This window comes from Rattus norvegicus, chromosome 2 (genome assembly GCF_036323735.1).
Source record: "Rattus norvegicus strain BN/NHsdMcwi chromosome 2, GRCr8, whole genome shotgun sequence".
NCBI lineage: Eukaryota > Metazoa > Chordata > Mammalia > Rodentia > Muridae > Rattus > Rattus norvegicus.
Genome location: NC_086020.1, coordinates 224,773,869 through 224,845,957, shown reverse-complemented (window position 1 = coordinate 224,845,957; position 72,089 = coordinate 224,773,869). Strand labels below are relative to the sequence as shown.

The 72,089-nt window shown below is 42.5% G+C and overlaps 1 protein-coding gene, 1 non-coding gene and 2 pseudogenes across 2 annotated transcripts; 1 reads left to right on the top strand and 3 right to left on the bottom strand.

The window, feature by feature from the left end:
- Window positions 1–30,438: 30,438 nt before the first annotated feature.
- LOC108350114 (glyceraldehyde-3-phosphate dehydrogenase pseudogene) lies at window positions 30,439–44,494 on the bottom strand (annotated as a pseudogene).
- A 12,907-nt stretch (window positions 44,495–57,401) lies between these two features.
- On the top strand, window positions 57,402–57,533 carry LOC120101282 (small nucleolar RNA SNORA17). Its single transcript, XR_005501656.1, has one exon. It is a non-coding gene; the product is annotated as a small nucleolar RNA SNORA17 (small nucleolar RNA).
- Window positions 57,534–60,405: 2,872 nt separating this feature from the next.
- Rpl10l4 (ribosomal protein L10 like 4) lies at window positions 60,406–60,854 on the bottom strand. The gene has a single exon (XM_006233349.5). The coding sequence runs from the start codon at window positions 60,785–60,787 to the stop codon at window positions 60,485–60,487; it is 303 nt and encodes a 100-aa protein (XP_006233411.1). The 5' UTR covers window positions 60,788–60,854; the 3' UTR covers window positions 60,406–60,484.
- On the bottom strand, window positions 60,854–60,975 carry LOC120101230 (small nucleolar RNA SNORA70; annotated as a pseudogene).
- Window positions 60,976–72,089: the final 11,114 nt, after the last annotated feature.

The window sequence follows — 72,089 nt, the reverse complement described above, 5'->3', positions numbered from 1 at the left end:
GGTCTGGAATTCTACACTGGGTGGAAGTTGAGCATAGAGACCTCAAAGCTCACCCCCATAATGACTTGCTTCCTCCAACAAGGCCATACCTACTCCAGCAAGGCCACACCTCCTGTAAGTGCCACTCCCCACGGGCCAAGCATTCAAACACAAAACAATCTACGGGGACCAAATCTATTCAAATCACCACAACGTCCCATTTGTGGTTGATTCCACTGAAACCGATTTTTTTACACTTTGATCACCTATCAGTTTCTGCATTAATCCCCATTTACCCTACAAACAAACTTCTCTGGTGAGATCTGAGAACTACACTCATCACCAATTAGATTATATTGTACCCACGTTTGAGTCAACCCATGTTTAATATACACACGAAATCTACCGAGCCTTTGTGTTCCTACAAAGCTGTTAACATCCCTTTTCCTTTTGTGTGCTATTCTTCTTAAGAGTCATAATGAAAATAACATAGAACCTTTTGGAGCACGGTTTCACACACTGTGGGAGGATTTCGCTTAAGGAACTGAAACTTACCATCAGTCATTAGTGCTATGGGGAAGTCTTCTACCTTTAGTTCTTACAGGTTGCTCCTGCATTATATCTGTAAGGCTGGAAATGAGGGAAAATGTGGCCCCTTGGGGGCTGAGAAAAGTCAATCTCTCTCCCCATAGGCTTTCTATTCTCACCCATGGCAGATAGAAGATGGAGAGTACCCTGTCTGGCAGTGGGAGTGAAATGGAAAGCCCAACACATCTGCCAGTTATCACTGGCACAGCCATCCAGGGAGGGAAATGACCTACACTTCCTCCTAAAGTGCTGTGGGGTATATACCTAACTAGCCACCATTAACTAGTAAGCACCTCAAGAGATGACATCGTTCCTGTGAACTCACAGAGGCTGTGGCAGCAGGCCCAAGACCTGCACAAGGTTAAACCAGACAAAATCACAGCAGAGGAGAAGGCAAGAAGTTACTAAGTCCTGTCCCCAATAAAGAAGCGATTAGCAACTCCTGGGAAGAGGAAAAGTAGTTTTTCAATGGGATGTCGCTGGGTACACCAACCGTACTCTAAAACAACAACACTGTCCGAGAGAGGAATTGGCCAACAGAAAAGAGACTAAACATTTTGTTTTGTTTTTAAAAATGTTTTAATAAAAAATAAATACTAATAAAGGGTAAAAATATAATATAGCTTAGTTATAATATTTACACTTATAAATTATATTGTGTATATTTATATACTAATATACTATCATACAATATATTATATATTATTATATAATACACATTATATACATTTATATAACTATGAGTTATAATGTCAGTTACTAATATTTATTTTATAAGAACTAAAGGTTTTGATAAAATATTAGCTCACAGCACAGGAAGGATTAGCATCACCCTGAAGGCTCACTGTTAGGATTGATTGCGTTTGGCTCAGGACCCAATTATTCTGGTTCAGGTGACAGGTGACAAATAATAGTTTTTTGGTTTTTTTCATTTAATCGCAACAGACAACTTTTCTCTTCTGCTTTATATTTTAGTGTCTCTCCTGTGGCAACTGCTCTCTGGTGGGTCTTAATAAATAACTTGAAGGCTTTTGAACTCAGTGTTTGTTACCATCCATTGACTCCTGAGTCTTGATTTCTATCCCTCTCCGTTTCTGGTCAGAAACCTCTGTCCCTCACAAGCCACTGATGATCCAGATGAACCGTTCACCACTATGCATGGGTGTAAGGATTCTTCTAACAGAAGTAGAAAATCAGATGTGTTACTCAAAGCCATCTAATGGGAGCTGTTGTCTCTCTCCACCGTCCTTCAAGGCCACAAAATAGACATACTGAATTTGCTGTCGATTGGGACAGGCATCAGCCTAACTATGCCATCCACTCATGAAGCCTCAGTTTTAGATCCCTCGGTTATCTTATTGGAAAGAAAATCTCACAACTAGAAGTGTGAGCTTAGGGCAGTTGTCTGTGATAATGGACAGTTCAGTGGGCTGCTTGCTTATAGAGTTAGCTGGCTTTGGCCTTGTCCTCGTGCGCAGCTCCAGATGTGTGACTTTGAGTTTATAGAACTGTAAGAGTGAATTTAACGTATACAGGTCTGATCAGAGGGACCTCCCTATGAGGGGCAGGAAGTTACAAACAGTTTTCTGCCTTGGTGTGTCAACTGGACAAAAGCATGCTTTTCAACAAGAACACAATTCCCTGGCTGCCTCTAAGGGCTTTTGTGTTTTATTATGATGCATCTGGCTGCAAAACTTTAAAATTGCCCTTTTTGCCACTGATTGAAATTGTCGGTTTATAATGGTATCTTTAGTAATTTCTAGAAAGGTCTCAGTCATAGTATCTTTAAACATTCCCTTTATCTGACTTTCCTCATATTAAAATTCCAACTACATATGAGGGAGAACACACCCAATTGATCTGCCCTATTTCTTCTCTAAAGTTCCATGAATTTTTGCTATTCTCCACTTCTGCTTTTCCTCTCTGGACTGGTGTCTCGCTAAGCTCTGCAGTGGTTTTGTTGTTATTTTGTTTTTCAGATTTTTTTAATGTCTTAGTTGTGCACATTTGGCCATTGGATTAGTCCCTTGAGATTTATTCTTTCAATAATTGAAGACTTTGTTTCTACAAATGCTGTTTGTGTTTTGATAAGTGTCTCAGATTCTATCTCGTGTGTCAGAATACACCAGCACGCTTTGTACTCTGTCCTAGAACTGAAGATGGAAAGTGTGGGATCTTCTTCCTTTCTTGCACAGGACAACTTAAGTCCTGTGGTTGGTGACTATTTTAACTGTACATGTCGAATAGCCTGGGACAAACAAACAAACAAAATGCACTAATGCTGGCTGTAAAACTGGGCTGTGCCAAAAATAATTTCTTTTTCTATCCAAACACCAAACACGCTTAAAGTTAAGTTTTCAAGTTCTGCTTTGGGCCATGATGGTGGCATGTTTTTCCTTTCCCTGAATATTAAGGGATGAGATGGGTCATTTTTATGTATTTCCTCAATAAGGAAGAAGAGGCAGCCTTCTTCGTAGTGAGCACAGAAAGGGCACGGGCCTCTGTGGGCCCAGCTTTACTAATGGTGTAGTTCATTGCAGTGTCTGTGTAGTTGGCTTCCTGGACACTCTTTGCTTTTCCTAGAGTTTCATAACCACACACACACACACACACACACACACACACACACACACACACACACTCACACACACTCACACACACTCACACACACATACACACTCACACACACTCACACACACATACACACATACACACACTCACACACTTATACACACACTCACACACACACTCACACACACACATACACACATACACACACTCACACACTCACACACACTCACATACATACACACTCACACACACTTATACACACACTCACACACACACTCAGACACATAAATACACACACATTCATAAGCACACACCGAGACACACACACCACTCCCACACTCAGATACACATAGGCACACATGGGACATACACACACACACACACACACTCACACACACACATACACACTCACACACACTCACACACACACACTCAGACACATAAATACACACACATAAGCACACACCGAGACACACACACCACTCCCACACTCAAATACACATAGGCACACATGAGACACACATGCACACATACACACTCCACACATACACACACACTAACCACACACTCACATGTGTACACACTCACACACAAGCATAGACATACTCACACATACAAGACACACATGCACACACATACACACTTTTGCACACACACACCACACATACATAAACACACAGATGTGCGTGCACACACACAGACACACACACACACACACACACACACACACAATCAGCCCTCATGTTCTCTCATTATGTGCTTAATTCCCTTGAGGAAAGCTATTACTTTGGAGTGTTCTCTGCTAATGTCTAAGGTCTGCATATCATCATGTCTTGCTAAAGAACAAATACGACTGAAGAGTATTTGTAGTCTCACTGGAGACAGTTGGCCTAGACATCTATCCCTCCCTTCCTCTAGGAACTTCTATTTATCTCCTGCTCAACTTGTCTGTGTCTCATAATGACCATGGCTCAGAATTATTGTCCATTGGGAATTATCCTGTGAATGATAACAGCAACAAAGATGAAAAAGAGTTTACTACCGACAGTTGTAGTTTCCTTACAAAACAAGATGTGGGGTTACACAGCCTAGGCTGCGAGAGAAAAGGAAGGCTCTCCCCACTGATATTAACTCAGTGCTTAGTTTCATTTGGCAAAATGATTATAAGTTAGCAATTGCTCTGGAGTCCTTAGCACAGTTGACAAGCAAAGCCGAGGGAAACTTTTACAAGCAGACCTGAAGGGAAAAGCAAGGCTGAGTGATCCAACTTCATCCTTTCATGAAGAAGTTTCAGAAATGTTTATTTTATGTATATGGATGTTTTGACTGCATGCATGTATGTGTGTGTGTGTGTGTGCCAGGTCTGTGCTGGTGCCTGTAGAGGTCAGAAGTCGGCTTCAGATCCCCTGGAACTAGAATTACATACGGTTTGCTGCCATGTGGTTGCTGGGTACCAAACCCAGGTCCTCTGCAAGAGCAACGCTTTGCTCGTAAAATAACCTTATCATAATGAACTCTCACATAAAACTATCACACAGAGAGATTAGGGAAAACACCGAAAGCCTTGCCGGGTTCCAAATTCTATGCACCTCGGTGAACTCCTGCAGAGCTAGAATGACTTTCTGAAACCACGGAACTTCATGTAGGATTTAATATCTTTGTCATGAATTACATTGTTATAAACTTAACCACAGCAAAAAGAGAAAAGATGACAGAGTCCAAACTACGAAACAAAACAAACGAAAAACCAACAACTTTGTATCTTTTTCACAGTTCCTGTGTCCTTTTTCCCTCATCCCCTAGTGCTGACTCTGTTAATACATTTGACTCTGTTTTTTGACTCTACTGACAGCTCTAACCTAAAGGCTCCACTCTTCATCCCTTGATGCTAGAATGACCAGCTACAGTTGCCCATCCCCTGGCTTAAGCATCCTGCAGTTCTCAAGAATTTGTCCTGTACTCCCTGTTCTTTCTCTGCCTCTTTTAATGAATTATTTCTACCTCCTTCTTCTTTAAAGATGTGTGTGTGTGTGTGTGTGTGTGATATGTGTGTGTGTGTGTGATATGTGTGTGTGTGTGTGTGTGTGTGTGTGTGTGTGTTGTTTAGAAAATTAGAGGATGAAAGAAATTTGCTAGAAATCACATCACTGGCTGGGGCTTAGCTCATCTTTTCATGAGTCTAGTTTTATTTTTAAAGCCCTGGGTCCTGCTAAGACTGAACCCCCAGTGAACTAGTCTATGGGGGGAGGGCGGCAATGGGGGGAGGGTTGGGAGGGGAACACCCATAAGGAAGGGGAGGGGGGAGGGGGATGTTTGCCCGGAAACCGGGAAAGGGAATAACACTCGAAATGTATATAAGAAATACTCAAGTTAATAAAAAAAAAAATAAACAATAAAAAAAAAAGAAAAAAAAAGAAAATAGTAATTCCATTTGGATATTGGCCTTTGAGGATTTTATGGAAGCGGCAGACCATTAAATATGGAGAAGTGTCTTTTTAAATTATACCCAGGCCAAGTAGGTGTGATCTGCCCTGATTTCTTTTTCTTACGTTAAATAAATATATGTGTTCATTTTTTCTTTTGAAGATTATTTATTAGAAAAATTGGTTTGATTCTTAAAGTCCAGATCCATTTCATCTTAATTCATTCTCTTTCCTTGGAGAGCAGACATAGCTTGAACAGTGTCTGACGTCAGTGCTTTCCTTTCAGACTAATCCCCTGTAAAAGTGCAAAGAGTCTGCGTACTAAAACAAATGAGCATTTGAGTGCACAATTGATTAACCAATTTTCGAATAATTAACATTTTAGATTTTGCATGTGCATTTGTTGCTCATTTGACCATATAATAATTAATTAGCCTTAATTATAATGGATTACATCTTCAAGTCTTGCACACAGATTCTATTAGAATGACAGAATTTTACATAACTTTCTATATTTTAGCTAAACAGACAAGCCCTCACACGCAAAGAAAGTTGAATTTTTAAGGTGGTGAACATTTCACTTCTGTGGAAGTTGACATTTTGATTAATGAAGTGTTACAATTGTTTTTAATGTATTTATTTGGTGGTGCATACGGCAAAATTAATCCTGATAGATGAAATGCGCTTAAAGCCTGCTTACAAAATGAATGGTGTCGCCGAGCTAATAGAGTTATAAATGAACAGAAGGGGGGAAAAATGAAGAAGACTTTAAAAATGAGTCAAGTGAGAATAAATGCCAGATTAAAAAACAATTTACCGTGTGTGCCTAGAGAGCCAAAGAGAACTCAACTGCAAAGAACGTGACTTATGGACTTAGTGAGCAGCTGGAATAAAAATGCACTGCAGTCAGAATGGTGGGAGGTTGGATGGAATCGGGCTTCCTGCCTGTGCTTCTGTGTGCAGAGCTGCAAGGCAAAGACTGAAGCCACGTCCTGGGGGATACTCTAGAGGCAAGTCATCCTTGCCTTTCATCAGTAATTACATGAACATCATGGGAAATAGGATCCAGGAACAACGAGGGGGCTCGGGCACAAAAAATAAATAAATAAAAAATAAAAAATAAAAAAAACCCTGGTGCTGCTTCTCACAGGAGTTTTCCCTCAGCTCACTTCTGAGTTCTGGGGACAGTGTAGATCTATTCGATGTCTCAAGCACACAACAGACACTTGTCCACAACAATAGTTACAAAAAAGAACTCCAATTTTGCAAATAGCACCCCGAATTTATATAGACATTTTTCCCAATGTTTTCAAGATGCATAAACAGCTATGTTCTTGGTTTTGGGAAAATTCAACCAACTGTCCAGTACTTTTCATACATCATCCTGCAGGCTTCAGGGTTACAACAGCTCTTACTACTCGTTGGACCCTAAGAAATCTGTCGCTAAAGAAGCTAAGGAATCTCTGTGTGTTCAGCTATTTCATCTCTAAATATAGATTAATACAATGTTATTGCTTTGGCAGTGTTGAAGCCTGGGACTCTCTCTCAAATGTGCTATGTAGCCGGTCTACCAGTCTGCTGCTCCTTTGCTGTGATAAAACATGACCAAGAGAACATGGAGAAGAAAGGATTTTTTTTTCACCCTTTGCTTTCAAGTGGCAGCCTAATATCCAAGGAAGCCAATGCAGAACCTGGGAGCAAGAACAGAAGCAGAGTCTATGGCTGAATATCGTCCCCCGGTTCCCTCTCAAGCTCACCTGAAAATCCCTTTCTTCTACAGTCCAGGTCTGGGGGCCCAAGAGATGGAACTGCCCATGATACGCTGGGCTCTACTGTATCAATTAGTGGTCAAGAAAATGCACAAGTCCACAGAACTATCAACTGGAAGCAGTTTTTCATTGAGGTTCCTCCTCCCAGAAGTGTCATGTTACAAACATAACTAACCAGAATAGCCAATGGTGATCCTACGTCCTTCATTCCCAAGGCTCTACAGTTGCGGTTATGTATCACCATATCCAGCCCTCTTTGTTTTTAAGCTCCTTAGACTCTTAAAATGCATGGAAGGTATAGAGAGAGGGCTATGTGGTTAAGAGCAGGGGCTGCTCTTTCAGGGAGCCTGGGCTCAATTCCCAGCACCTACATGACAGCTTGCAACTGTCTGTAACTCCAGTTCCAGAGGCTCTGACACCCTCATACATGCAGGCAAACAGACAAGCAAAAAAAAAAAAAAAAAAAAACAATGCACAGGAAATAAACATAAACAAAAATTTGTTAAAGATACATGGGAGCAGATATATGAGAGCTGTTTATGGACAATAATTTCTATGCTCAAAAAGTTCCTGAGAGTAGGGGATCAACCAATATTTTCTTAATAAATGAGTGGCTACATTAAAGTGCATTTCATACTTTCACATACATAATACTCAATAAATCAATTATAAGAATAAAAATCATATATTTAGAGATATAATAAAGAAGTTACATTAGATCCATCCCCAGGAAACTAAGAACCCCATACAATATCAAATGACTTAAAGGGGATGCAGAAGCAACCAGGACATGAGAAAGCTGGTAGAAAAAAAAAAGAGAGAGAGCCACAGAAATACAATTTGTTCTACACATCCTTGAACCCTGTCAGAGCTTACACCAGTGCAACTGGGAGGAAATAGTAAAGCACCTAGCATCATCAATGAAAGCTAAGAAACAATCAAACAAACGGCTGAACATTCGAGGTGCTGAAAGTAACTAGAATCTGAGAGGTCAAAATTTCAGTAAAAGGTGCACCCAAAGAAGTGGGCTCAGTGTTCAGTGGACCCCCAGGCACCTGTAAGGAAAACACTGGAGCACTCTATGGACCAGAGAAAACAAGAAAGAAGCACTGAAGCTCAGGATGAACCAAGCGGGAGGACTCTGAGCGAGCAGCCAGGATATTAAGAAGGCATACACACTACAGGGCACAAGATGGTGGCAGCAAACCAGGGACAAAGAAAATCTTACACCAAACGATCCTGCTTCAAGGTCCTGCACATTGTATGTTATTTCCATTTATTTACTTTTTATTTGTGGGGGGGAGGGAGAAGAGAGAGAGAGAGAGAGAGAGAGAGAGAGAGAGAGAGAGAGAGAGAGAGAGAGGTTCATCTGGAACTCAGCCCACAGGACTACATCCTCTTCTTCCATTGTGTGGATCCCAGGATCAAATTCATGACATCAACCTCAAGAGCAAATGCCTTTCCCTGCTGAGCAGCTCACTGTCCTTACATCCTTTTTTCTGATTATTTTAGATTTATTATTATTTCATGTGAATGGGGATTTTGCCCACATCTCTGTTTGCGCCTTAGATGAGCCTGGTCCCCACGGAAGTCGAAGAGCTGGGAATCACACCTGGCTCTTTAGCAAGGCTAATGTGTTCTCTCCACCACCAGGCCATAGCTCCAGCCTCCTTATAGCCTACTTTAATTAGGTGACCAATTTTTGCAATTAAAACTGCTTGCAGATGAAAGTGGTCCTTTCCATGAAGATATGATCTAGATACTTACAATTGCTCATATGCAGTGCCCATTATTTACTGTAGAACTTTCCATACATCCCAGATATGATAACAGCAGTAGCAATAGAAAAAGATAACAGAACCATAAACACATTTGATACCTGAGCATGCACACATGTCATATACACCCACACATGCACGCATGCACATGCACACGCATGTGCACACATACGTGCATGCACGCACACATACACAAACACACACAGAGAGAGTTAAAAAATGAATATATATCAAGAAAAAGGAAATATTCATGTAAATGGAGGTTAACCAAAACTGATAGCGAAATACACTGAAATTTTCCTAATCATGTTAGAATCCCATGAACATAGAGGAAATATAGTAATCATGGGAAAAGCAAGGTTTTAATTGTAAAGGATTTTCCAAAATTAGCAAAAGGCATGAATCTACAGATCCTGACACTTTTCTGAACTAAGCAAAGTTAATGGAATTATCCCTCAGCATTTCAGCATTTTTTTTCATTTTTAATTAAAATATAATTACATTCATTTCTCCTTACCATCCCTGCACCTCATTCCTTAAACTGATAGCCTCTTTTTCTTTGATTATTATTGCTACATTCACAGATATGAACAAATATACGAATACAACCTGCTGAGTCCATTTTTGTCGCATGTGTGGATAGGCTTTGAAAGTCATTAGTCACCCTGTAGGTAGTTCTCTGTCTAGGGGTGGGACCCCATGAGATTTTTCTCCCTTCCAAGTTAAGGTGTCTGTTGATATTGCCCAGGTCTTGGTCATGCAGCCCTTTCTTTTTTTCCCATCTTTATAAAATTGGGTATGTCTTATTTACATTTCAAATATTATTCTCTTTCCCGGTTTCCAGGCCAACATCCCCCTCCCCTTCCCCTTCTATATGGTTGTTCCCCTCCCCATCCTCCCCCCATTACTGCCCTCTCCCCAAGAATCCCATTCACTGGGGCTTCAGTCTTGGCAGGACCAAGGGCTTCCCTTTCCACTGGTGCTCTTACTAGGCTATTCATTGCTACCTATGCGGTTGGAGTCCAGGGTCAGTCCATGCATAGTCTTTGGGTAGTGGCTTAGTCCCTGGAGGCTCTGGTTGGTTGGCGTTGTTGTTCATATGGGGTCTCAAGCCCCTTCAAACTCTTTCAGTTCTTTCTCTGATTCCTTCAACGGGGGTCCCGTTCTCAGTTCAATGGTTTGCTGCTGGCATTCGCCTCTGTATTTGCTGTATTCTGGCTGTGTCTCTCAGGAGCGATCTACATCCGGCTCCTGTCGGCCTGCACTTCTTTGCTTCATCCATCTTGTCTAATTGGGAGGCTGTGTATGTATGGGCCACACGTGGGGCAGGCTCTGAATGGGTGTTCCTTCAGCCTCTGTTCTAAACTTTGCCTCCCTATTCCCGGCCAAGGGTATTCTTGTTCCCCTTTGAAAGAAGGAGTGAAGCATTCGCATTTTGGACATCCTTCCTGAGTTTCATGTGTTCTATGCATTTAGGGTAATTTGGGCTAATATCCGCTTATTAATGAGTGCATACCATGTGTGTTTTTCTGTGATTGGGTTACCTCACTCAGGATGATATTTTCCAGTTGCATCCATTTGCCTTTGAATTTCATAAAGTCATTGTTTTTGATAGCTGAGTAATATTCCATTGTGTAGATGTACCACATTTTCTGTATCCATTCCTCTGTTGAAGGGCATCTGGGTTCTTTCCAGCTTCTGGCTATTATAAATAAGACTGCTATGAACATAGTGGAGCATGTGTCTTTGTTATATGTTGGAGCATCTTTTGGTCATATGCCCAAGAGAGGTATGGCTGAGTCCTCAGGTAATGCAATGTCCAATTTTCTGAGGAACCTCCAGACTGATTTCCAGAATGGTTGTACCAGTATGCAATCCCACCAACAATGGAGGAGTGTTCCTCTTTCTCCACATCCTTACCAGCATCTGCTGTCACCAGAGTTTTTGATCTTAGCTATTCTGACTGGTGTGAGGTGGAATCTCAGGGTTGTTTCGATTTGCATTTCCCTTATGACTAAAGATGTTGAACATTTCTTTAGGTGCTTCTCACCCATTTGATATTCCTCAGCTGTGAATTCTTTGTTTAGCTCTGAACCCCATTTTTAATAGGGTTATTTGTCTCCCTGCAGTCCAACTTCGTGAGTTCTTTGTATATTTTGGATATAAGTCCTCTATCAGTTGTAGGATTGGTAAAGATCTTTTCCCAATCTGTTGGTTGCCATTTTGTCCTAGCAACAGTGTCCTTTGTCTTACAGAAGCTTTGTAGCTTTTTGAGATCCCATTTGTCAATTCTTGATCTTACAGCATAGCCATTGGTGTTTTGTTCAGGAAATTTTCTCCAGTGCCTATGTGTTCAAGATTCTTCCCCACTTTTTCTTCTATTAGTTTGAGTGTATCTGGTTTGATGTGGAGGTCCTTAATCCACTTGGACTTAAGCTTTTTACAGGGTGCTAAGAATGGATCGATGCATGCAGCCCTTTCTAAGAGAGGCCATTACACCATACAATTATGGACATTCCAGCTTTATTTTGTTTTTTAATGCTGGGTCTAGAAGTTCAACTTGGGAGTAAGGCATTTGCCTCGTGTGCACAAATATTCAGGCTTAATATCCTGAACTTCAAAATATGAGGGGGAGAGAAAGTAAAGTAAATGCTAAAAGCTGAACCACGGAATCTTTAAACAGATAGGGGAGTAGAGATGCCTGGCTTTCTTTACAGAAGACACAATAAGCATGAGAGTTCCAACCTCAGCAGTGGCAGTAGAAGCCAGGAAACAATGCCATGATGTCTTCACAGTATCAGAAGGATATGGCTTCCAAGATAAAATCACTTTCACAGTGTAAATATACTATGAAGTTATAAAATAAATACATTTATTATAAAATAAATACATTTATTATAAAATAAATGTAAGGGAGAAGAGAGATGGGAATGTGGGTGGCAATAAATATTGGCATAAAATGCCATAATACATTGCACACCTTTGATCCCATGAAAATTAAAATAAATGATAGAAATTACACAAAAGGCAGGAGACAAATAAATATAATTAAGGTCTTATATTGTCTTGATTGTTTAGAAAATGTCAAATCTTTATATATACATATATGTATATATATTCTATAATATCTATGGTAACTATTATAAAATATGGTGGCTAAATGATATAGGAAATAAACGTCATAACACATAAGAATCCTACAAATAAAATATTTGTAATATGTAACAATTGTAACAATCAAGGGGGCAGCAATTGCCTGGTGTGGTAAGGTATGCCTTTAATCGCAGCACTTGAAAGGCAGAGTTCTGTGAGTTCAAGGGCAGCATGGTCTACATAGAAAATTCAAGACTTGCCAGGACTCCTTGGTGAGACTGTCTCAGAAATCAAACAAATAAAAACATAAAAAAGCAGCCTTGCAGAAAGGAGGAATCACATAAAACACACATGGGGAAAGAAACAGAAGACATTAGGTGTGAATAAGTCTGTGGTTAGATAAAGAAATAGGAGAGTAGGTAACTCCAATTAAAAGTCAAAAACTGACATTGATGAAAATTACTACCAGAAATGGTCTTCTTAGAACAAAAACATTGTAACTATAATGATATGGAGAAAACATTGTAGCTATAAGGATATGGACGAAACATTGTGACTATAAGGATATGGACGAAACATTGTGACTATAAGGATATGGAGGAAACATTGTAACTATATGGATATGGAGGAAACATTGTAACTATATAGATATGGAGGAAGCATTGTGGCTATAAAGATATGCAGGAAACATTGTAACAATAAGGATATGGAGGAAGCATTGTGGCTATGAGGATAGGGAAGAAACATTGTGGCTAAAAGGATATGGAGGAAACATTGTAACTTTATGGATAAGGAGGATTGAATATTAGAATGTGAATGTTGAAATGTAGACAATGCTAACATCAACAAGAGAAAGTTGACATAGCTGCACTGGTTGCATAGCGAAAATGGAGAATATATTATTTGTTCTTTGAAAGCATATTTTAAAATGGTATCAACATAAAGCAAATGCAGATCCTAAATTTTGGCATTGGGGTGTGATGCAGTGATAGAGCACTAGCCCAAAAGTCCCTGAGTTTGATACCCAGCTTCATAAAACTTTGGGAGTAGGAATCTAAACTCTTATAGATCTAATAACATTAAAATACATAAAGCAAATCTAATTGCCATCGTGCTTAACTATAACTGTAGTATTTTAGAGACTTAGGCAGAAAGAGCACAAGCCTGAGGCTAGCCTAGTCTACACTGTAACATCCTGTCTAAATAGATAAATTAGGTGGACTGAAGAATAAGAATTACTTAGAAAGGAAACCATGCTCAATTGCATGTGATTATAATTCCAGGACTGAGGAACTGAAGCAAGAGGATACCCAAGAGCCAGAGCACAGCCTAAGCCACATAGCAAGCGCCTGTCCCAAAAACTAATAATTGAAACTTACAGATGTACAGTTCTGAGTGCACCTGTTACAAGACAGAAAGCAGTGCTTGTTTTTATCCCCAAATACTCAAATAGTAAATTAAGTACATATGGAATAAATTTTAAATTTTAGAAGTCTGAAATGAAAACGAAAAAAAAAACCAAATTAAAAAAAATGCAATACTGTGGGTACAACTAAAATCAGTCATCATCGGAGTCCATGGTAATGCTGCAGACTGGTGTTTTGTTTTGTTTTGCTTTGATTGCTGGCTATGTGAGCATCCTTAGTTTGTACAAAACCATCCTGTCCCCCAAATGGCTACACACCTCTCAGTATACATGCATTTAATTAAGGGGAAAATATGCTTTTAGTACATGTCCCAAAGTTCTATATTCTGTTATATTTGTCCCATTCTGTGACACCTCTCTCCCTCTCTCTCTCTCTCTCTCTCTCTCTCTCTCTCTCTCTCTCTCTCTCAAATGCTAGGCAAAGTTATCTTTGTGATCCCTCCCCTCTCACCATTCCTCTTCTACTCCTGCCCTGTACCCAGATCTCCAGATCTCAGCTCAAAGCCAGTTCTCCTGAGCCTGTCTTTTCGGGTCTCTAATAAGGATCCCCTAGAGCATGCAGTGTGCCTTCCTGCTGAAGAAGAATGACTTGCTATCTTTCCTCTAGTTTGACTATCCACTGAAATATGCTCATTACGTTAGGCAAGCACCACCAGAGAAGATGAACAGTCAAATATCAAAACACAAAATACTATCCTTCCATACTGACACTCGTATTTTATACATTAAAATATTCCTTGACTCCATGAGTGCTGCAGCAAATAAAACTGTTAATGACTGGTTAGTTCCACATCCTCCAAATGAAGTTGTCCACAGAACTCTTTTTTCACATCATGAAATCTCATGTATTAAGGTATTTGCAGAGGACATGGTATAAGCCGTGCACTGCTTTTCTGTATTCCTGAGAACGCCATGAACTCCGAGAAATTATACTCGTGATGGTAGATGCTGATATCAATGACTAAAATAGAGTGTGATTTCAGGCAGTCATAAACACTATTAAGAAAAAGCAAACTAAGTGTTGGTGTAAACAGTGACCTCTGGGGTATGTGTGTAGGTAAGATAAGAATCCACACACTAGGGGTTGGGGATTTAGCTCAGTGGTAGAGCGCTTGCCTAGCAACCGCAAGGCCCTGGGTTCGGTCCCCAGCTCTGAAAAAAAAAAAAAAAGAAGAATCCACACACTATAACTTGGGGAATGACACCTGCATGACACTACCCACGGTGTCACAATCTGTCCACTGACACACAGGCAGCAACCGAGTGGACTCAATAAGTTCACAAAGAAAGAACACATGCTGAAATCTCATGTGTGCACTCTCATCATATGTAGAAGACACCATCTTGCAGCAGATGTCCTGGTCCTCTGCTCTCAAAATCTTTCTGCCCCTCTTCCTCAATGTTGATTGGGCTTTAGATATGGGGGTTTATGCTGTAGATATATCAACCATGAAAGGGCACCACATGGTCAGCTGTACACTGCATGTTGGACCAGTTGTGGCTATTTGTAATGGTTGGCGGGGGGAAATCTCACACAAGCTCACTGTTAAATGAAAAGGTATAGGCAATCAATGGCTGAGAGAAGAGCCATTTTTTAAAGAATATATATATATATATATATATATATATATATATATATATATATTAGAGGGCATCCGATCTCATTACAGATGGTCATGAGCCACCATGTGGTTACTGGGATTTAAACTCAGGACCTTTGGAAGAGCAGTCAGTGCTCTTAACCACTGAGCCATTTCTCCAACCCAAGAAGAGCCATTCTTATCCCGAGGTAAGACCCCCTGATAGATCCCAGTGGTCATCCCTAAACACATACACACATGAGCAACACTAAATGGATTCATCAGGTTGTATTTATAATCTATATGAACAACAGTAATTAAAATAGAGACCATGACATTGCGAAGGCATGAGAGCCACACAGGAAGAGAAAATCATGTCAATGCAGTATTAATTTATGAGATTCTAAAAACACTAAAAAATATATCTTGAAAGTTAAGAAGGAAATATGCATGGGAATATGAAAGAAATTAGAGAGGAGAGAAGGGAAGTAGATTGTATTCAAATGTTTGCTATGCACGTATGGTGTTCTCAAACCATAAAAAGGATAATTTTAAAAGGAGAAAGTTTGAGCAAATGCTCACTATTTACTCCTTATCTCACTGCTTTTTTTTAAAAAAAAAAGTATAAAAGTATAAAATTCTTAAAACTCATTACCTATCTTTAAAGAACAAAGTTACTGATGCTCCTTATTCTCAATATAAGAGGAGTAGAATCGTGGGAGGATGAGAGACATTTAGAGCACTCAACTTATCCTCTGTGAATGGTGTTTATTCAGTGAACTTTTCACAAATCTTCCCTTCTTCTAAACTCAAGAAGTGCGATGTCTACCCATTGCCTTGAGCTAAAGATCGCAATTGCTTAATTTGCCCTTCAATGATTTTCATTAGTGGGTAGTTCATGAACAGAATGTTTTCTCCCCATAGACATAAAAACTGGATTGCTAATGTGCTGGTTAATTTTTGTCAACCTGACACAAGCAGGAGTCATCTGGGAAGAGGGATCTCCAATCAAGAAAGTGCCTCCATCAGATCAGCCTTCAGACAAGTTTGCAGAGAACTTACTTGATTAATGGTTGACATGGGAGGACCCAGCCCCCTATGGGAGGTATCACCCATAGACAAGTGGTCTTAATATATAATAAAGGTAGCTGAACCTGAGCCTGGAGAGCATGCCAGTAAGCAGCATACCTCCATGATTTCTGTTTCTGTGGGTCATGATGTCTGTTTCCCTGCCTTGTAGTCCTGCCCTGATGTCTCTTCATGATAAACTAAGCTGTAAAATTGAAGAAACCCTTTCCTCCCCCGCCAGTTGCTAATGGTTGTGGTGTTTATTACAGCAGTACAAAGCAAACAGGACAGTCGGCATGAAACAAGTCAACCCCTACGTTCCTTATCTAGCCCACAACTTACTGACTCATGTAATTCGGTACGCAAAGCCCCATGTTCCAAGATGTAGAAAGGACAAATGTAACCTAAATGTCTTCCCAACTTAGAGTAGTTGGGAAGTTAAATATTTTTCTTCTGTGCGTCCTGCCTCTGTCTTAAATTATTTATGGTTTTATAGGAGATATAACTAATTTGTTTCTGTCTTTCTCACCACGGAGAATACTTGAGACCTGCTCAAAGCCTTCATCCACTGAAGCTTCGGGGGCTTTTGAAGGTTTAAAGTACTCATCAATTGAGGAATCTTTTGACAAACATTAAAAATAGGATGTCATCAAACAACTTCCCCCTGGGAAGGAACTACCCCCAGTATAACTTCTTTTTCTTTGTAGTCTCTTCCTATTTTGCCTGGCTGCATCCTGCCCATCAATTCTTTAAGCAGAAACACTCATCAGACCTTGAAGAACATTCAGAACCATCGAGAAAACAGAGCCTCTGATCCACTACCTAAAAATATATGACTCATCTGAAGCAGAAGTACAAACCGTTGAGACCAGGAATCTGTAATTCTTGTGAGCATCAAAGAAAAGTCATAATGACTGTACCGGTGACTCATCTGCCAACTGCTTTTCATCCAAAAAAAAAAAAAAAAAGATAAGTTAAGGTACAGGAAGCTGGGAGTGAGGCAATACCAGGAAAGTACAAAGTAGGCAGTTAGAGAAAGCATGAAGAAAGATGAGACCTGGGAGACGCTATCGGGAGGAAAACAGGCTGATTCAGAACGTCACTGAGCAATATAGGCTCATGAAACCCAAGCCTACAGCAACTGGTGTGGAATAGGGAAGGAGAATTAAAATTTAAGAGCCTCAGTAGATGAGCCCCAGGTTACCGATTTACTCTTTCCACTCTACATGATGGCTCGATATGGAACCCAGGAGACAGGAAATAGTCCTAAAGGGAAAACTAATCAGGTGGGAAAGGGGAAACAGCTCATGTAGTTGAGGTATCTTCATGCCTCTTCCCCATCACCACTCCCCTGCAGTCCACTTTTCCCGTGGAACAGAACCATCCTATTTGATGAACCATCCATCATGCTGTTCTGGACTTCTATGACTAGTTTAGTGTTCATCAAACTACAATAGAGGGCACTTTTTAATATGTGTCTCCTAGTAGACGAAACTCCTCACAGAAGTAACAGCATACTCATCCGTCTTCTGGCATCCTAGTCCTATACCTAAGTAGGTATTTCAAATCTCTTAATGGATTGAGTCTATTTGAACGCTGTCTTCATATTTCATTTGTGATCAATCTCACTGGATGAGAACAAAATTCGGTTATATTTGGCAATAATTCTCCATTAGACCCTATGGAATTGCACTTAGCTGTGTTGCTCTACTCAGAGCTTCAGATAAGGGAAGACAATAGATGGATATATGTTAATTTATTTCTACAAATCTTGAGCATCATGCATGCAACATGCTCTCCTTGGAGCATAAGATGCATTAGTCAGCCAGCTAAGATTCTTTCTCCTTATATTCAAGCACAAAACATGAAGAGAAAGTCTACACAAGAAAATATGCCAGCTTGTTAGAAGATGTATACTATAGGAAAGAGAGAAATGATAGGATGAGGTCAGGGGTTCCAGACTGTAGTGTGGGCACTTCACAGCCCAAAGAGAATGGTCAGGGCATTATTGACAAGGTAAGATTTGACCATTTTTGCTGCCAGCAATGGGGTTAGCCAAGTGGATATTCGAGAAGGTGTGTACAACTTTCTTCCTCCAGCTCTGTAGAAGATAATACAATTATTGCTACTGTGGGGCTCAGAAGAGGTAGTAAACTTTCCAACTTGCCAGAGCATTTGCTTCTGACTCACACAATCGCTTCGGTGAGTGAGGCTATAGTCATTTTGTTACTACTTAGGTGACATGAACGAGTGGGAACAGGGACAGAAAAAGGAAAGGCTCTACCACGCTGAAGACTGGGCAGCCGGTGGGGTTGCAGGGACCTTCTCTCTAAGCTGAGATGAAGCAAGGCTCGAGAAACCAGCGGGTAGAATTAAGTCAAGAGTCAATCATCGTGAGGCATGGTGGAACGCCTCTTTAATCCCAACACTGGAGAGGTAGAAGCAGAGGCAGGCAGACTTTTAGGAGTTGGAGGCCACCCTTGTAGAGAGTACCAGACCAGCCAAGCCAGACCTTGTCAAAAACAAAACAAAGCAAAAATTCCTAACTCACACTACTTCCTAACTGCTCTGCTCTTCGAGTAAGTTTGAGTAATCTAAGCCTGATACAAACAAACATAATGACACATTTCAGGCACTGTGTACCACAAAGGTGAAGGTAGTAATGATGCAGAGGGGGAAGGGGCCATTGTCACAAGCTACTGTGACATTGCTACACAAGAACCCATACCAGAATAACGACAAGTTACAAGGTCATAGTAAAATAGATTTGTCACACTCTATAGTCTAGACAATTCAGCCAAGAATTAACACTTTTTTCAAAAGACTGAATTTTAAAAGCTGTGTTCCCATGCATGATTATTCCACTGTTGTAAATGTCTTTCCTACCAAATTCTAAAGGCCTGAAAATCATTGGTCACCTTCTCATTGCTGTTAATAACTCAGTGTCTCACTGGGGGGCCTCATGAGTACCCTCACCACAGTCTCCTCTATAGATGCAGAAGAGAACGCAGATGCACATAAATGAGACACTGGGAAAGGTGATGTGACAAGACGCCTTGGAGCAGCAATTAAGAGCAGGCCATTCACACAGAGAAAAGTGGCATCAAGTGACTGCACACCCAGGACCACACACATAAAGTGGCTCACCTCATAAACATGGTTTTGGATATGAACGCCACAGGCGTGGTCTGCCCGGTGGGCGGTGGTGTTTTAGGTAAGCCTGAAGTACTCAGATACTAGAAAGAACCACATTCTCTTCAGCTTTATAAGTCGCAAATTAAAGCCCCCCCCCTCCAAACTCTGATGACAAGATAACATGTGAACCATATGTAGATAGTGCTTAGTGTCATATAGGGTCTGCTCCACATCAATAAGCAGGGTGATATTTCTGCAAAGGTTATTGCAAATACATAAATGTCGGAGGGAAAAAAATAAGTGACTCTTTCACAGAATATATTCTCTCTTGTTCTCCAGACTCCATCGTTCAAAGGCAGCGGGGTTTTTCGGCGTTTTGATTTTTGGTTTCTGGATTCTTTTATGCTTTTGTTTCAGTGCTTGGCCCTTTCCTGTTTTCATTCCTAGATAAAGTACAAGTGACTTGAAGGTATCATTTTACCATCCTGATCATACATTTCCTACCGTTTCCTTTGCTCTGCTCCACCTTAGATGCTAAATGCTCTGTCCCAAAGGAGAAGGCTGAGTCCTCGGCCCTGCATGTCTTCACAAAGAGGACAGCCCAGCAGCACAGTAAAATGACAGAGCCATTGTCTGCACTCGGCACAGGACTTCCCCTTTGTAAGAGCTGAGTCACATTTTTCCTGTTGTCAACTTGAAGGCTGTCCGTTGATGTATGATAGGGCTATCTCACTGATGTATAAAGGCGGGCAGAGAGGTTCCCTTCCATGTGTCCGCCTTACCTTGGACCCTTACCAATTAGAAGCTGCCCACTGGCCAAAAGAGATAAGGAATGGTTTATTAAGGCTCAGACATTGCAATGAATGAACTAATTTCTGACAATTCGCTCCTCTTAGAATGGTTCCTGAGGTTCCTGCCTTGTGCAATCTTACTGACTTTAACAGAGGTCTTTTGGGATGTGTGTATTCATTTTTATGTCTAATATCTGTTCCATTGGCACATGCTTTAAAACCACAGATACATTTGGTTGGCTGGTGCATTGTGAAAACAGGAAGTCAAAGGCTGGAATCAACTGTGAAATAAGCCAAGCAAGCGAAGTTTCTACTTAGGAGTCAGGACAGGAATACTGTTCTGAGAAACAACCAAACAAAGGGCAAATGTCTATGGCTCTCTCAAGAAGGAGGAGCACCCAGGCCATGCTAATTATAATAGTTTCAGTGCCTTATAACCAACGAAATGGTTTCCTCAGTACTGTTGTTAGACATGATAAAATCTCCCAAACTAAGAGAGAGGCATGATGACACTTGCAGGCAAGGAAACGTCTGAGATGATATAGTTGTCTGATGATCACCATCAGCAATGAGCTTTAAAAATACACTTTCTGTTTTAATTTAGTCTCTCCTTGTATTCAGTAAGCATCCAGTAAGTGTTTCCTCCAGGAAAGGCACTCTCAGAGGTATTATGAGCCTGGTTTTATCCATGGTATATTTTCAAAAGAAGGTGATTTAACAACCATGGGGGAGATCTTTTTAAATACCCTCAAGTCAGTGGCTATTCTGAGGATGGAAAAATATTAGGATGAAATGGCCAAGGCTGGTTGTACGGACGAGCTTCATGTCAAGTTGCCACAAGCTAGAGCCTCCTTGGGGGAAGAAAACTCATTTGAGGAGAATGAACCGCTGCTAAGGATTTATCTTCATGAGGTCAGGCTGTAGGCAAGTCTATAGGCCATTTTCTTAATTAGCAATTGATGAATGGGGACACAGCCCATTGTGAGTTGAGTCACCCCTGGGATGGTGGTACTGGGTGCTATAAGGAAGCAAACTTATCATGCTATGAGGAGCTAACCAGTAAGCAACCCTCCTCCATAGCCTTTGCATCAGCTCCCTGCCCTATCTGAGTCCTTGTCCAAACTGCTTTCATGATGAACTGTCATGAGGAATTGAGAGTGAAATAAAACTTTTCCTCCCCACGTTGCTTTTGGTCATGGTGTTTCCTCTCAGCAATAGATACTCCAATTAAGACACAGGTCCTCGGGGGGTTGGGGATTTGGCTCAGTGGTAGAGCGCTTGCCTAGGAAGCGCAAGGTCCTGGGTTCGGTCCCCAGCCCCGAAAAAAAGAAAAAAAAAAGAAAAAAAAAAAAAAAAAGACACAGGTCCTCGGCAAATACCAGGAAGAAGTACATTGCAAATATGCAATGAGTTCACTAAATGTATTACCTGAAAATGACCAAAAATGTAAAGAATTAAAAAAAAAACACATGGGCAAACGGTGAGACAACACAACTGTTAGTAGAAGCTGGGTAAAGTATAGAAAATAGAAGGTGCCATATATTGAAATCCTGTTCAATCATCTCTCAAGAGTTCCTACGTGAGCTGTATCACACACAGGATGGCATATATCATCTATCTAGTTAATTGGGTCGATTACTATTTCTCAAAATCTGCCAGAAAAAAACACAAGATGAAACAAAAGCAAAAGCAACGTTAAACCTTACAATGGGACCTTTAAATGTCATCTTGTAGGAGGGAGAATAACGCATGATTAATGAACACAATTAACTAGACTTAGTGCCTATATAGATCTACATAACTTAAGAAAATGCTTGAAAATAAGTTCTTTTGACTGATACTTGTTTCAGTGAGCCTCAGCCAAGTTTAAAACTCTCTGGAAATTAAAAATCAGAACTGGAGGGGCTGGAGAGATGACTCAGTGGTTAAGAGCACTGACTGCTCTTCCAGAGGTCCTGAGGTCAAATCCTAGCAACCACATGGTGGCTCACAACCATCTGTAATGGGATCTGTGCCCTCTTCTTATGTGTCTGAAGACAGATATAGTGTACTTATATATAATAAATAAATAAATCTTTTTTAAAAATCAGAACTGGGAGAAAACATACAGAACCTACTGAACCCACTTGTATTGCAGACAGAGAAACTACGTCACAAGTCATTAAATGCCTTTCAAAGGCTTCATCATTTAGATAGGGAGGAGTAATCAAGCACAACTCAGTCCCTGAGCTTCCGGACTTTGGCCTCATATGTTGATAAGGACAGTGAGTAATGAAACTACATCCAATGTGACACAGTTATCCTGTACCCCATGTTGTGAGATGATCTTCCCTAACCAGGGACGAAGTCACTTGTATGAAAGATGCTGTGATGACTTCCAGCTTGTGGGTCCCCCTTGGGAGGCATTCTCGTCATTACATCCTTAGACCAGACTGTCCTTTTATTGTCTAGTATGGATGAGAAGTGAAAAAAATTATAAGGAAGAAGGCCTTTCCCAAAGAGAAATCCAAAGAAAATAGCAATAATAATGCAAAATACTCAACTATATAGTTTCCAAGACTTTCACCTAAGTGTATAGTCAAATAACACTATTATTCATTGCACAGCAATAGATCAATTTGCTCATGTGTGAAACCTATGAAAGACAGCCATTTTCTCTTCAAATCAATGGGTCCTGGTTTGAGTTACCCATAGAATTTGATAAAAATACATTATTCCAGATGGACTCCAGTTGCTGGGCAGATGGAAATGTTTAAATAAAGCTCTAAGAACTTTATTATACTAAATTAGGTGGTCGGGGAGGGAAAGCATGTTAATATAACTATAACCCACTTAAATTATAAGTTTATTGGATTTTTAAATTTTTACTTTCCTCGCTAAAAATCTTCACAAAGAAAACTTGGAATTCATTAAAATGTTGAGTTTATTAAAATATTATCAATGAGCTGTACCTGACATGAGTAGACTAGTCTTACAGTAAATTTCCATTTTTATAGAGACAATTCATCCACCAACTATGCTTATATTGGTTCTCCTACTGTGACCAGAGGGGACACACTCTAAGGTATATACCAGTGCAAACTTTGGGAACATCATTAATGCAATGTGATGTGTGACATGGGTATTTGAGAAAGCTGATCATGCAGCTTTCACGTGTACTCTGCTGCTGTCATGTTGGGATTTCATTTCTATCCAATGACAGATTGCAACCAGTCCTTTCCATATGTGCAACTTGACTGGTGAAGCAGGAATTAATTCAAAATGATGTCTCAGCTGGCACCTCGTGGCCAAGAGCTCTATCTCTAGTAGGATTCAATCCTGCCTCAGGGTTTGCTTTTCAGAAAACATGTACCCCTCCACTGCAGGTGATATGATCTTGCTCTAGAATTCCAAAGGTCTTCCTTGAGTGTCACCCACTAGAAGCTTCCTTAAACTACAAAACACCCCTTTGCCTACCATGAACATCATCAACACCCTCAGTCAGTATCTCAGGAACTTTGACCACACTGTATCGCTCACCTGCTTTAGAGCCCTTCTCAGCTTGCAAATGCTAGCCCCTTCCTTTGGAACAAGGTCAGTGGGCTGGAATAGCAGTCTAAGTTGTAAAGGGTATTGCCACTCAAACACAAAGAGAGCTTCCGGTGTCTGCACTTCCAGTCCTGTAGTAGGAATGCAAGATGCAGCATTTTAACTACGACACCACAGGATATATTCTCCTATGATCCTAACCCCTGGACATTTAAAAACCTCAAAAATGCCAGGTCACTGAAACTCTTAAGTATGATCTCCCACACATACAGGTCTGGCAACTTGTACCATGGAAAAACAGATCAGGAATATAAAGCTTTAATAGTCATGGTGACGACAGAATCAAACTGGTAAGAAGGGTCTTTCCAAACATCTCCCTCAGTTTCCTGACAAGGGTGTTTGGAACTGTATTTCTCAGATCCTGACTATTCTTTAGAAGTGCTATTGACACTCCACTACAAGGGAGAAGAGCCTCATTATAAATGACCAAACAGGTGCTCTGCCTCTCAAACTTAGCCTATGCTGGTTAATGGCCCTTGCTCAGTTTCCCTTCATCATCAGGCCGCAGTACTTCTGAAGCTCAATGTCCAATGTCTTCCAAACACTGGTTCTGCACACCTGCAAGTGTGCTCCCCATCAGCATGTTTCCACAAATCCTCTCTGAGAGGGTAAGCAGCCCCAGACTGAGGTCTTGAGTCAGGGAGGATCTAACCCTTGTCGAGTATGAATAAGCCAGGCTTTCAAGACCTAGCTCACACTATCTGATCTAGCAAAACATGTTTTAGTGTGGATTGCATCAATTCTTTCTGAGAAACAGGTTCCAGAAAGGAAATAAGCATTGAAAACATTTATTGGTCGGAACTCCTAGAAAGACAGCAGGGACGTGAATAGGGGATCCTTGTTAACATAATGATGAGCCCAACACCTGTGAAGAGAGGAAATGTGGGTGATCTGGCCTCATGTTCTAATTTCTCCAATTTGCACTCACACATTGCTGGAGGAACTGCAAGTTCATGTACAAAGAAAAGCCTACTTCAGGCTCAATGAGAAATGGGTCCCTAGCAACTGCCAAGCTCTATGTTCATTGTGACAAACAGGGAAATAATAAGCAGAGGCCCTGAGTACCCCATATTTCCTACGAAAATAGGCCAGCACGGAGGCTAACCCTTTGCTTTGCAACAACCCTATTTTCTCATTGAGATTAGGCCTAAGCACTACTTATCCTAAATAGCACAGGGAAGAAAATAAAGAATAATTATCTCCTGTAGAGGTAGCCTCAAGTGTGTTCTGTTTTAATGATGATTACTAAGATATATCTCCTTTCTTCAGAAAGAGGAAGAATGGATCCTGTACAGAAAGTTAGGATGAAACCAGTGCCTGCAGCTCCATTCGAGGTACATCTGGAGGAACTCCACTCTCCCTCCATCTAGCTCTCCGAGACAGGAATCACTGTCAAGTCTTCCTTATGAGGAAGCTGAAGCCCAAAGAGATTAAGTAACTTCTTCATGCTGATGCCATTAATTAGCAGAAAGGCTTCATTGTTGGTGCAGAAACTTATATACTTTATCTAAGAATTTCATCTTGGGGTTGGGGATTTAGCTCAGCGGTAGAGCGCTTGCCTAGCGAGCGCAAGGCCCTGGGTTCGGTCCCCAGCTCCGAAAAAAAGAAAAAAGAAAAAAAAAAAAGACTTTCATCTAAAAAGTGGACTTTGACTCAAGAATGAAGTAAATTTTTTTTTCCCGGAACTGGGGACCAAACCTTGCCTTGTGCTTGCTAGGCAAGCGCTCTACCACTGAGCTAAATCCCCAACCCCAATATGTCTGTTTTTGTTGTTGTTGTTGTTGTTGTTATTGTTTTGTTTATTTTTATTTTTAATTTATTTCCAGCCATTGCCCCCCCTTCTCGATTCCCCCTCCCATGGTTCCTCATCCCATTCTTCCTCCTCCTTGTCTTGGAGAGCCCCTCCCACAAGACCTCCCCCTTCCCTGGGGCCTCAAGCCTCTGAAGGATAAAGCACATCTTCTCCCTGGTAGTTAGTCCAGGCAGTCCTCTACTATACATGTGTCAGGGACCCTGGACTGGCCCATGTATGCTCCTGGTTGGTGACTCAGTCTCTGACAGCTCCCTGGGGTCTGGGTTAGTTGAGAATGCTGATCTTCCTATGGGATCGCTCTCCCCTTCAGCTTCTTCAATCCTTCCCCTAATTCAACCATAAAGGTCCCTGACTTCAGTTCAATGATTGAGCATAGGCATTTGTGTCTGTCTCAGTCAGCTGCTGGTAGGGCCTCTCAGAGGACAGCCACGCCAGGCTCCTGTCTGTAAGCACATCATAACAACAGTAATTGTGTCAGGTCTTGGTAACCCCACCCCACCCCCCATGAGATGGATTCCAAGTTGGCCAGTCATTGGACCACTTTTCCTTCAGTCTCTTCTCCATTTTTGTCCCTGCTGTTCTTTTAGACAGGAACAGTTCTGGGTCAGTTTGACTGTGAATTAGTAGCCCTGTCCCTCCACTTGAGGCCCTGTTTCCTACTGAAGGTGCGTTCTTTGAGCTTTCTCTCCCCAGTGTTGGGCATTTCATCTAAGGTCTCTCCCTTTGAGTCCTGAGAGTGTATCGGCTCCAGGGTCTCTGGTACTTTCTAGAGGATTCCCTCCACCTCCCTCCCCCTGAGGCTGTTTATTTCCATTCATTTTCCTGGCCCTCTGGGGCTCTCTCCTGTTAGCCTTCCCCATTCTGATCCTGTTCCCCCTTCCCTGTGCTATTTAGGATAAGTAGTGCTTAGGCCTAATCTCAATGAGAAAATAGGGTTGTTGCAAAGCAAAGGGCCCTCTCCTTCCCTTCTCCCACCCAGGTCCCTCCCTCCGTCTGCCTCCCATGATTATTTTCTTCCCCCTTCTAAGTGGGATTGAGGCACCCTCACTTGTGCCTTCTTGTTAAACTTCTTATAGTCTATGGCTTGTACCATGTGTATTCTGTACTTTTTGGCTCATAGCCACTTATCAGTGATTATATACCATACAAGTCCTTTTGGATTACCTCAGAATATTTTTTAGTTCCACCCATTTGCCTATAAAACTCATGATGTCCTCATTTTTAATAGCTGAATAATATTCCACTGTGTAAATGTACCACAGTTTCTATATCCAGTCTTTGTTTGAGGGACATCTGGGTTGTTTCCAGCTTCTGGCTATTACAAATAAGGCTGCTATGAACATAGTAGAGCACATGTTCTTGTGATATGATGGGACATCTTTTGGTTATATGCCCAACAGTGGTATAGCTGGGTCTTCAGATAGAACTATTTCCAATTTTCTGAGGAATTACCAGATTGATTTTCAGACATCTATTAAGAACCCAAAAATTAAGGTCTTTTGTTTTGAACCGAAGCATAGAAGTGATCGAGATCAGTAAGGAGTCCGTACCTAGGGTTTTCTTGATGGGCAAGAAATGACCAATCAAAAGCATCAATGTGGAACACGTGATTTATAGATGGCTGCAGGAAATGTGACCTTGAGAGTAGCCTTCAAAGGACACCATAGTGTAGAGCACAGGCTTTCGAGACAAGTGGACACTGGTTTAAATATGTGACCCTAAGCTGTGTGGTCTTACACAAGTCACCTAACCTCTCCAAACACTTCTGTGCATGTAAAACAGAGATAATCACAGTGTTGTGGGAATGAAAAGCAAAAGCTAATATAAAGTAGCTCACACATGGCCAGCGTGTGATAAATACTCATTAAACAGGAATTCATTCTCATCATTACTTTTTACTGTGCACGCAGCTAGCGGCTTCATGTGTCTGAACTGAATGATAACAGCGTTTGCCATGCATATAATTTTAATGGCCTTTGAATCCCCACAGCACCTTTCATCTCAGAGGACCAAAGCCCTGCCAAATATTAACCCTTTTCTTATTCCTGTGGGTATAGGTGGGAGCTCATAGAATGCCTGGCTATTTAAAAGGAGTGTGATAGAGAGAGCTAAGTCCACATGTTTAAAGCAAAAGGAATCCAGGTCCCGTTTCCAGGACTCCTAAAATTAAGTGGATGGTATTATTTGCTCCCGGTGGCTGAACGTTGTTTATTGGTAGTGTGAGTCGATGTAAATCGACATGGCTGATGCACTACTCTTTCCAGTACCGGGGTTGGGTCTGTTTTGTTTTGTTTTGTTTCCAAACTGCTTTCCCATTTTTCTAAATGTGAATTTAAAAGTCTGTCAGTCTGTGTGCCGATAACGCCGAACAGATTGTGAAGGTAACGGGACGCAATCTAGTCAAAGAAATCCGAGGAGAGAGCCAGCAGGCTGAAGATTGAGACCACTCCCGCTCGAAGGCTTTCACTAATGATGGAACAATTGTGGGTGCTGATTTGTGGCTGGCATTGATATGCAGGAAGCAACGCTTTCATCCGCAATCCAGCTCCAGATTGTTTAATCCTGCCAGTGGATGTGCTGCCTGCATCTGCAAAGAAGGACTCCAGAGAATCTCTCCAGATAATAAGAAATGGGGATAGGCAAGCAAGCAGAGCCTCCGGTCTACCTCCAGAATCCTGCCTGAAACCGTTGCTTGGCCAAGTACTGGGGCATCTGCATCCTGACAACTTATATGGATTAATTACGGAACACAGCTTTAAAATAGTAGAATCAATCACTATAGAAAAAGGGTGGGTGCAGCTGAGCTGTAGACTCCACAATTCCAAACTTATCTAGCATTACCTTTGCAAAAATATAAAAAAAAAGAAGAAGAAAAAGAAGGAAGAAACAACATGTAAATATGCTCAGGCTGCCATCCGCATTTACTGTGGGGACCTGATCTCTCTCTCTCTCTCTCTCTCTCTCTCTCTCTCTCTCTCTCTCTCTCTCTCTCTCTCTCTCTCTCTCTCTTCTTTTTCCCAAATAGCACCTGCCTCTATTCAGAGATGTCTGTGTACGAGGATAAGAGAGAACAACAAAGGCTTCCGCTGTGGCAGCGGCTGCATCATTTTCTTAGAACTTACCATTATATGCTTCGGGTCAGAGAGTGAGGGTGGGTGCAGGGAATGAAGCTTTTAATATCAGGTGAATGGATTTTTTTTTATAAGAGGTTAGGAAGCTTCTGGGTCTTAGAGAGAAAAAGGGAGCTTTAAATGTAATCACATCGCTTTTGTGCTGTAATTATCAGTGCATGACGAATCATCTTTTCATTCAATCTGTTTAGGCAGAGGAAATGTCTGCCCCCACCTCTGCGCCCGGCCGTCCCGAGAAGCCACAGTGGCCCCATTTCACCGGCTGAGGAAATACAGCTTATCTAGAAAAATGATCCTGAGAGATCACCTTAGAGGAAGGGTGGGAATAAAAAGGTACAAATTGATTTAAAAACAAAAAAACAAAAAAGAAAAACTAGGACCTTGTCACATGTTCACCGTTTGAAGAGATTATGATATTGAGTAATTTTTTTCATAATTCCTACTGCAAAAAAAAAAAGGTTAACAGTGTATAAAAGAGAAAAATATCAACTTCGGACTACTTGGCCCTGTTTGAAAAAATGGTTAAAATATTGAGGCAAGTAGCAGTTTGAATTGGTGTCAAGAGTCCAGGCAAATGATTCAATTCCTGTGCAAAATAAAAGTTTTTTTTAAAGTCCCCCCTAGAACTGTAATAAGCAAGAAATGTTAAGTATTTGTGAAGTGCTTTAAAAATGATAAATATCACTTAAAAATCAGCAGAAAGAAAGAAAAATCCAGGCATGGTGCTACATATCTCTAACTCTGGTACTTGACAGGGAGAGACCAGAGGATCAGGAGTTCAAGGCTAACCCTTGGACTTAGTGAGCTTTAGTACATCCGGGGCTGCGTGAGAAACTGTTTCAAAAGGAAAATGGATCAAAGAAAGGTAAAAAAGAGTAGAGGAGAGCAAATGTGATGGAAACTACAGCATATAAGCAGTATAGTGTTAAATATGCATATTTTTAGTGTTTTTTTAAAATGGTGACTCTTCACTGTGAAATTCTACCAGGCCTTCAAAAGGAATCAACACCAATCCTTCCCAAATTATTCCACAAAATATAATAGGAATGTAAACATCCCAACTTCTGTTATGAAATTGGTATTTTTACCCTGATGGCAAAACCAAACAAAGATGCAACAAAAAGAAAAGAACACTGAAAACTGTGGGAGTTTGAGAGACGGCTCCAAGGTCAGAGAACTGACAGCTCCTGCAGAGGACCCTTTGTTTCCCAGCACCCAGATGTTGGCTCAATATTTTGTAGCTCTAGTCTCACGGGATCCAATGTCCTCCTCTGACCTTCTCAACACTGCACACATGTGGCTCACAGACATACATGTAATCAAAACACTCAGACACATGCAATAGAAACAAAGAGAGGAAGGAAAGGAGGAATCACAGTGAAATGAAACCAGGCACAGCTGGTGAAACAGCATGACAGATACGGGTGCTTGCCACCAACCTGACCACCTACGCTGATGCTCCACAACCCAACTGGTGGAACGGAAAAACTGACTCACTAGTTGGAGTCCATCCTCTACATCCTACCATGGTACATGCCCCCAACACGTTAAACCACATTTTTATAAAAGATTCTTCAACATGAGCAAGTTGACTTCATTCCAGTGCTGGGCCAATATACACAAGTCAGTAAATGTACTGTATCTCAAAGAAAAGCCACACAAACATTTTAATAGATGCAGAAAAAGCTTTTGACAAAATCCAACATTTTTGGGGGGAGGTGCAGCAAACTTTATTGATTGTATTCAAGAGAGAAAGGAGGGCTCCCTGGGCCCCTCCTGTTGTTATGGGGATCTGGGGTGGAATTGTGAGGGAGATGCTCAGTGTTGGAGGCTGAGTTGGGATGGGGACTCCTCAGCAACTGAGGGCCTCTCTCTTGTTCTCAGTAGCCTTGCTGGGCTGGGCTGGGTGGTCCAGGGTTTCTTACTCCTTGGAGGCCATGGAGGCCATGAGGTCCACCACCCTGTTAGCCTGGTAGCCATATTCATTGTCATACCAGGAAATGAGCTTTACAAAGTTGTCATTGAGAGCAATGCCAGCCCCAGCATCAAAGGTGGAAGAGTGGGAGTTGCTGTTGAAGTTGCAGGAGACAACCTGGTCCTCAGTGTAGCCCAGGATGCCCTTTAGTGGGCCCTCGGACACTTGCTTCATCACCTTCTTGATGTCATGATACTTGGCAGGTTTCTCCAGGTGGCATGTCAGATCCACAATGGACACATTGGGGGTGGGAACACGGAAGGCCATGCCAGTGAGTTTCCCGTTCAGCTCTGGGATAACCTTGCCCACAACCTTGGCAGCACCAGTAGATGCAGGGATGATGTTCTGGGCTACCCCACGGCCATCACACCACAGCTTTCCAGAGGGGCCAGTGATGGCATGGACTGTGGTCATGAGCCCTTCCACGATGCCAAAGTTGTCATGGATGACCTTGGCCAGGGGGGCTAAGCAGTGGGTGGTGCAGGATGCATTGCTGGCAATCATGAGGGAGTGGTCATATTTCTCGTGGTTCACACCCATCACAAACATGGAGGCATCAGCGGAAGGGGCAGAGATGATGACCCTTTTGGCCCCAGCCTTCTCCATGGTGGTGAAGATGCCAGTAGACTCCATGACATACTCAGCACCAGCGTCAGTCACCCCATTTGATGTTAGCTGGATCTCGATCCTGGAAGATGGTGCTGGGCTTCCCATTGATGATAAGCTTCCCATTCTCAGCCTTGACTGTGCTGTTGAACTTGCCATGGGTAGAGTCATACTGGAACATGTAGACCATGTACTTGAGGTCAATGAAGGGGTCATTGATGGCAACAATGTCCACTTTGCCAGATGCAGAGCAGAAAGCAGGTCTGGTAACCAGGTGCCCAATACGGCCAAATCCGTTCACACCAACCTTTACCATCTTGTCTATGAGACGAGGCTGGCACTGCACGAGAAGACGCGGCTGTCTCTGGAACAGGGAGCAGCAGAGAGCCAACAATTTTTTTTATTTCAAGAGAAGCAAGCAAAAGAGTCAGAGGCAGCCTGAGCTCCCACTGTTAGGAGTCCCACAAGAAGACCAGTCTATGCAACCATAATACATCTATACTGAGAGCCTAGGTCAGACTCATGCAGATTCTAACTGTTAGCTCAGTCTCTGTGAGCCCCTATGGACCCATGTCTGTTGATTTTGTGGGTTTTCTTGTGGTGTCCTTATCCTCTTTGGCTCCTAGCAATACAGGATGGCTCAACATATGAAAATTTATCAGTGTAATCTACCATGTAAACAAACTAAAAGAAAAAGACACAAGATCATCTCACTTGATACTGAAAAACCCTTTGACAAAATCCAACACCCCTTCATGATAACAGTCTTAGAGACTTTTATCTAACTAGACATAACCAAACGTAAAAAAGGCAAATTACAGCAAGCCAATAGCCAACATCAAAATAAATCAAAAGAAACTCAAAGCAACTCCACTAAAATCTGAAACAAGACTTGGCTGTCTACTCTTTCCATAGCTAGTCCATAGAGTACTTAAAGTTCTAGCTAGAGCAATAAGACAACTAAAAGAGAACAAGGGATACAAACTGGGTATGGAGAAGTCAAAGTACCTCTGTTTACAGATGATATGATAACATGCATAAGTGATCCCAAAAATTCTACCAGTGAACTCCCACAGATGATAAATACCTTCAGCAGAGTGGCTGGATACGAAATTAACTCAAAAAAAAAAAAAATCAGTAGACCTCCTATGTACGAATGACCAACTGGCCAAGAAAAACTATCGAAGAAGCAATGCCCTTCACAATAGCCACAAATTATGTAAAATAGCTTGATATAACTCTAGCCAAGCAAGTAAAAGACCTGTGTGGTGAAACTTTAAGCCTTTGAAGAAAGAAATTGAAGATATCAGATGGAAAGATCTCCTATAACTGGTCTTTGCTACTTTGTGGGTTCTTCTTTATCCGTCTTGGTTTCACCCTCTATCACTAGATAGAAGAAGAATAGAGTGGGATTGCAGATTGGTACAACAATTCTGGAAATCAGTCTGGAGGTTCCTCAGAAAATTGGACATTGAACTGCCTGAGGACCCAGCTATACCTCTCTTGGGCATATACCCAAAAGATGCCCCAACATATAACAAAGACACGTGCTCCACTATGTTCATCGCAGCCTTATTTATAATAGCCAGAAGCTGGAAAGAACCCAGATGGCCTTCAACAGAGGAATGGATACAGAAAATGTGGTACATCTACACAATGGAATATTACTCAGCTATCAAAAACAATGCCTTTATGAAATTCAAAGGCAAATGGATTCAACTGGAAAATATCCTGAGTGAGGTAACCCAATCACAGAAAAACACACATGGTATGCACTCATTGATAAGTGGATATTAGCCCAAATGCTCAAATTACCCCAGATGCACAGAACACATGAAACTCAAGAAGGATGACCAAAATGTGAATGCTTCACTCCTTCTTTAAAAGGAGAACAAGAATACCCTTGGCAGGGAATAGGGAGGCAAAGTTTAGAACAGAGGCAGAAGGAACACCCATTCAGAGCCTGCCCCACATGTGGCCCATACATATACAGCCACCAAACTAGATAAGATGGATGAAGCAAAGAAGTGCAGGCTGACAGGAACCGGTTGTAGATCTCTCCTGAGAGACACAGCCAGAATTTGGCAAATACATAGGCGAATGCCAGCACCAAACCACTGAACTGAGAACGGAACCCCCTTTGAAGGAATCAGAGAAAGGACTGAAAGAGTTTGAAGGGGCTTGAGACCCCATATGAACAACAATGCCAACAAACCAGAGCTTCCAGGGACTAAGCCACTACCCAAAGACTATATACATGGACTGACCCTGGGCTCTGACCTCATAGGTAGCAATGAATAGCCTAGTAAGAGCACCAGTGGAAGGGGAAGCGCTTGGTCCTGCCAAGACTGAACTCCCAGTGAACTAGATTGTTGGGGGGAGGGCGGCAATGGGGGGAGGATGGGGAGGGGAACACCCATAAAGAAGGGGAGGGGGAGGGGCTAGGGGGATGTTGGCCTGGAAACTGGGAAAGGGAATAACAGTCGAAATGTAAATAAGAAATACCCAAGTTAATAAAGATGGAGAAACAAAAAAGAAGAAGAGAGGGGAGAGAGATCTCTGAATCAAATTTCTTTGTTTTTGTTTTTTGAGCACTATAACTAACAAACCATACCAACCGGCCTGAACAACCAACAACCTTACCTACTGGAGCTCTAGTGTTTATATACTAGAAAAATTCCCAGAATTCCAAATGTCACACAATCACAGAAATGAACTGTAGCTGGCAAAACCATCCTTTTGCTAGAACACAAGACAAATCATGGTCAGCTACTTCAGCCCAAAGTCGCCCCACATCCCTACATCTGGGATTAAAATGATTCAAAAATGTCACTACAATCTCCCATGCTCATGATTTAAAAAAATCATAATACGAATAAGAATAGAAAGAATGTATTGAGGCTGGAGAGATGGCTCAGTGGTTAAGATCACTGACTGCTCTTCCAGAGGTCCTGAGTTCAAATCCCAGCAACCACATGGTGACTCACAACCACCTGTAATGATATCTGATGCCCTCTTCTGGTGTGTCTGAAGACAGCTACAGTGTACTCATATACATAAAAAATAAATAAATCTTTTAAAGAAAGAAAGAATGTATTTAATATAAAACTCTGTATAGCAAAGGAAGCTGTTGAGGAAGAGATGACCTACAGAATCCACACAGATCTTTGGCAGCTATACATCTGAAAGAGAATTAATATCTAGAATATATGAAGAACTCAAAATAATAGACACTGGGTCAGTAATATGGCTCATGACTAAAGGTACTTGCCACCAAGACGACCTGAGTTAGAGACCCATGAGTGGCATGGTAGAAGGGATCTGACTCCTGACCTATATGCACACACTGTGGAACATGGCTATCCATGCACATCTACACATCTGCATGCACATGCACACAAATAAAGAATTACAATTTAAAACAGGATCCCTGCAGGAGAAACTACAATGATTTCTTTGTTAAATGGACATGTTGTCAAACTGCCTTATAGGTATTTATGTTTCTATTTAAAAATTAGTGCCATATTCAGCCCTGGTCAGAGAAGCTTTTGTTTGGAGTTGGCAGTTGGTTAAGGAAAAGACTCACAACTGGTCAAAGTGCCAAGAATAATTGGCCATTGAGCTATCAGCCCTAAATGGGACATCTGTATAACCCCATCTAAATTTCAGGGAATATCACAGAAGAAATAATGAAAAGGGTTTAAGAACAAGGAGAAAGGAAGGAATCCCATGAAATACTGTCTTCTGGACATGGTGTGACTGGGGCAGCCATGATCTCACAGCAGCAATAGCTGCTACATGAAACCTGCACAAGGTTGAACCCATCAATGTCCCATTATGCATAGGGGAATAGTGCAGAAGGCCTCACACCTTTCTGAGGAGCTAAGCAGTTAATCAGTTAATATTTGCTGAGGGATGGAGAGTCACATTCCTCAGGGGTACAGCCACTGGTAAATTGTTCGCACTCAAGTAAACTCTCCCCTGGTCTTATTCATGCAAGCAACCCTGACTAAATGCAGTGGAACACAAACGCGCACACACACACACACACACACACACACACACACACACACACACACATGCTCTCTCTCTCACACACACACACAGACACACACGCACACAGACACACACACACACACACACACACACACACACACACACACACACACGGCCACTGGTGAAGAGTCAGTAGCTTGGCAGTTCTCCTTGGTACAAAGATGCAACTCAGGAGGGTTGACAGGATAGCTCTCAGCCTTAGCTATTTGGTAAGCTGGAACTACATTTCCCAGAATCCCTTCCTTGTCTTGTCTTGGATAGTGCTGGTCTCAAGAAAAATCTGTATGAGCAATGACAGGGAAGGAAACTAGTGGCTCATGTGGTCAGAAGATCATAGCTGCTCAAGGCAAGGGAGGGCGGGGCAGAGATATGAGCAAGATCCAGGTTGTTCTACTCATTCTGAAACTCATTCCAAGCCATCTGTCTGCCATGATAACCTGTAACAACACCACTCCACCATTAAACCCATCTATTTATTTAGCCTCAAAGAACAGGCAGCATCCTGCAGTCTTCTGTTGTCAATCCATTTCTAACTCTGTGGTACCTGCTGAACAGGACAGACTTCATGCAAACTCCAACTGGTTTATCTACTCTAGAACTGGTTCAGACAGGTTCAGTTTATAGCGTAAGTCATGCAAAAAAAAACAAAAAACAAAAAACTTAGAGGAAGACTGCTGATCTCCTTAAATCTCCTTAAGCTGTCTCTTTGCTCCTCCTGCTTCATGAACATGCCTTCAATTTGTGTGCTTTTTAATATCTCAAGATATCCCTAAAGGCATCTCCTGGATGGAATTCGTCCCTATTTACTAAGTAGTGCAATGATTAAAACCAAAATAACAGGCCTAGAAGTGTAGCTCATGATACATTACATGGTTAGCATGCACAAAAGCCTGGGTTTGATTCTGAGCAGTTCCCCAAAATAGCCAAAATAACAATCAAACTGTAGATTTATAAATTCTAGGACAAGACTTTGTGTGCACGGCTTTCTAAAAACTTTCAGTTGAGTTGTGTAGTATCATTATTGTAAAATATTTCATGGGATTGAAATATTAAGTTACTCAACAAGGGGAAGAAGGAGAAGTTAGGAGAAAAGCACAGGAAACATTCCTGAGTTATTGCCCAGAAGAGAAAAGGGTTCCTTTACAGACTCTAAAGTCAAACTCTTCCTTTCCGATGTTGATAAATAAAATGTTGTAAGAAATGCAGAAAACCCAGGATAGCTAAAACTATCCTCAACAATAAAAGGACTTCAGGGGGAATCACTATCCCTGAACTCAAGCAGTATTACAGAGCAATAGTGATAAAAACTGCATGGTATTGGTACAGAGACAGATAGACCAATGGAATAGAATTGAAGACCCAGAAATGAACCCACACACCTATGGTCACTTGATTTTTGACAAAGGAGCCAAAACCATCCAATGGATAAAAGATAGCATTTTCAGCAAATGGTGCTGGTTCAACTGGAGGGCAACATGTAGAAGAATGCAGATCGATCCATGCTTATCACCCTGTACAAAGCTTAAGTCCAAGTGGATCAAGGACCTCCACATCAAACCAGACACACTCAAACTAATAGAAGAAAAACTAGGGAAGCATCTGGAACACGTGGGCACTGGAAAATATTTCCTGAACAAAACACCAATGGCTTATGCTCTAAGATCAAGAATCGACAAATGGGATCTCATAAAACTGCAAAGCTTCTGTAAGGCAAAGGACACTGTGGTTAGGACAAAACGGCAACCAACAGATTGGGGAAAGATCTTTACCAATCCTACAACAGATAGAGGCCTTATATCCAAAATATACAAAGAACTCAAGAAGTTAGACCGCAGGGAGACAAATAACCCTATTAAAAAATGGGGTTCAGAGCTAAACAAAGAATTCACAGCTGAGGAATGCCAAATGGCTGAGAAACACCTAAAGAAATGTTCAACATCTTTAGTCATAAGGGAAATGCAAATCAAAACAACCCTGAGATTTCACCTCACACCAGTGAGAATGGCTAAGATCAAAATTCAGGTGACAGCAGATGCTGGCGAGGATGTGGAGAAAGAGGAACACTCCTCCATTGCTGGTGGGGTTGCAGACTGGTACAACCATTCTGGAAATCAGTCTGGAGGTTCCTCAGAAAATTGGACATTGAACTGCCTGAGGATCCAGCTATACCTCTCTTGGGCATATACCCAAAAGATGCCCCAACATATAAAAAAGACACGTGCTCCACTGTGTTCATCGCAGCCTTATTTATAATAGCCAGAAACTGGAAAGAACCCAGATGGCCTTCAACAGAGGAATGGATACAGAAAATGTGGTACATCTACACAATGGAATATTACTCAGCTATCAAAAACAATGACTTTATGAAATTTGTAGGCAAATGGTTGGAACTGGAAAATATCATCCTGAGTGAGCTAACCCAATCACCAAAAGACATACATGGTATGCACTCATTGATAAGTGGCTATTAGCCAAAATGCTGGAATTATCCTAGATGCCTAGAACAAATGAAACACAAGACGGATGATCAAAATGTGAATGCTTCACTCCTTCTTTAAAAGGGGAACAAGAATACCCTTGGCAGGGAATAGAGAGGAATAGATTAAAACAGACACAGAAGGAACACCCATTCAGAGCCTGCCCCACATGTGGCCCATACATATACAGCCATCCAATTAGACAAGATGGATGAAGCAAAGAAGTGCAGGCAGACAGGAGCCGGATGTAGATCGCTCCCGAGAGACACAGCCAGAATACAGCAAATACAGAGGCGAATGCCAGCAGCAAACCACTGAACTGAGAATAGGACCCCCGTTGAAGGAATCAGAGAAAGAACTGGAAGAGCTTGAAGGGGCTCGAGACCCCATATGTACAACAATGTCAAGCAACCAGAGCTTCCAGGGACTAAGCCACTACCTAAAGACTATACATGGACTGACCCTGGACCCTGACCTCATAGGTAGCAATGAATATCCTAGTAAGAGCACCAGTGGAAGGGGAAGCCCTGGGTCCTGCTAAGACTGAACTCCCAGTGAACTAGTCTGTTGGGGGGAGGGTGGCAAGGGGGGAGGGTGGGGAGGGGAACACCCATAAGGAAGGGGAGGGGGGAGGAGGATGTTTGCCCGGAAACCGGGAAAGGGAATAACACTCAAAATGTATATAAGAAATACTCAAGTTAATAAAAAAAGAAAGAAAGAAAAGAAATGCAGATGCGTTTCTAATTCTTAGAACTTGTGTGATCTAGAGAAGCTTCTGGCAGTTTAAGGAAGCATGTTTCAGATTCAGGAATCTTGCGAACCAAACGTTAAACCATTAGTAGTTTGAAATCACCCAACACACATATATTTTCATGGAATTGGCAAATGCTAGGCCTGTTTGAGTTCTCAGTGGATGACCGAGTATACATACACATGCAAACACACAGAAGAGGAAAAGAACAGCGACAGAGTAATGATCTCAGTAGCAGCAAGGGAAAGAAGTCCTTTGATGTACCGGGACCAGGCTGTGTTCTAATAACTTAATGAACATTAAGTGACAAGCTAAGATGGGCTCATGCCTGTATCTGTCTCCTCCTAACACCAGTCAGTGAGCCTTACACTAGTAACTTTTACCAGTCACCATGAGTATTTGCACCATGGAGAATCAACAAATCGGGAGTCAGGACCGGTTATGCTGTTAGTCACTAATAACCCCTGAAGCGTCACAAGTCTTCAGTCAGAATCTAAAGGCAAGTTCACACATTGTTAATACCCTAGTACATCATTCTGCGTAACTTAATGAGAAAGGGGAGTTTAAGCAGAGGATGGAGAAAAGTGCACATAAAGTAAGGGACCAAGCATCTTAAGGGAGGCAGGGCAAGACAGCACAGGAGGTTAAGGCACTTGCCACCAAACCTGAACTTGAGTTCATCTCCAGAAACTATAGATCTATAGGGTGAAGAATAGGAACCAATTTCCTCACTTTGTCCTCTCACCTCCACCCATGTGCTGTGGTATGTGCATCTCACACACACACACACACACAGACACACACACACACACACACGTATATGCACATACATACACATACATACACATGCACACACATACACATACACACAGAAATGTAATAAACATGCTTTAAAATAGAATAAAAAATTTTAGAGTAAAGAGAGATCTGGCTGGGGTGCAATTTGACTATAATAACAGGTGATCTAAGAGAACCCGGCACGGTCCCCTCTCTTCCAGGGCTTCTGGGAAAGCTGACAAGCCTATTCCTTTTCTCGCCATGCTCTCTCTATGACATTGGATGCTGTGGTTTGTTCTTACTACTCTAAGAGAATGCTTGAGTCTGAGTGATTTATAATAAACAAAATCCAGTGGCTCATAGATCTATAACCTGGGAAACTTAAGATTGAGGAAGCTGCATCTGGCATGGTAGAAGGTAGAAAACCCAAGGTGGGGGGGGGGGGAGACAGACAGACAGACAGACAGACAGACAGACAGACAGACACAAAGAGAGAAAAAGGGAGGGGAAGAGGGAGAGGGGAAAAGGGAGAGGGAGAGAGAGAGAGAGAGAGAGAGAGAGAGAGAGAGAGAGAGAGAGAGAGACCGTCCAAATGTTCCTTTTTGTAAAGAAGCCAGCTCTTCAACACTCTGTTCATGAGGGTGGCATCCTTGTGGTCTAACACTACGTAGACGTTCCCCTCCTCCTTGAAAACCAGGCCTGGGGATAGTCAATCGCTTCAGTTTCCTGGAAACCATCAGTGGTTTTGATTTGCTAACAGCCTTTGCCATTAATGAGTTGACATATCTTAAACCCAATAAAATAGGACTTTGAGTGATTTCAAGGAATACTTTTTAAATTGGATTTATTTATTTATTTATTCATTTATTTAATGTATGTGAGTACACTGTAGATGTCTTCAGGCACACCAGAAGAGGGCATCAGATCCCATTACGGATAGTTGTGAGCCACCATGTGGTTGCTGGGAATTGAACTCAAGACTTCTGGAAGAGCAGTCAGTGCTCTTAACTGCAAAGCCATCTCTCCAGCTCCCTCAAAAGAATACTTTAATGCCAATGAAATAGAAGAAGAAATGGGAGAAGGATGGGGAGGTGTGGAAACAAACCGATAAAGAAAGTTAAGAACGGCACCAGGTATGTGGAGCTACGAAAACCTTAATTTTACACCATGGACAAGGTCACTTGATGCTTGGAAGCCAAGTGCCTCTCTCTTACTCTCATCCACAAGGGAGTAGAAGCGTCAGCGGGTAGCCTGGGCCAGAGCACACCAAAAAAACTACAAGCTGCTTCTGTCACATTTCTACAGGGTAAGAAACCTCTCTATCCAGCTCCAGAGCAGGGAGTGAATTTTTAATTCAAGTGGTTGCTCCTACTGGAGGAAGAACTGCCCTGTATTAAACTGTATTAAACTGTATTAAACAATCCTCAGGCTATGCTGTCAGAAATAAAAATCAAAAAAAAATGTGAAGGAGTAAAATGGGAAGAATAATAAACCAAGGGCTCTCTGTTATAAACAACTGCCAGGTCCCACACAGAGGAAAGAAAGCCTCCCTGCTTCCTTGGCAGGGTCCTCACTTCCTCCAGCTCAGTGGCCTTCCAGCTTCTCTACTGCTCTCCTGTGTTTGCTCTCCATGGGTCAAAATTAGCATCTGCAGCCACCGTCCCAGAAACAGACTTACACTCTGTGCTTCACTTTGAACATCTGCTGGTCCTGAACTAGGTATAAATGGTGAGTGGCATGTTATTCAAAGGGTGGTGATCTCGCCACTTCACTCCAGCAATGAAACTAAAAACCCTTGAGCAATATCTTGCTTCATACTCAAGAGAAGCACGCGTAGGTTCCAGGTTAGTGAAACTGCCTGGCATTCACAGTGCTCCCTGCCTTTGGGTGCTTTATGTCAGTGTTGTTCAGTAAAACAGAACACGAAGTGACTTACCAACAAAACGCTGTGCTAATTTGTAGTCCAGTCAGGGTAAGAGTGTCCCGTGGGTCGTGTCATGGTCCTGTGGTAGGTGGAGAAGGAGGGGAACAGTAACTTCTCTTTTCATCTTTGGTTTTGAGCCAAAGGCAGCTTTTCTGAAGGACACTCAGAAAACACAGTAGATAGCAAGATCCTGGAACCAGAAGCACACACTCAGGGCTAACCTAACATGACGATGACAGAGACGGCTGGCTTTTGCCTTATGTTCTTTTCGTGATGCTGGAGACTGAACTCAGAGCCTCAAGAAAATGCTTCTTGGGTGAGAACCTTCCTGAAGAAACAGGAGCAAACATCTATTTCACTCCACATAGGGCACCAGTAACAGGCCAAAGTCACTGTCCCATCGAAGTCCAACTTGGCGAACTGGTGATTTTCTTAGTTACTTATGGGAGTAGGATATCTCAGAGGCATCACTGGAAAGCTCACCTAAGTGCAGGGGATGACTCAGAAAAGCCCAGGTCCTGGAGCTCCATGCAGGACTTGGAAGCCCCTCTGAATGTCCAGAGTGTCTCTTCCTAGCACCTTGGCCAGATGGAGAATCCCTACGCCATCCCCAGCAGCCATTCCCTGCATTTATAATGTTGGGGAGGCTGAGGAATCTTGTGCATCTTGTAAGCTTTAACTTTTCCAAACTTGTGAAATCTGTTTCCCTGAGACTCAGGAGTGTGCCTTCTCCCTGCAGGAGGAGATACTTCAACTCTATGGCTACTCGGCCGTGCTCTACCACTACCACAAACTAATGCCTGCAGGGACAGCTGACTGTGGAATGACAGGATGATGTTGGAAGGAGGCTGGCAGGTCTGTGGTTATTACCTGTCTACAATGCTTCCTGAACATAGCATAGATTCTCCTCTAGTTTTCAGTTGTCCTCACTGGGAGTCAGTGCTGGTCCTTGGATGGATGCTTAGTCCCAGAAGGTTGTACATCCTACAAATTCCAGTGAAGGAAGTAACACCCAGGATGTCATACTACATGGGATTAGAACGAGTGAGGGGAATTGAAGGAAAGAATGGCCCACTCTGTCTAACTATGAGCTCAGGAGAGAAAAGCCTACTCCACTATTTTTTTAAATTTAACTCAAATCCTATTAGAACCCAAGCAAAAATGATGGGCAGGCAGCAAGAGGCAGGAATCTGAGTTCTGAATAGATTGTGTGTAGAGCAGTGGGCAGATGTGTTCATCTGATGGACTGGCTAATCTTAAGTCAACTTGGCACAGGGTAGAGTGATCTGAGAGGGAGGAACCCCAGCTGGAAAAATGCCAGCATAGAACTTGCTTGTAGGTAAGCCTGCAGAGCACTTTCTTAGCAATTAGTGGTTGATGGGGGAGGGCCTATCCCATTGTGGGTTGGGCCATTCCTGGCTGGTGGTGCTAAGTACTATGACAAATCAGGCTAAGCAAGCCAAGGGAGCAAGCCAGTAAGAAGCTCCACTTCATGTCCTCTACATTAGCTCCTGCTTCCAAGCTGCTGCCCTATTTGAGTTCCTGTACCAACGTCCTTCAGTGATGGTCTATGAATGTGGAAATGTAAGCCAAATAAACTCTTCTCCCCCAACTTGCTTTTTTCTTTTTTAATGATGGTGTTTCATCATAACAATAGTAGCCCAAATAAAGACAACTGGAAAGCATGTGTCAACCTTCCCTGTCATCCTGAGATGGAAACCTAACACAGGTAACAAACATCTACTCCAGATATCCCAATGTTGTGTCTTCTACAGCTTCTCTGACCATAGTGCACACACACACACACACACACACACACACCAAACATACACAGACACACATACACACGCAATGGGCAAACATTTATATATACATGCACACAAATAGACACACAACTATCACAGAAAAAATGGCTCATGAAATGCTCAGTAACAAAAATAGTTATCCATTAGTCTCTGTAATCTTTAGTCACTACTAGTTAGTAGTTGCCAACAAAATCACTTTAGCCATAGAGAGCTCCAAGTGGCTCTTGACTTCAGCAAAGAGACACTTGTGTTCTAGAAAAGAGGATGTTGAAGACTGTTAGGGAAAGGGACCAAGATTCCAAAATAGCTGTTTAAAAAAGCAAATCACACAGTTTGGGGGATCCAATATAATGAATAACAAGTAATCCTCCAAATAGCTGCTATTTCTACGTCGTTGTGTGCATACACAGAGAACCCTTGACACTGGTTAAAGTCCTATGAAAAGACAGCTGCTGCTACTGCTGCTGCTGCTGCTGCTGCTGCTGCTGCTGCTGCTGATGATGATGATGATGATGATGATGATGATGATGATGATGATGATTAAGCCAAACAGTACAGGTTCACGGTTTCTCCTCCTGTTTCCTGCACAGAGACATCACAAACAAACATGCCCCATTTCCTTCAATGATATCATCCTTGATCCCCATTCAAAATCAGGACAGGGGTGACTGTTATGATCACAAAACAATACCACAAGACTCTGTGAAATGTACAATACTTCCTTGTGCATTATTAAATCTCACAATAGCCCCGTGAGAAAAGCAAACCAGCAGAGCAGAAATCCTAACATTAACGAAGAGGATGCCAGGCTATGGTGGTGCATGCTTTTGATCCCAGCACGCAAGGGGCAGAGGCAGGCAGACCCTCTAGTTCTGAGCTCTAGGCCAGCACAGTCTACAGAGCAAGATCCAAGAGACCCAGGAATACACAGAGAAATTCTCGCTGAACCCCCCCCAAAAAAAGGCAGAAAAAGGATGATAGAGAAAAGAGAATGAATGCTGCCTTGGGATACCAGCAATGAGGCAGCAGGTCTAGGGCCATACTACCCCGTACATGGCAAATCTAGTCTGTAATGGGGTACCTAATACTAATCCTAATACTTCCCAATGTCTTGTAACCAGTATTTTATGGGTTAAATCCACAGAGTTGTTTAGACACCTCAATAAGGAAAGCTTTACAGAGTGGCGATTAGCTCTAAATAGTCACATATGCTAAAACCTGAAACTGGGGAAGCTTCAGAAAAATAAAAGTAGCCCAGGAAAGCACAAAGAGGTGGTGAGGAAAGGCGGGGAGCTACAGGCACAGACTTCTCCAGAAAGCCAGTGAGCTTAGCTAAGTACTAAGCTTTCATTAAAAGCAGGGTGTGTGGAGGAGTTCACTTTAGAACACCTCCCAACACCAGCTTTGAGAAGGGAAACCCCTCCCACCTCGTCCTCACTTCAACTCCCAAGATTCGCAGCCTCAGCCATGAGTCACACAGCAATTGCCTGTGATCCGCATCTGCCCGGATCCCTTCAGCTTCAGCAAGGAAACTGCAGGCTCCTGCTTGCCCATAATGAGAAAATCAGTGCAACAATGTGTCCGGATGCTGGGGAGCTGGCAGCCAGCAAAAACACTAGTGCACTTGGCTAATTTTCCTTTCCAAGGCTATTGACTGTAAAGAGAATTGGCTTTTGCAGATTAAGAGAAATTCGAGGTTGGCGTCCTTTTCTTAAACGTGACCTCTTTGTTTCCATTTTAATGTGTCCCTAGAAGTTTCCTGCGAGTACGTCAGCAAGCTTCGCGCTGATTTTAATCACCCTGTCCTTCTGTTCCCAGGCTTTAGACATTCTGGCCCTCACGCACTTTAGAGTATTACTCCAAGCTTAACCTACTCTTGTTTTCTGGAAGGGAGCAGTGTTATAAATAAAAACAGACTACCAGCTGAAAGCAGCTGAGACTCCTGTTACAGGGTTGAAGAGCTGGTTCCCAGGAAGAATTGGTCAACTGAATGAGCTGGAGACAGAAGAAAACCTTCGAAGTGACTAATTGAAAATTTAGCACTTGAATACCCACCCCCCCAAAAAAAACTCTCTTATTAATCCTCAATAACATAAGACTTTGCTTCTCAGTGAATCACCCCATCTCTGTGCCTTCCTGTCTTACTCATTAACTCTCTGTGGTGACTGATATAGAGCCCACACCTGCAATCCTAGCACTCAGAAGGCTAAAGCAAGTTTCAGTCCAATCAGGGATACCCTGGGGTACCTTGCCATCTATACACTCACTCACACAGAGGGAAAGGGAGAGAGAAAAAGACAAAACTACACTGTGTCTGGCCTCTGTCCTGACCACCCTACAGAAAGCTACAAACAAAGGGGTATGCATATGAGGTGCGTGCTTCTTGGTATTTGTTTATTCTGAATTTCTAATTTAAGGATTCAGATGGCTCTCCCTCGAGAATTTTCCCTCCTCATCCATACCATTACTCTTTCTTCATTTTCTTCCTACATCTCAGACCTTCGGTCTTCAGCCTTTTCAACTTCCCTTCTCCCATCTTCTTAAAAGTTGAAGCCAGTCCAATTTCAGATCCGGATGCCTCACTAAAGCTTAGGCTCCATCATAGCGTAGAATAAGAAAGGCAGAGGAGCCGGAATGCCTGGGCAGAGTGAGTAAGGACGGGGAAACGGATGGGAGCGAGGGAGAAAGCTTACCTGTGTTTTCAGAGGGTGCTTAGGAACTGTGTTTGCTGTACATAACGCTTCTATGAAAACAAGGAAAGAATCAATGTTTAGCCTTGCACGGTGGCACTTGTCTGCAACTCTACCACTCAAGAGGTGAAGACAAGAGGACTAACATAGGTTCAAGGCCATCGTGGACTGCACACCTGTCTCAAAAGAAAAATAGAGAAAAATAAATAATTGATTCAATCTGGCATAGTGGTACACAGACTATAATCTGAGCAGTCAGGAGATAGAGCCATGAGGATTGGGAGTTTAGAGTCATTCTCAGATATATCACAAGTTCAAGGCCAGCCTAGGCTACATGAAACTCTCTTAAGACAAAACCCATAAAAAAATGACTAATGATATAGTGGTGGAGCACTCGCCTAGAGTATACAAGGCTCTGGATTCCATATCCAGCTCCCTAGAAATAAGTAAGTAGCAGTAAATGCTGTGCTGGGTGGTAGCACGCACCTTCAATCCCAGCACTTAGGAGGTAGAGGCAGTCAGAACTCTGTGAGTATAAAGCCAACCTGGTCTACAAGTCAAGTTTCAGGACGGCCAAAGCTACACAAAGAAATTCTGTCTCTAAGATAGATAGATAGATAGATAGATAGATAGATAGATAGATAGATAGATAGATAGATAGATAGATAAATGAATGCCTGGTCTGCAAAATGAGTTTCTGAACAGCTGAGGCTGCACGGAGAAACTCTGTCGAAAGAAAGAAAGAAAGAAAGAAAGAAAGAAAGAAAGAAAGAAAGAAGGAAGGAAGGAAGGAAGGAAGGAAGGAAGGAAGGAAGGAAGGAAAGACGCAAACAACAAACAAATGAGCTAGAGATGTAGCACAGCTGGAATACTTGTCTAGCATTCCCAAAGCTCTTGGTTCAAGACCCAGCACCAGGTAAAAGCATGTTCAGTGGTACAGGCCTATGTCATAATCTTTATTTTTATCCTTACTAAAGAGGTGAAAGCATGAGATCCTGAAGGTCAAGCTGATCTGTAGCTTGAGTTCAAGGTCATGCTAGGTTGCCTCAGATCCTGCCTCAAAAAGAAAGGTTTTATGGGAGAGTAGCCATTATTTTCTTGAGAATTTCAGACAGGCTATTTCTCCAAAGGCCGGGCTAGACTGGAAGAAATGATGCTACAGCGATACTCATTTCCTCTACATTAGTGGTGAGGACAAATTCCACAAAGGTAGAAACAGGGCTGTAACAGTTACTAGTCAAAGCAACGCGGAAGTGGATTACTACAGAGCCAGCAGGACACCGTACTACAGAATTCTTAGAGGAAACATAACCACTGACTGCAGACAAAGTCAAGCGCTAGAAAACAGAAAGCAGACATCAGCCTCCACAGTTAAAAATCCGCAATCTCCCACCAGTCATAAGACCTGAGACAGTGTCAACTACTGAAGAGGGGAGCATCTCCTTCTAAAGGACACATTCTATACACACTACTGCAATAAATACATGTACTAACACTTCCCCAAATTCATTATGGAAAAGTGTAGGCTTTGATATTTCAAAACCTACTTCAATAAGGGTTCTTAACCCTTTACCCTCCCTGCTAGCCCACCACCCACCAGAGATAGTAGGAAGAAAAGGTTAATAGGACAAGAGTGTAGGCCTGTTTAGATATTGTTCTTTTGAGTGATTCCAATTGTCAGGATATCAGCAGTGCAGTTCACATGAATCAGTAGTGAAGGCTTAAACTGCTTGCAAGTACAATTCACGAATCACTAATGGCATTTCAATCCAGAAGAAACCACAAGGCTCTGCCCATCGGCCCAAGTCTGTGGAAGTGACAAGAAGCCACAGGAATGTCATGAGAAGCTCTTTGGTCATAACTAAGGCTAAAGTGACAGATGTAGCTTGTATCCTGGCCAGACTGCCTCACAATGAAACCATAGACTAAATCTGCCATTTTCTCTGTCCTTGTGTGTATAACTGGGACAGCCATACTTTACAGCTAGCAGACACTCAAGAGGGTCCTCAGTTGAAAGGGAGGCTTTGAACCCAGGTGGGGAGCACACACCTGTAATGTCAGCACTTGGCACTCAGACAGGAGGATTGTTGCCACTTCAAAGCCAGCCTGGCTTATTAAGATCCTTTCTCAAAAGCACACAAAAATAAGCAAGGCCTGGTGGCACACACCTGTAATCTCAGCACTCGGGGGCTAAGGCAGAAGGATCATAACAAGTTGGAGGATAGCCTGGGCTACAAAGCCAAAATTTCTCTTACTAATAAACAACGACATAAATAAATACCATTGAAAGTTAGGTTCTGGTTTTAACTTTCATATACATATTTGTAAAAGTATCTTTTACTTGCCTGGTGTCATTGTTATCTTGGAGGCTCACTGCCTTAGTCTACTAACCTAGGCCTAGTCCTGGAATCCTCTAGCCTCCATACAAGCTAATCCAAGTAGAATGTTCCCAGCCTCTGAGACTTACTGCTGGATGTGCTCATTTTTTCTAGTTCTTTCTGAACACTATTGGTTGGTTCAACCCAGATGTTGTGACTCAAGCTCTTCCCCATGCTGACTGATTCAAACTGGTTTCTCTTGACTTCTGAGTGAATTGCTCTCCTTGGCCTTACACTAACTTTGAAAATATGTTCTAACCTTCTGGCCCCTTCTTGTTCTCTGTGTCATTCTATCTCCACCTGTGTCTAGCTTCTTAGCTCATCAACCTATCCCTATAAAACTGTGCCAGTAAAAACTGTTTCTTCCTCCTTCTCCTCCTCCCCTTCCTCCTTCTCCCCTTCCTCCTCCTCCTCCTCCTCCACCTCCTCCTCCTCTCTCTCTCTCTCTCTCTCTCTCTCTCTCTCTCTCTCTCTCTCTCCTGCTCTCTTAAGTAGCTTCCCTTCTTCTTCTGGTGAGAGTTGAGCATATGCTATCCTGTCATGTCTTTCTTTGATTCGTTGCTTTGCCTGTCGCTCAATTAGACATCACTTTCAAACATGGGTGCTTCCTTCTACAAACTACCTTTACCTTCATTGTTCGGAATTAAAAGTGTGTGCTAAGGATGTGTCCATATTCCAGCCAGAAGGATTAAAGGTGTGTGCTAGGAGCTGAGTCATACCACAACTCACAATGTTTTTTCATTAAATAACACAATATCAGGGTTCACAGTGTGATTCAATATCCTGCAACAGGAATATATTATATATTAAGCATATTTCTCCCCCATACAGAGTTCCTCTGACTTTTCTAACCGCACTCCTGTTTGTCTCTTTGTCCTGCTAGATGCTCATAGTTTCCTTCAGCTCACACTGGTTGTGTCTCCTTTAATGTCCATTTTGGTTCACATATCCATAGGACCCTTTCTAGACTGCTGCTATCCATCCAGCATGCCACACAGACTCAGAAGAATAACAATTTCTTAACATACAAATACAGATACCAGCCCCTGACTCAAGGAACACCAACTAACCAACTATAGGATCAAGGGGGACTGTGTTGCCCTTAGTTACCCCACCTTAATGCAGCAGGAAGTAGCCAGAACTGACATCAGTGTCATAATCCCTTGGGCTTTACCTTCCTCTAACCCCGGTTCCATAAAGCTGTTTCATTTCATGTAAGCAAAAAGGGCTGCGATATCAGATCACAGATACTGCTTCTGTAGAGGGAATTATCCATCTATCTTCTCTCCCACCCCAGAGACAGCAGGCAGGCTCCCAGCTATAACTATCAGAAAAGTTAAAGCACAGAAAAAAGTGCAGCCATAGCCCTAGCGTCTCACTGCCCTAACCTAAAGCAACATTTTTCCTCTTATATCCTGCCTTTTCTAAGCGACCAGAACATAGCGGCTTTGAGACACATTATTCACCCTGTAATAAGGCCTTAGCTCTAGTCAAAGATTCTCTTCCCTTTACAAGTAAGAAATGTCTTTTGTTCTGCTGGGTCATTGGATCTCCTATCCCAGCCATGGATGGCCAGTATTACTAAAGGATACTTCACCTGAAATATTTCTCAGTGTTCTCCTGTCAAACCCGAAAAGAATCATTCTTTATTATGGAAAACAGGCTTTTCACTTCCTTGGCGAAGTTTACGCCAAGATATTTGTTTGAGCTCTTGTGAAGAGGGTTGCTTCCTTGGTTTCTTTCTCAGTACGGTGGCCCTTGGTGTACATGAAAGCTACTGATTGTATATGTTCATTCACATGTAACCTACCACTTTGCTGAAAGCCTTTAACCCAAGTGGTTCTCAACCTTCATAATGCCACAACCCTTTAATACAGTTCCTCACGTGTGGTGGCCCTCCCAACCATAAAATTGCTTTCTTCTTTATGAAGTTGCTATTTCATACTGTAATTTTGCTAAGTTGAATGGTAATATAAATATCTATGCTTCCAATGGCTTTAGATGACCCCTGTGGAAGGATTGTTGGATCCCCCAAAGGTACCGAGACCTACAGGTTGAGGACACTGGATTAACACTTCTTGGAGTTTTCCCAATGGAATCTGTAGGGGCTCTTATATAGAAGCTTATCATCTGCAAATAAGAATGCTCTGGCATCTTCCTTTTCTAGTTATATTCCTTATTTTTGCTTTTATTGCTGAGTTGTTCTAGCTGAGACTTCTAGCACCAAATTGAGTAAGTGTGGAGAAAGTGGACACCACTTATACTGGTGCTCACGGAAAGGGCATTTAAACTAAGCCAAGCTGTTTAATTTGAAGCAATATCACACTCTTAACACAAAGAAGAGGCAGGCGCTGTGGCCCTCATCATGTAGCTAACATTTTATAAAGGTTGGGTTCCATAAAGCTACCAAGTGGAAGACTTAACTGTATGTGTGCATCTGGTGTATATGTTTACATAACCGACCACACCCCTTGATAAAGTGGCACATACTTACAGCTGTAAATGGGCTGAGAACTGCCATCTGGAACTCCCATCAATAGTGGTATTCAAATGTTGGGCATGGTTACACATACCTTAAATCACAGCACTCAAGAGGCAGGGATAGGTGGGTTTCCATGAGTTCAAGGCCAGCCTGATTTGCATAGTAAGCTTCAGGCTGCCAAAACTATACAGTGAGACCTTCTCTCAATAGTAACAACAACAACAACAATAATAATAATAATAATAATAATAATAAACATTCAAAGCAATTCAAATGTATATGGAAAGAATAACAGTATACACTCACTGCCTTTACCCAAGACTATGGTATTTCTCCTGTTTTCTGTCAACATTATGCTAGTCTTCTATGTCGAAGACCTTGGAATGAACCACAAGTGGTGAGTAGTTACGTTGACATAATAAGACCACCTGTTCAGTAATTCAGACATTAAAGAAACCTACAAAGGCTTGGGGCTTGCTGCATATTTAAAGGCATGTGCATTCAGTTTGGTTTGCTTGAGTATGGTTTCATGTTACCCAGGCTGGCTTCAATTCACCATGTCGCTGAGAACAGTCTTGAGCTCCTGATGTCCTGATGCTCTGCCTCCAGTCTTTCTCCATTAAAATATACTGGTGATGAAAACCAGGATGCTGTACACGCTAGATAAGCATTCTACCAATGGGGTGACATCCATGGCCTGTGTGTGTGTGTGTGTGTGTGTGTGTGTGTGTGTGTGTGTGTGTGTGTGTGTGTCTGTGTGTGTGTATATACTCAGCTTTGTGTTGAGAGTGTGATATTGCTTCAAATTAAATAGCTTGACTTAGTTGAAAATGCCCTTTCCATGAAAACCAGTTTAAGTGGAGTCCCCTTTCTCCAGACTTATTCAATTTAGTACTAGAAGTCTCAACCAGAACAACTCAGCAATAACAAAAATAAGGAATATAACTAGAAAAGGAAGATGCCAGAGCATTCTTATTTGCAGATACAAGCTTCTGTATAAGAACCCCTACAGATTCCACTGGAAAACTCCAAGAACTGTTAAACCAGTGTTCTCAACCTGTAGGTCTCGATACCTTTGGGGGATCCAACAATCCTTCCACAGGGGTCAGCTGTGGAGGCCCAAGGTTAAATTTAGATATCTCCCTCTAGTACTCTCCACCTATTTTTTAAGCAGGTTTTCTTCACTGAGCTTGAAGCTAGACTAGCTGGCCAGCGAGTTCCCAGAATCCTACTGTCTCTGCCTCCCGACTTGGCCATTCAGAGCCAGAGCCACAAGCTTATGTCTACACACTCAGTCGGTTAGGGAATCCAAACTCTGGTCTTCACACTTACATGACAGTCACTTCACTCACTGAGCCAGCTCCCTAGAACCTCTTTTAGGGATGATTAAGGAAGCAATGATCTGACACATTGTGACAACCCCTTGTGTGTTGCATAATGGGGGATAGGACCACTATGCCTGGTACACATGCCACTGAGAGAATGTGACACTTGGTTGCTGGGGAAGAAGCTCTCTGTCCACGCTCTACACACCTTGACCCTTTTCATTTCTAGGGGCAGAGCCCTGAATTCCTATTTTTATTTTCTTAAGATTTTATTTACTTTTACATTGTGTACATGGGTGTTTTGCCGGTCTGTGTAAATATGCACCACATGTATGCATGGTGCCACCAAGGTAAGAAGAGGACATTGGATCCCCTGGAACTGGAGTTTCAGACCATTGTGAGCCACCACGTGGGTGCTTGGACTGGAACCCAAATTCTTTGGCAGAGCAGCCACTAATCTTTACCCCTAAACCAATTCTCTAGGTCCTAGAGTCCTGAATTCTATTCTTTCTGGTCCCTGGATTACAGAGAAAGCCAAAATTACCAGGTAGGTAACACCTCCCAAGACTAACCTTCAAACTAGTAACTAAAAACAATTGTTAACCGTCCCTTAACCCTACGCTGGGGTAAATTCTAAGAGCTATGTCTCACAAACTTTGTAAGACTTCTTCAATGGAAATGTGTCTAAGTTACCTACCCTGATTATTTGTTTGACCTTTATGAGATACAACTCCCAGAGTTTTCAGACAGTGCACAGGTGTGAACATCTGTGTTTAAAGAAGAAAAAAACTTTCAAATGTCAATTCAATGAACTAAACTTCTGTCTGAAATTAGCAAAGGTGGCCAGAGTAATGTTTAGTGGTTAAGAGCACCAGCAGGACCTGAGTTTGGTTCTCAGCACCCACATCAAGTGGCTGCCAATTGCCTGTAACTCCAACTCCAGGGTGTGAAATGCCCTTTCCCACCTCATAAGATGATAAAATCACATCCAGAAACCCAGATACAGAAAGAGACACATACTTTTTTTTTCTATTTTTTTTTTCCGGAGCTGGGGATCAAACCCAGGGCCTTGCGCTTGCTAGGCAAGCGCTCTACCACTGAGCCAAATCCCCAACCCCATACTTTTTTTTATTATAAAATAAAACCCAGTGTAATGTCACATGCATTTGAGAAGCAGAGGCGGGGTTGGGGATTTAGCTCAGCGGTAGAGCACTTGCCTAGCAAGCGCAAGGCCCTGGGTTCGGTCCCCAGTTCCGAAAAAAAAAAAATTTGAGAAGCAGAGGCATGTGGGTCTCTGTGAGTCCGAGGTCAGCCAGGTCTGCATTGCTAGCTCCAGCCTATCTAACAAATGTATTGCATCTCAAAAAATTATGAAGTAAAACATGAATATAAAATACACATTTAATAATAACACTTTTATTTTTTTAATTAAAATATCATCCCCCCTTCATTTTTCCCTTTCTACCATTTCCAAAAATCCCCTCTTTGCTCCCTCTCAAATCCATGGCTTCTTTCTTAATTGTTATTATTATATATGTATAAATGCACAGGTATATAAATATAGCCTTGGGAGTCCACGTAGTGTTGCTTGTACGTATACAAATGATTTGGGGGATGACCACTTAGAATCGGCTAACAAATTAAGGGCTTATCCATGAGGATGACTAAATCCCCCTCCCTGAGCAGTCTTTAGTTGCCTGTAGTCTTTGTCTAGGGTAGAGCCTCATGGAATTTTCCCCACTTTACAATGCCTTGTTTATTGGTATTGTTAGTGTTCAGGTCATCCTTAGACAGTCACAGTACTGAGGCATGGCAGGAGGGCTTCCCCATCGTTTCCAGAAGACTTGATTTCACAGCAGTCTTCCTGTTCCTCAAGCTCTTGCTATCTTTTTGCTCTCTCTTCTTGTGTGTCCCCTGAGCCTTTTCTTAATAAAGAAACTAGAAATAATAACAATAATAATAATAATAATAATAATAATAGGGCAGATGCCTGGTTTATATAAACTTATGCTGGGACTTTGGATACAATAAACTAGCTTTGCCTAGTTAATAATAATAATAATAATAATAATAATAATAATAATAATAATAATATGACAGGTGTGGTAGTACACAGCTGTAATCCCACCACTTGATGGGTGGAATTAGAAGAATCAGGCATTCTCAAACTGAGTTTGAGGTCACCCTGGGCTACAAGAGATCTAGAAGACAGAGGAGGATCAGGAGGAGGAAAGGGGGAAGAAGCAAAGGAGAAGGAAGTGGGCAGAGGAAATTGGAAAACAAAACAGCACATTAAATCCAAAATTAAATAGAAACACATATAATGGAGACCAGGAAAACAGTATTTAAAAAATGATCAGTAAAACTAGAAAAACTTTTACTTTGAAGAAAAAGGAATGACTAGGCTGGGGAATGGAAGAGAAACTGTAGCTAGCAACCTCTGAGAAATAAAAAGCAGTTAAATGGGCGACCATGAACAAATGTGGAACAACCAGGCAGACAACTTTCATGACCTCTCTTGATTCTGAAAACCATAAGGTTCTTAATTAATTGTTCAGTGCAAAAATGGAACTGCTCTGTGACCGAGTTAATGCCTATGTGTTTATAAAGAACGAGATATGAACAGGCAAAAATGTGCACATCTGTTTTCACAGTAGCTTCATTTACAGGAATCGGCGTGGAAACAACTCTGATGCCTACCAATGAGTGATATAAAACAGTGTATATCCATGTCAGAGAATACTCCCCAGTAAAAAGAAACAGAGTGGGAATGCTGTCGTATGCCTGTAACGAAGAGTGAGTAGCTCAAGGTCATCCTGGGCTACCTGAGATCCTGTCTGAAAAAAAAGACAAACTGAAAAGAAAAACGAGGAAAGGATGTGTAATATATATCACAAAGTGCAGGAGCCTGGAAAACACTACCCTGGGTACAAGTAGCAAATAAGAAAAGGGAAAATGCAACATTATTACATTACTTATTGTTACAGTGTGCTGGTGTGGCCATCCTAGTCCATGCACAGAGAAGGAGCCATTAAGTGTTTGTCAAGGACTGGTCTGGGCAGCTGAGGCCAACAGGCATCAAGTTTCCTTCGGGTACTGAAAACATTCTAAAGTTAGAGTACAGTGACCTCATGTCATGCCGCTTACCAGCGAGCTTCACAAATAGCCCGCTGTGTCTTTGCCATCTTCTCTCCCCTCTTCTTTTGCTTTGATCCTCCCATGCCTTGTGCTTCTTGCCTTCCTGCTCTACAAGCTCAGACCCAGGCACAGCAAACCCTGCTCTGTTCCCTGTGTCCTCACATCAGAAGCATACGGAGCAACATGAGCTAGTGTCTTTCTCTGGGCCCACCAAACCAGTCCCAATTACTCCTGCAGTCACACCTGTAGATACGGCCCTCTGGAGCAAGGAACACACATCTTCACTAGGTCCATGGGGAGATTTAGATGGTAAAAAGTATTCTAATCAACTTGCACTGTGGCAAAAATCTTTCTAGGGGGGCTGGGGATTTAGCTCAGTGATAGAGCGCTTACCTAGGAAGCGCAAGGCCCTGGGTTCGGTCCCCAGCTCCGAAAAAAAAAAAAAAAAAGAACCAAAAATCTTTCTAGGACAAACAGAAGCGTCTGAGATATTGTGGACTTTAAACATCAGCTAAACTTTAACCCATTGTCAGGCCAAGCCTGCCTGATAACTTAGATCACACTCTTGATCAAAAAGTCTATTTTCTATTATTTACTTGGTTACAGACTGTATTTGAGTCTATTCTAATGACCTTTTAAATTACTTTATAACAATAGCTACATTGTTTTACTTTAATGAAAACCAGACTAAATTCATCATAGATAAGGCATGTAGTTTAATGTTTTCTGTTGGTAAAGGAAACTATTGGCTACAGATATCCGGTTTCTAGCACACTCGTATGGCTTCCCCTACATAGAGCAATAAGCTTTTTTTGGTGGAGCAATAAGCTTTTTTGTGGATGATATAACCTGCAGGAAGCCATCTTGAGAGTTCACATTGGCAGAAGAAAGCCATATGGAACAACTGATGGTACTGTAAGGGAAATTTCCGGTGGTTGTCTCACCAAAATTGTCATCCTCTTAGAGCATAGTCCCTGGTGACTCTGGGAAATTGCCAGTTAGAGGCACAGTTCAGTTTAGTGTGGCTAGTCTATTCATTAACTGGGCACCAATAAAGAAACCATTTTCCCAAAAGACTGACATCCGTGTCAGTCTTAAGATCAAACAAAGGCTGCAGAGATGGCTCAGAGGTCAGGAACACTTGCTGCTCTCTCAGGGGACCCGGGTTGAGACTCCAGAGCCCTGGTAATTCTCAGCTGTCTGTCAGTCCAGTTCCAGTGGATCTGATAACCTCTTTAGACATCTGTGGGCACCAGGTATGTATATGGTATGTATACACACATGCAGATAAAACACTCATATAGATAAATACATCTATAAGAGATTATTCCACAATGGTCAAAACACATCCCTTAAAGTTTTCAGCCCTCTCTGACACTTGATAAATTTAGAGGGTGTGGCTGGGGTGTGGCTCACTGCAGAGTGAGGACTTGAGTGTGAACATTGGCACCACAAAAGTAACCAATCGATTAAAAAACAGAAAATGTACTATAGGGGCTTGAGAGATGGCTCAGTGGTTAAGAGTTCTGACTGTTCTTCCCAAAGTCCTAAGTTCAAATCCCAGCAACCACGTGGTGGCTCACAACCATCTGTAATGAGATTTGAAGCTCTCTTTTGGTGTCTGAGGACAGCTACAGTGTACTTATATATAGTAAATAAATAAATCTTCTAAAAGAAAAAGGAAGATGTACTATAATCCTGTGTTTCCTTGCTTTCATTTGTAAAATGAGGACAGTAACTGTCTATCACATCTGGTGGTACTGAGAAGAGTAATTGGTTTATTACTTGAAGTAACTAGAACCTTGAAAAGAGCAATTCCGACTCAGCGTCCTCAACACTGGGAGTCCAGAAATGTGCCGTGTGCCTGCCTACAACTGTCCCTTTAAATCAACCAGAGGACGCCATTGTTCCTGAGATTGTAACCGGCTCTCTCACGTCTTACATCTTTGCTATCACGCATTTTGAAGACCTTCACCATGTCTTCTTCTCTTACATGTCTATTTCTTTGAGAAAACAAAAATGTTAACTGAAGTTCAAGGAGCGTTAAAGGACAAATCTAGGCTAAGAATTCAGATGTTGAGTCCCTTAAATTTTCTCGGTTCCCAACTAGTTATGCCCTTAGGTGATTTAACCCCAGGTTCCACACCCGAAAACAGAGGAAATAAGCCCCGCCCCCTCTCTCTGGCCCTCCTCGCTTGAACTTCCTCTCCAATGAGCCAATCCTAAAGCGACTGGATGACAACAGTTTTCAACAGGTGTATTGACTTACATGTTACGTACATGTCCTGCCCCTAGAGGCCTTGCAGGTGTGGCTGCTGTGTCACACGTGCAGCAGTAGGTGGCAGAGAGGAGAGAGGCTACGTCTACGCTCCGTGTTCTGACCTACGAATATCTGAATTATCAGTAGCTTAACATACCCTGAAAAAAAATCAAGCCTACCATACCCACCAGTCCAGTGCCAGAGGACCCGGACAAGGAGATAGCCTGAGATGACCACCAGTCCAGCACCCATTCAGGCCTACAGCGGTAAACCATGTCTGAGATTATCCCTGCCCAGCGCCATAATACACCAAAGGCGCATAGCATTTCTGAAACCACTCCTGGGATGACCCCAGACACTCAGAGACTCCAGGCACCACTAAAAGAAGCAAGTAAGTGGCAAACAAATGGAAGAGAAAGAGAAACAGAAGGATGTGTACAATGAAGAGAGGCAGAACGGGAGACTTGAGGGTAGTAAGAACAGGCTGGTGTGAGTAGCTAGTGATGCCACTTGGGACCATGAGGGGGTCCTGATCTGTGCTGCCTCCAGGGGCCATGTCTGGGTTTGTGGTAGTGCAGCAACAGGGGTCTGTTGACACCAACAGCCAGGCAGACATCCCTAGTCTAGGCTGCTGCCTAGGGACATGTTGATGTCTGAAGGTTGTGCAGAACCCGCCCCACCCTCATCTGGGCATCATGGGAGAGTTGGCCCTGGAGGCAGAAGAGCAGGCGAGCTGACCCCACCCCTAGCCAGCTTCAGTACTCTGGAGATCGGGACCTTGACATTGCAGGAGTTGTTGGTGAGCTGACCCTAAGGACATGAGCGTGGGAGATCTGACCCTACCACTTCTCTCCTCTGAGGTGGCATAGAGAAATGAGAGAGGTATGCCCTTCTCCTCCCTTACCACCTTCAGCAGGCAGGAGACACAGCCCTGGGGTCATAAGAGCAGGAGAACTGGCCCTACTCCTCACCAGAGGAAGCACTCAAGAGGGCGGGCCCTGAACCTTGCCTGGGCAGCACAGTAGGAGATGTTTCTGAGGATGTGAGCATGAGATTGCTGGCCCCACCACTTGTCAGCTGTGTGGAGATATGGGTGAGGGAGAGATGCCTCGCCTCACCCCATGCTGCCTATGCCTAAGGCAGGCAGAAGAGCTGGCCCTGGTGTGGGGGTTGTAGGTGAGCCAGCCTGAGGCTGTGAATGCAGAAGAGCCCTGCCTCTTGCTTGTTGGGTGAGGGCACAGATGAGGGAGTGATACCCTCCTCCTCTCCTCATTCCTCACCACCTACAGCAGGCAGGCGGGAAAGCTGGCTCTGGGGTCCTGAGAGTTGAAGAACTGGCCCCTCACCAGCTGCAACCCTTGGAAGAGTGACCCTGCACCTTGTCTGGGCAGCAGGGTAGAGCTGGCCCTGGTTTCAGGGGTTGCTGGAGAGTTAGCCCTGTGAGTGAGAGTAGGAGAGCCACTGGGCTGACCAAGTCCAGGGCTTTGAGTTGGCCCACCCCAACTCCTACCCATCAATAAACTGCTGGAGTGCATGAAGAGGCTAGTCCTACAGATCCAAAACTACGGGATCTCCCTGACACAGCAACAACAGGACAGCTGAGAAGAATCCCAGTGAGGATCCAGTATATTGGTAGAGCAACAGAAGCTGAGGCCTTGTCCCTTTGAGGGTACTCACATCAATGAACATCTGCAAGCAGATAAGTATACACAAAAGGGTGTACTGTGGGACACACTATGACACACTACAGCTTCCATAAGAGGCTTTTTTTTTCTCTGTTGTGGGGAGGTGGCAAAGGTGGAGGGGTGGATGAATGGGTTATTGGGGTACCTGATGTGAGACTCACAAAGAACCAATAAAAAGTTAAAATGTGTTAAATTCTTTGTACTTCTTTTTAAGGATTTATTTAGTTTTATTTTTATGTTTATGAGTGTTTTGCTTATGTGTGTGTTTCTGTGTGTGTGTCTGTGTATGTGTCTGTGTGTGTGTGTCTGTGTGTGTCTGTGTGTCTATGTGTGTGTGTGTGTGTGTGTGTGTGTGTCTCACTTACTTAGTGCACACAGAAGCCAAAGGGAGGCATTGGATCCCCTGCACCTGGCACTGCAGATGGCTGTGAGCTGCCATGTGGGTACTAGGAACCAAACCTTAGTCTTCTGCAAGAGCAGCCAGTGCTGTTGACTGAGGGGCCATCTCCCTAACCCCATCTTTTTACTTCGTTTAAGCCTCAAACTCAAGGTCTCTGTCAAACAAGCTAATCAGACCCCAAGACTATTGAGCCAAGAATCCGCTAAAATGCATTTTTATCACAAATTCAAGGACATGTAATTAACCTCTTTTTGAAAAAATACACTGATTTTTCTGGCTCAGAGGTTGAGAGCTCTTGCTGCTCTTGTAAAAGATCCAGGTTCATTTTCCATCACCCACATGGCAGCCCTCGACCCTCTGTAATTCCCGTTTCATGGGTCTGACACTTTCTTCTCATCTTTACAGACAACAGGTACCCATGTAGTACACAGTCATACATGTAGGCAAAACACCCATGCAGATAAAATAACGCTAAAAATTGGTTTTTTAAGATATACTAGCACTAGTCATCTGAAAATAAGAATTTCAGATAAAACCTACCCAAAGCAAAGAAAACCTGAGTGATGAAATGCAAGTCACACCCTTGAGGGAGACCTGGGGTGTCACCTTGGAACATGCTTGTGAAATCAGAGTTATCGTTGAGTGAAATTTATCACAGAAAAGCAAAGCACTAGACTCAGAAAAGTGACCACAAGCAACAAGCCAATTGTAATGTTTAAACATTTTCCCAAAATGATTTATCGTTATTTGAAATGCATGAGTGTTTTTTTCTGCATATGTATATCATGAGCCAAGTGACTGCAGAGGCCAGAAGGGGACATGCATTCTCCCAGTGCTGGAGTAGCAGGTGGCTGTGAACAGCCCTGAGGGTGTTGAGGCCTGATCTCTCATCCTCCTCAGGAGCAACAAGGACTCTTAACTGCTGAGCCATCTCTCCAGCTGCTTTTTTTTTTTTCAGATTTGATGTGAGATTTATTATTGAACATGATTTGATAGGGTATAGGAGAGCACTGTGGAAGCCTTCAGGAACGCAGGGCTCTCCACTTGTCCAGAGGACCACGACTGGGGATATATTTGACACCACAGCCATCAGGAATGAGCCGCTTCTCAGCAACCATGTCTTCAAATTCATCTGCATTGAACTTGGTGAAACCCCATTTCTTTGAGATGTGGATCTTCTGGCAGCCAGGGAACTTGAACTTGGCCCTGCGCAGAGCCTCAATCACATGTTCCTTATTCTGCAGCTTGGTTCGGATAGACATGATGACTTGGCCAATGTGAACCCTGGCTACTATGCCCTGGGGCTTCCCAAAGGCACCACGCATACCTGTCTGGAGCCTAGATCAGGGACAGCAATTATTATCAGACACTTGATTATTCAACTGCCAGAAAACTGTTTCCAAGTTCCCTTGAGGTAACTCATATAGACAATAGGCTACATACACTACCAAGGAGGCTGCTGTTTGCAACCATTGCACTCTCCAGCTGCTTTTAAGACAGTTAATTATCTCAAGAAAACAGGCAAGAGTCTACAGAGGAGGAAAAATGTTGAAGGGGAAAAGAAGGCACTTGATCCATGTGGGGACAGCCTCGCTCGATCTCCAGCACCCAAGCTCCAGCCTCGCTCGATCTCCAGCACCCAAGCTCCAGCCTCGCTCGATCTCCAGCACCCAAGCTCCATCCGAGGAAACCAAGGAGAAATGTCAAAGCATGTGTCGTGAACAGCAAAGCAAGACTGCAATAGCTGTTCTTCGTTAAAGAAACCTCAAATGAATGAATGCACAGGCCTTTCTGGAAACCTGGACTGTAATAACTTTGTGATTTGGGAAGAATTGGGGAAATCTGGGTGTGGGTTATAAACAACAGTATTGTGGTTTTGTGTATTATATACCGTGTGTGTGTGTGTGTGTGTGTGTGTATGTATGTATGTATTATATGTAATAGGAATTATTGTTTAATGATATTTAAGGACCAGTAAAGTCCTAGGATGTTTGAGGTCACTGTCAACTAATTGAGAAAGAAATCATATTGTAATAAAAGACAAAGCGAATCAATCCAAACACTGATAATTGATGATGTTAGTGATGTAAGTTCACAAGCAATGTTGTGAACAATGTCTTGGCATTCAGCTGTAATTTTGAAGTTTTACAACTAAACTTTTAGGGCCGGAGGGATGACCTGGTAGCTAAGAGTGTTTCTGCTCTTCCAGGGGAAGAGAACTTGGGTCCCAGCACCTATGTCAGGTACTGTAACCACCTGTAACACTAGGTCTGGGGGATCTAAGTCCTCTTCTGGCTTCTTCTGGCACATATACCCATGGCATGCATTCATACACACACACACACACACACACACACACACACACACACACACATACACACCATGTAAAATACTTTTTTAAAAAGCTGAATAAATTTTCCCAAAGTGAAACCTCTCACTATGAATGGCAGCGTGGCCCTGAAGTCCCAGCACTTAAAACAGTGAGGCAGGAGGATGGCGAGTTCCTAGGCAGTCTGAGCCACAAACTGAGACTCTGTCCCACAAGAAAATAATATATTCACATAGGTTTTCAATAAGTACGTTGTGCTGGGCATGGTGTATATGCCTTTAATTCCACACTCAGGAGGCAGAAGCAGGTGGATCTATGTATTCAAGGCTAGCCTGGTTTACATAGCATGTTTAGGCCAGCCAGGGCTAGATGGTGAGACCCTGTTTCAAACAAACAGTAAAGAAGGTGTTTGCAGGCAAACATTTAAAAATCCCCAACTGTGTAGCACAGCAAGTTTTCAGAAATGCTCCACCTTTGTCCATCCTCCTTTGCCAGAGAGAAAAAAGACACGGTTTTTTAAACCCCTATACTAATTATCGATGGATTCTGCAAATAAGAACACAAGATCTCTGGAGGTTAGTGTTATTCTTCTAATCAGAACCACAGGGGCTCTCTCCTGCGCGTGTGGACGGGAGCAGTTGCGCTGTGGTATCTGTTGGGTAACACTGAGAGTCAAAAATAGGAAGCTCTAGGTGCAAATTAAGCTTGTGGTTTAAAAAAAGAAAAAGAAAAGAAAAAGTCTAAAAATTTTTTTTGAAGTAAGCTAGCCCAGGGGAATTTCGTTCCTCAATTGAGGCAGCTGTGAGATCTCTTGAGGGGAGAGAAGAGGAGATAATGAGACAGATACAGCCATTCGCATCATGCGTCTTAGGCAGATATGGTGGACAATTGCCTGATGGGTAGTCTGTCTCTAAAAAGAGAAGTAAGATGAGTGTGTGTGCTTCTCCAATAGTCTAAAAGGTGTGAAACCATTTTTAACTGTGATGGTTAGCACTGGAGGCAGTGGGCTTCGCTGTGACATTTTCACTCATGGGTCCCACATGGGCCACCCCTTAATTCCCTCTGCTCCCTCTTCTACTTTCTGCTGTCCTCTGGCTCCTAAATAGTCCCCCTGCTGCCTTCATGTCTTTCACATGTGTATGTTCTGTGGAAGGCGTTCTCCCATGGGAGAGTATGTCTGTTTCTCACCCCGCCCACCTCCATAACGTCTCATTCCTACCTCCCTCTCCCTAAGTCATCTTCCACACACACGGTCCCCCTCAGCTTTAATAGCACATATATCTGGGGGGATGGAAACCTTCAAAATGAGCCTTCCCTTAAGGAAAGAATTTCTGTCCATGAGAAGTCATTTACTATTGCATTAAGTTTAAAATGACGACGAATACTGGTCAACAATGACAAAAAGAAATAGCGAGGCCAGGGGCTATTGCTTAACTCGCAGAAAGTGATGGGTATGGCAAGCTACACGGGACAGAAGTGGGAGGAAAGGAGGAAGGAAGAAAGAGAGGATGAGTTATATACAACAAGACAGGCATTCCAAGCCACTTATGCAACGGAAAGAAAATGCTCAATAATAAGGAAATGCATATTACTGCTGCTGTCTGCAAACCAATAGTCAACGCGCGCAATCCTTCTCAAACTCCCACACTGGCTAAAAAGAGGAAATGCCCTGCGAGCCACAGCTATGCTTCGACTCTACCTTGGGAAGGTTAAGTACGGTAGAAGGCGCAGCGCAGTGCTGGCTGGTGGCCCACTTGCTATCCCAGCCAGCAGAGTTGCGGGCAAACAGTTGGACATTGTGCAGCAAAGTTTACCGCACTGAAAATAACTTTTGAAGGCTCAAACGCAAGCTCTCTCTTTACCTCTCTTCCATATGAAGCGCATCAAAGTACATTAAAACTGTATAAGCCCTCAGTTTCATTTAGTACAGAAACATGTTTCCAAGGAATGACGGGCAATAAGCTTTGAGGTTAGAAAACTGCTTATACAATTTGAGGCGAGCAGTTATTTTCGGTCTGTGTCGTTATCATGCTTCCATTTATAGTTGTTCTTTAATAATCATTACTTTTAGAAGAGCCACGTTTTACGGGCTGGTGGGGGAGGGGGGAGGGCGGGGCTAGATTGAGGGCTGGAGCATTATGCAAATTTGAGGCAGAATCTCTTGCATCTTCTAGCTGTGGGTATCCCCGTGTCGAATTTCTTAGTAACTCTCTGTACCTCTGACTCCCCATATGCAAAACAAATACAAGAAGCACGCCCGTTCTTTGAGGTGCCGCTTCTCTGGATTAGCATGAAGATTAGATGAGTCAGTGTGTGTGACATGCGGGCAGTCACATAGGTGACCGGCGGGGACCACTGCCGGCTCTCTTTAATAGTCTTTATTTTTCAGTACTGCGGACCGTGCTTCGCATAAGCAGGCATACTCTACAGACACCTCGCATAAAGTCTATAGACACTGAACTACATCCATATCCCGTTCTCTTTAATCTCCACTTTCACACAACCAAGGGTTGGCTCTAGGGGTGGCTAAATTAAGACCTATCGTTGTATATCGTAGCACTTGGTTTTCAATGTAGACTTATTTCTGTGTAACCGGAGAATTCAGTGGGTAGCATTCCTTGACGACACCTTCAATGCCTGGTTCGATGGCTGTGTAACATAGTATACTAAACAACCCATTAAATAGTAGGGTTTTGCGAATTTTCCCAGGAAAACCAGGCAAACTTATAATCAGATAATGTGCTACTGTGAGTCCTTTAGCTCGCACAGGATTGAAGATTACATTTGGAGCCTAATCTAGATGTCTCCGCAGTTTAAAGCTTGGCTGCTCTTGCAGAGGACCACAGTTCTGCTGCCAGCAGCCCTGTGACAGCTCCTAATCTGTAACCCCACTTTCCAGGAGACCTGAGGCCCTCTTCTGACCAGGCATGAGTGTGGTACATACTCACGCAAAGGCAAGCACCCCTACACATAAAAATAAGATAAAACTTAAAAAACTGAAGTTATCACTTCCTTCACATCTCTTACCCACTCTCCTAAAATTCAAATTTGGGAGTTGGAGAGATGGCTCAGTGGTTAAGAGCAGTGACCTCTTGCTCTTCCAGAGAACCAAGATTCAATGCCCAGCACCCACACGGTAATTCACAACCATCTCTAACCAGGTTCCGAAATTCAAATTTGGGTTGCACCAAGGGACTTTCAGACATCCCAAGCAATTATTTCTCTTTGCTTCTGTATAGAAGCTAACTGTATAATCATTAATACTAATCCAAATTTTTCAGGGGCATTGATTTAGCTTTCTAACACACACATGATCAGAAGAGGAAGTGGAGTTGAACAAGATCAGGAAGTCGGAGGTGAGAAAATTTTTTTAGAATAAGAAAAAAAATTCAGAAAGAAAAACCAGTCTAAAGATGGCAGTTGAGTTTTACTGGCCAAGCAGCCACGGGCATTTGTGATAAAGAGGTCTGTAGTCAGTGTGGTCCCAGGAGGCCCCGTTTTGTCTTCAAGTAGCTTACACATCATGTCATTTAGGAAAAGCTATTCAGGGCTGGAGAGAAGGCTCACCAGTTAAAAGCACTTGCTGCCTTTCCAGAGTACCTGGGCTCAGCCCTGATCGCAACTGTAGGTAACTCCAGGTACCTAAAATCTGATACCTTTTTCCGCAAGCACCAGAAACATGTGTGGTGCCTAGACATACATGTAGGCAAAACACTCATACATCTAAAATAAAATAAATCTAAAAAGATGCTTTAAAAAGAAATGAACAGATACATATAGTTGCCCAATTAAACTAATAAATTCTATGAAATGGGCTCATGGCAAAGTACCATTCTTTACTTTCCTCTTTATGACTATTGCTATTGTTGTTGTTGTTGTTTTGGTTTTTTGTTTGTTTTGTTTTTTCAAGGGTTTCTCTGTGTAGCCCTGCCTGTCCTGGAACTCACTCTGTGGACCAGGCTGGCCTTGAACTCATAGAGATTCACCTGTCTCTTCCTCCCATAAGCTCCCCAGTCTTTAAAAAGTTCATTCTGTCAAGTAGTAGTTTGGTTCTCATTTGTTCTACCAATAATAGCAAAGGTCTTGAACTTTCAACAATGAATTAACTGGAAGAAGAGACTATCACCTTTAAACACATGACACTCCTCTCTCTCTCTCCTTTCCTTCCTCCCTCTCTCTCTCCATCTCTCATGCTAAGGATGAAACCCATGCTTGGCAAGTCTCTACAATTAGCTAAATCCCAGAATGCCCTGGGTCTTATTTCTCACCATTTACCAAGGTTATCTTCTCTTACCCAGGTCACCTTTTTCTCATCCTTACATAAGCCTCTCTGTCTTTTTGTCCTGACCTCCCCCAACCCCACCCCTCTCTACCAAGCACCCAGGACTTGTGTTGTGTTCATTCTGTGTAGAGTTCAAGCTTTAGAAAGGTAAAATCAGTCCTTTTTCTAGAAAAACATTTTCATTCCTGAAAGATCTGCCTTGACTGGACTCAGGAAAATGGCTTCTGGAACACATTGTCTTGAACACATACCCTTTCCATTTTACATTACACCATTGATGGAGCAACAGAGCCAAGTGGCTTTTACTCGCTCTGCTGTATAAATTTAAAATGTTATTTTACTAGTTGCTTATTTACTTGTTGACACAGAGGATAGAACTCGGTCCTGATGCGTACTTAGAAAGTTCTTTACTCATAAACCACACCCCCAGATCATGAGCGACTTCTTAGGGGCTGGAGAGATGGCTAGGAGATTAAGATCACTGGATGCTCCTCCAGAGAACTCAGGTTCAAATCCAGCAGCCACATGTTGGTTCACAACCATCTGTAATGCTAATCTCCACGGATCTAACTCCCTTTCCTGCCATCTACAGATGCCAGGAGTGTGTGTGGTGCAGAAACATACCTGCAAGCAAAGCATCTATACATGCAGAATTAATTAAGTTAATTAATTAAAATTTTAAAATCTTTCCCAATTACCTCCTTTATGTTTTATATGTTTGTGGAAGGCAGACTGTACTATGTCCATGATGTATGTGCACATATGTGTATACATTCATGTGTCTGAGACACATGCATGCCACACAGTTTGTGACAAATCAGAGGACAACTTTCAGAAATCAGTCCCCTTTTTCCACTGAAGTTCCAGGATTGAACCGGGGTACTCAGGCTTGCACAGCAAGCTGAGCCATCTCACTAGCGAAACTTTAAAGAAAGTTAAAGTTCTATTTATCTCTATCAAATAATTGAATCGTGATTTAATTTATTTATAATTCTCTAATCACTTTTTTCAGGAAATAGAGATGAATGTTCTAGTGGGCTAAGTTAGGAGACTTGTTGTTATGGACACAAATGACTGAACAAGCATGGACAAAAAATAGTTTGGCAAGATGGCTCAATAGGCCAGGGTGCCTGCTGTCATCCCTGACAACCTAAGTTCAAGCCCAGAATTCAAATGCTATTAGAAGAAAGCCTGCTGCTGCTAGGTGTCCTGTGACTTCCATAGGCAAGTGCATTCTGTGCACAAATGCACAAACACAAATAAATGCCAAGTAGATAGATGATAGGTAGGTAGGTAGATAGATAAGTAGATAGATAGATAGATAGATAGATAGATAGATAGATAGATAGAAGATAGATAGATGATAGATGGTAGATAGATGATTGATAGATGGATAATAGATGATAGATAATAGATAGATAGAAAGATGATAGATGATAGATGATAGATAGATACATACATACATACAAACATACATACATACATACGTATATACATACATAGATGGATAGGTAGACAGACAGATGGATGGATAGACAGGCAGATAGGTAGATACATAGATGGATAAGTACATAGATAGATGATAGATACATACATAGATACATATATACATACACAGATACATACATAAATAGGTAGATACATAGATAATAAATAGATAGACAGACAGATAGATAATAGGAAGAGTGCTATAGAGATACAGAAATAATTACATAAATGATAGATAATATAAAAATTTTAAGTTGATTGTTCATTTCAAAATTACTTTCCTTCTAAAAGAACCAACAAGTGTACTAATAAAAAATAAAAGGTTAGTGTTAATAAACTATTATATTAATAGATTTTTAATAATAATAGCATCAGTCTGTCCTAGGTTCAATAGTTTTTCTTCAATTTGTCTCTTGTCTGTTTTAGTTTTCTGTTTGTTTTTAAGGAAGAGGAGCTTCACTACATGTCAACTGAGGCTGATTTCCTTGGGAGAAGTGGCTGCTGTCTACGTCCTGATCTCTCTGGTCAGATGAACAGTGTGGCTTTGGCTGGTGGCAGGATGACACCAGTTTGGTTTCCAGAATCTTAGTCTTTTGTCATTTTTATTTAACAAATCCCTCCTGTAGCTCTATCATGATGCAAGCTGACCTCGCCAAGGTGAACAGCGACAGTCATAAGATTAAGATGCAGAGGACACTAAAAGCCAGAACCTGCTCTCTTGGGATCTTCTGTCATATTTCAAAATTACGAAGCCAGAAGACCACCTGGGACGAGTGGTGACATTAAGGTGTCTTCCTAATTATGCCACACCTCGCCAAGAGATAAACTCTGTTCTTACTTTCTTTAAATCTAATCTGTCTGTGTCAGAGACTCTGTGGACTGGGACAAAAAGTGGCTCGTAACTAAGGTTGGACTTCAGCAGTCTCTGGGTTATCCCCCCGCCCCTCTTTGTCAAAATGTTCTTACTGAGAAATGCACTGCCAGGTGAGAAGTACACTCAGAATGCACAGAGGAAGCCATGTCTAGAGGGTTTGGCAGAGAATTCTGGGAGAAATTCTGGCCTTCTCCATGTGGGGACACAGAGGTGCCACATGTGAGGGAAGAGTTCTTGAAATTTCTATCCTGCACATGCCAGTGAACGACACCAGCCAGGGCCAAGGCAAGCAGAACCAGCTAGCTGAACTGTACCTGATTCCTGGCCTCGTGCACGGAACCGTGAGCAAGCAGAATGTTGTTCGAAAGCAGCACGTTCTGAGGTGATTTGTCATGCAGCAGTAGTCCAACAAGATGACGGGTGGGCAGTCGCTTTCTCCTCTATTACCCATGCGGTCTCCCTACTATGGTGAAAGTTGATGTTATTATGCAGGCGAAGGCACCCAAGATAAAACGAGGCCTGTCATTGGACAAGAAGGAAGGGAGGCAGGAACAGAGGTTTTAGAAGGGAGGAAGAGGAGGAGAGAGAGCCAGAGAGGAGGAGCTGGGAGATCATAGATATAGGTTATTATGACTAGTTTTAAGGGACGGGTGTGTACAGGATTTTGTGTTGTCTAAATAGACAAATTATATCTTTATCAGTTGGATCAGAGGTTATTGCGTGGCGTGTTCTTTCATGTGGTGACTTAATCGAGTCCACAGTAAGAGAGCTGTGAGATAGGCGGTCTCTCTATGAGACTGGTGTGGCAGCGACCTGCCTTGGAAACTAGATGGGTAGAGAGATTACTGCCGGGCTCAGAGAGTAGCCATCGGCAGTGTGAGATTGGGATATAGTTTAGCAGGTGAGACACTTTGCTGACTGAGATGAAAATACCCCGCAGATGCCTTATGGCCCTATGGTGTCAGCACTAGCACAGGATAAAAGCTTACCAACTTCATTTTTACTGCAACACTATGGGGTCTGTCTTCCTTGTTCATTCTCATCTAGCCTTTACAAAGAAATTCTCCCAGAAATTCTCTGCCAAAACTCTGAAAGGAAAAGACTAACTAGATTAACTCTTTGCTGTCTGTCCTGAACATTTCATGGTTCAACCCTATTCATTGAATTAAATAACTGTCCAGTTAAAAATGCCTGTTAAAGGCTGGAGAGATGGCTCAGTGGTTAAGAGCACTAACTGCTCTTCCAGAGGTCCTGAGTTCAAATCCCAGCAACCCACATTGTGGCTCACAACAATTTGTAATAAGATCTGACCCCAGGTCCTAGAAACAAGGACCGGGTTGAAAGATTAAAAGGTAGTGGAAGGTAATGCTTCTCAGTTCTATCTAGAGCAAACCTGACTCATGTCAGAGTGCAGGCTTTTTAGGGATGGAGAAAGCTAGGTGTGTGGGACAGGCCATAATCCCAGCTGCTCTGGAAGCTGATGAAAGAGAATCACAAGTTTGGGGTCAGCATACTGAACTTAGTGAGATCCTGTTTCAAAAAAAGTGGGTTTTTTTCCTTCTTTATTCAATCCAAGGATGTAGTTCACTGGTAGAATGTTTTTCTAGCATGTGTGAAGCCCTTGGTTCAATTCCTTTTATTAAAAAAAGGAATAAAAAAATTAAATGAAGATAGATATTTAGGGCTAGTTTGTGGCTTTTTGGTAAAGCTAGCACACAGAAGACCCAGGGTTTGATTTTCAGCACCACAGAGAAAACAAAGAAAGGAAGGAAGGGAAGGAGGGAGGGAGGGAAGGAGGAAAGGAAAAGAAAAGACAAAAAGGGGGTGTCAGGCATAGTGCTTCATACCTATAATTAATATAGCTAAATATTGGAGACAGGAGAGTCATAAGTTCAAGGTCAACTTCAGTCACATAGTGACTTGGAATCATCCTGGGCTACAGGAGATCCAGTGTTTGTTTATTTGTTTGTTTGTTTGTTTGTTTGTTTCTTGCTTGCTTGCTTGCTTGAGGCAGAGTATCATATGTAACCCTGGCTGGATAGAAATCCTCTATGTAGACCAGGCCAGCCTCTAACTCAGTGATCCACCCATCTCTGCCTCCTGAATACTAGGATTAAAGAAATGTGCCACCAAGATCAACAAGACCCTGTGTTTAAAAAGGAAGGAGATGGAGAAGGTGTAGGTGAGGAGGAAGCAGGAGGAGGCAAGCAGACAAGTGAGAAAGATAGAGATGCAGATGAAATGAAGAAGCTGGGCATAGTAGCACAGGCCTGCGATTCCCACTCTGCGAGGACGGGGCAGGAGGACAAGGAGTGTGAAGCCTGCCTAAGATACATAGCACATCTCAACATCTCAAGTCTCTCTCTCTCTCTCTCTCTCTCTCTCTCTCTCTCTCTCTCTCTCTCCCTCCCTTCTTCCTTATATATATATATATATATATATATATATATATATATATATCAAAAGTAGTAAAAATACATATAAATATTACATATATATAATAGTAAGATGTCACAGATCAGGTGACACTGTGGCAGCAGAGAGGTTCATGGCAAAGCCCATGCTTGAATCCAAGCATGGCTGCTAGCTAATTCTAAATCATGAAAACTGAGTTTCCCTTCATGGTGTCTGTGTCTGTGTCTGTATGTGTGTGTGTGTGTGTGTGTGTGTGTGTGTATCTGTGTGTGTGTGTCTGTGTCTGTGTGTCTGTGTGTGTGTGTATGTCTGTGTCTGTATGTGTGTGTGTGTCTGTGTGTGTGTGTCTGTGTGTCTGTGTGTGTCTGTGTGTGTGTATGTCTGTGTCTGTGTGTGTGGTGTGTGTGTGTGTCTGTGTGTGTGTCTGTGTCTGTGTGTGTGTGTCTGTGTGTGTGTGTGGTGTGTGTCTGTGTCTGTGTGTGTGGTGTGTGTGTGTGTGTCTGTGTGTGTGTGGTGTGTGTGTGTCTATGTCTGTGTGTGTGTGGTGTGTGTGTGTGTCTGTGTGTGTGTGGTGTGTGTCTGTGTCTGTGTGTGTGGTGTGTGTGTGTGTCTGTGTGTGTGGTGTGTGTGTGTGTCTGTGTGTGTGTGGTGTGTGTGTGTGTGTCTGTGTGTGTGTCTGTGTGTGTGTATGCCTGTGTCTGTGTGTGTGGTGTGTGTGTGTGTGTCTATGTCTGTGTGTGTGTGGTGTGTGTGTGTCTGTGTGTGTGTGTGGTGTGTGTCTGTGTCTGTGTGTGTGTGGTATGTGTGTTTGTCTGTGTGTGTGTGTGGTGTGTGTCTGTGTCTGTGTGTGTGTGGTGTGTGTGTGTGTCTGTGTGTGTGTGGTGTGTGTGTGTGTCTATGTCTGTGTGTGTGTGTGTCTATGTCTGTGTGTGTGTCTATGTCTGTGTGTGTGTCTATGTCTGTGTGTGTGGTGTGTGTGTGTCTGTGTGTGTATGTGTGTGTGTCTGTGTCTGTGTCTGTGTATGTGTATGTGCATGCGTGCTTTTTGTTTTGTTTTACTTTGTGTTAGTGTTTTGTCTTCTTGATTTTGCTTTTTATTTTGTTTTGGCCTTTACTTTGTGTTCTTCTGTTGATTTCCTTTTGGAGGAAAGAGAGAACATGAATTTGAGTGGGTGGGAAGGTGTAGAGGATTGATGAGGTGATAGGAGAAAGAAAAGAATATTAAAATTTATTCTGTGG

Excerpts from the sequence above, each read along its gene's own strand:
- Rpl10l4 (XM_006233349.5), bottom strand. The coding sequence starts at position 60,787 with ATGCGTGGTGCCTTTGGGAAGCCCCAGGGCATAGTAGCCAGGGTTCAC.